This window comes from Papio anubis, chromosome 8, assembly GCF_008728515.1.
Source record: "Papio anubis isolate 15944 chromosome 8, Panubis1.0, whole genome shotgun sequence".
In the NCBI taxonomy this organism is placed as follows: Eukaryota; Metazoa; Chordata; class Mammalia; order Primates; family Cercopithecidae; genus Papio; species Papio anubis.
In genome coordinates, this window is record NC_044983.1 from 62,360,212 (window position 1) to 62,432,300 (window position 72,089).

The 72,089-nt window shown below is 40.2% G+C and overlaps 1 protein-coding gene across 1 annotated transcript; it reads right to left on the minus strand.

Annotated features, from left to right (window-relative positions):
- Positions 1 to 14,762: 14,762 nt before the first annotated feature.
- On the minus strand, positions 14,763 to 56,080 carry VCPIP1 (valosin containing protein interacting protein 1). Its single transcript, XM_003902823.4, has 3 exons — positions 53,092 to 56,080; positions 40,015 to 40,101; positions 14,763 to 21,657 (listed from the first exon to the last, which is right to left on the minus strand). The coding sequence occupies exons 1-3, from the start codon at positions 55,796 to 55,798 to the stop codon at positions 20,786 to 20,788; spliced, it is 3,666 nt and encodes a 1,221-aa protein (XP_003902872.1). The 5' UTR covers positions 55,799 to 56,080; the 3' UTR covers positions 14,763 to 20,785.
- Positions 56,081 to 72,089: the final 16,009 nt, after the last annotated feature.

Sequence of the window (72,089 nt, forward strand, 5' to 3'; positions counted from 1 at the left end):
CCGGACTGGAGAATAACCCGCGAAGACGACAGTGGACTGAGCGTTTCGTCCAGATGAATGAGCATGGTAGTTAAGTGTAGAAGACGACCTTCTTTCCTCTGGAGAGACCGGGGAGGGGGGAACCACCGGAGGAGTTTCTAGCGGTTGCAGCTACTTGAGGTTCCAGTCTAATAACTACGAACTGTTCATTTCAAGTAGCATTAAAGTAGATTTGCTACAGTGACAATTAGACTTGGCTAAGGAAAATTTGCAAGGCAGCATGGTCTACTGCATAGAGCACTGAGCCGCATGTTAACACTGTAACAAACACTTGCTATTTTGAAATTTTACGCTTCATCTTTTGCAAATCAGATGCAGGTGCGGAGTGAATTAAGCGGAGCTGAATTAAGAGAAGCTTGCATGCACTACTGTCAAAACCTAAACACACTGGCTCTTTTTTTTTTTTTTTTTTTTTTTTTTTTTTAACAGTTCCTTTTTTCAAGGTATGGATTCTGGGAAAGTAAGGGAAGGTAAAACAGCATTTCTTTTTCTCTCTCTCCTTTATTATTTATTTATTTAGAGACTAGGTCTTGCTCTGTCCCCCATGCTGGAGTGCAGCAGCACAGTCATAGCTTACAGTAGCCTCGAACAGCGATCCTCTTGCCTCAGCCTCCAAAGTAGCTGGGATCACAGGCGCGTGCCACAAAACCTGGCCAAGAGTTTCTTCCAGATCATTGCTTACTGGGTTGCTGGTTCAGTAAAAATAAAAAATAAATAAAAATTTAGAAATGAGTTTCCAAATTTCATTATGTTCCTAATGTCATTTGGAATCACTGTTTCACTGTTTTCTTATTTGCCCCTGGGTCATACATTAATGCACTTACTTATATCTAACAGGAAGCAGAGCTTCTGCTATATTTTAGGCTGTATTCAGTTTTATACAGAATATATTTTTTAGAGCTTGAAGACAGATGTGTTGGATTTTGACAGTAAAACAAATTTCCTTCATTCCTACATGTAGAGAAAAACAATTCCCAGAAAGATAACATTGTGAATTTACTTAAATCAGTTATAAAACTCAGGGCAAAGTGTGGAATTAAAGTGGTTCACAGTCATTTGAATACACATACTCAGATGTATTATAAACTAAGACGGGTTTTTTTTAAGCAAATATTTAGAGATTTTATTCAGAGTATATAAAGAATTCTCAAAACTGAGAAAAAAAAGCATTTTAAAAATGGGCAAAAGATTTAAACAGATTTCACTAAACAAGATATATATATATACACATACATACATGACAGGCACGTTAAATGATGTTCCACCTCATTAGTCATTAAAGAAATGCAAATTAAACCACAATGAGATACTACTATACTTATGTTAGAATTAGCAGTGAAAATGACTGACTACAAATGTTGGTGAAGATGAAAATGCTGAGCAAGTACAACTTGCATACGTTGCTGGTAGGGATGCAGAATTCAGCCATTTTGGAAAACGTTTATAGTGGCTTTGTTTCATTTGTTTTTTAATTTTTATGGGTACATAGTAGGTGTATATATTTATGGGGTACATGAGATGTTTTGATACAGGCATGCAATGTGAAATAATCACATCAAGGAGATGGGGTATCCATCCCCTTGAGTATGTATCCTTTGTGTTACAAACCCCTTACACTCTTATTTTAAAATGTACGACGAAGTTATTGACTATAGTCAACTTGTGCTATCAAATAGTAGGTTTTTTGTTTTTTTTAAGAGTCTCACTCTGTCACCCAGGCTGGAGTGCATTGGCTCAATTGCCACTCACTGCAACCTCCGCCTCCCACGTTCAAGCAATTCTTGTGCCTCAGCCTCCCAAGTAGCTGGGATTACAGGCATGTGTCACCATGCCCAGCTAATTTTTGTGGGGTTTTTTGTTTTGTTTTTTGGGTTTTTTTGTTTTTTTTTTTTTTTTTGAGACAGTCTCACTCTGTCGCCTAGGCAGGAGTCCAGTGGCGTGATCTTGGCTCGCTGCAACCTCTACCTTCCAGGTTCAAGAAATTCTCCTGCCACGCCAGGCTGATTTTTTGTATTTTTAGTAGAGATGGGGGTCTCACCATGTTGACCAGCCTGGTCTCGAACTCCTGACCTCAGGTGATCCTCCTGCCTCGGCCTCCCAAAGTGCTGGGATTACAGAGATGGGGTCTCACCATGTTGACCAGCCTGGTCTCGAACTCCTCGGCCTCCCAAAGTGCTGAGATTACAGGGGTGAGCCACCATGCCTGGCCTAATTTTTGTATTTTTAGTAGAGATGGGGTTTTGCCATGTTGGCCAGGCTGGTCTCGAACTCCTGACCTCAGGTGATCCATCCACCTCAGCCTCCCAAAGTGCTGGGATTACAGGCATGAGCCACTGACCCTGGCCTGTTTTTAAAGGTTTTAGATTTGGGGTCTAGCTGCGTAGCCCAGGCTGGAGTGCAGTGGTGTGATTATAGCTCACTGTAACCTTGAACTCCTGGGCTCAAGCAGTCCTCCTGCCTCAACGTCCTAAAGTGCTGGGATTACAGGCATGATCCATCTGTGCCCAACCAGGGCCATTCTTCAGAGATGCTGGTGTGATTACTAAAAGAAACAATCTTCCTTGGTTTTCTTGCACTCCTATATACATCTTGCTGGGTGTGCCAAGATTGCAAGGCCCTGAGTACTCTTTTATACAGGCCGTTTCTAAGGGTTGTTTGCAGCTAGTTGCCTTGAGAGATGAGGTAACATCTCAGTCTGAGACAAAAACCAGGTTTACTTACTGCTTACTATAAAAGCAGTGGATTCCCAAGTTCAGTGTTTCTCAACTGTAGCACAAATCCACTCTATGCATGACATCCATCTGATACCATTACATTGCCTCATGGGACCTGAAAGCAAGAATAACTGGCACAAATATGTCGATGCTCAAGGTGTTTGCTGTGCTGTAAGTAATATCAATACATTGTCCCCAACCTAAGAGTCTGGTGTCTTCTGGTAAAAGCATCCATGAGCCAGTAACAGTTTAACTTAGTTTGTAAGTAGGGTAAAATCAAATCCCAGACCTGACAGCTAGAGTGTCATGAATGAAGGGGCACTCACAACCCCTGTCACTCTCCTTATTGTATTTAAATCTCCATGAAGTAAATTTTTATTTTTCCAATTTGAATTTTTATTTTAGAATTCCTAAATTCTTCAGTCCAATTTTTACTGGATAAAGTGCATGTCTTGGGATTGAAAATAACCATCAGACAGGTGTGGTGGCTCACATCTGTAATCCCAGCACTTTGGGAGGCTGAGGCGGGTAGATCACCTGAGGTCAGGAGATCAAGACCATCCTGGCCAACATGGTGAAACCCCATCTCTACTAAAAATACAAGAATTAGCTGGGCATGGCGGTGTATGCCTGTAGTCCCAGCTACTCAGGAGGCTGAGGCAGGAGAATAGCTTGAACCTGGGAGGCGGAAGTTGCAGTGAGCCAAGATTGCACCACTACCCTCCAGCCTGGGTGACAGAACGAGACTCCATCTCAAAAAAAAAAAAAAAAAAAGTAACCATCATCAGATATAACAAGAAAAAGAGAAAGAAAGATAAGGAAGAAGGAGGGAAGGAGGAAGGAAGGAATGGATCAGACCCTTCTTTCATAGCTATAGTTGTGTTGGATGTGAAGCTCCAGAGACATAGAAAGCATTCATAGCTAATGGTGACCCCTTTCTGCTTTGTGAATGACTGGCTTTTGCTTATTTGGTAAAAGGTTAAAATCTTTGAAAATGACAATTTCAACGTTCTGATTTTTGGTTTTAGAAGAACCTACTTTTAAAAGCTGCAATACTGGACTCAAATGCTGAAAAGCTAGTGATACTCTGCTGTTCCTCTTTAGTGAATTACTGATAAATATCACAGTAAAGACATTAGTGCAAAGTTGGTTCATTTGTACATATTCATGTAAATTACCATAATAGGGAGGTAGTGGTATAATGTAAAATTTCTGCACAGAGCACATAGCACCTGGTGCTATAATAAAGATTGAGAATCCCTATTCTTAGAAAAGAAATGCTTATTAATCTTATTTATTTCTTATTAATCGTATTCAATTTAACAAACAGTTCTTGAACACCTACTCATGCTACACGTTAGTACTACAGAGATAAATTTTGCTCTCAAAACAGTCTCAAGTATAGCACCTTAACCTGTTACCAGGAAAGTTAAGCATTCTGTCTTCTAAATTACTCTTATTTTTCAACTTAAGTTAATTTTTTTAGGTAGAACTAGCTAAAAGAAACTAACTAAAAGTAAAAGCAAAGTCAGATTTGAACATAGATCTCTAAATTGAGAGAACCAACTTAAAAAAAATTTAATATATGAAAATATACTTTAAAATCATGTACATGCAAATAAAGGGCATACTCATTATTTTAATAATATCTGCAAAGTATGTTTTAGATTAGCTATAACTTGGTAAATTAATTCTCAATATTAAAATGAATAGTCTTTTCCTCTACTATATAAATCTACAAGTCTTCTCCCAATTATCCTTCCTTCCTTTCTTTTCTTTCTTTTTTTTTTTTTTTTTTGACAGGGTTTTGCTCTGTTGCCCAGGTTGGAGTACTGCATGCAGTGCAGTGACACAAACATAGCTCACTGCAGCCTCAAACTCCTGGGCTCAAGTGACCCTACCACCTTGGCCTTCCAAAGTGTTGGGATTGCAGATGTGAGCCACTGAGCCTGACTCAATTATTTTGAATTCAGATCTATTAGCGAGTTCATATTCTATTATTCTCTCATACTGTAGTAATATGATCCATTCATGTAAAGTGTACAATTTAGTTTTTAGTATCTTCAAAGAGTTGTGCAACCATCACCACAATCAATTTTATGCCATTTCATCACCTCCCCCAAAAATCTGTACCCATTAGCAATCATCCCCCATTTTCTCCCAAGGTCCTCAGCCCTAGGCAACAACTACTCTACTTTCTGTCTCTTTGTTTGCTTTTTAAACAGGGAAGAGCTAAACAGATTTATGTTTCAAAGGATACCCTAGGTGACCATGTGGAGGATATATTGGATTGGACATGACTAGAAACTGGGAGATGAGTTAAAAGATTTGCTATAAACTGGGTGAGAGACAGGAGCTTAAACTGATGCATTGGCAGTGGCGATGGAGAAGACACGATGATGGAGAGAGAAAAAGGTGAATCCAAACTCTCAGGTTCTTACTTGAAAGACTGGCTGACTGGTGATGCTACTAATTTGGAATAGGATACAGGAGTAATTATAGATTGGTGGGTAGGAAGTGAGTTCCATTTTGGAATATGTTGAATTTTGGGTATTTGGTGCTTCCAGATGGAGAGAGATGTAGTTCACGAGTGGGGTTGGGATTGAAAATAAAGATTTTTAAATCACAGGATGTGACTAAAGTCACAGGAGTAGATGAGATTGCCTAGGAAAAGAGTGTAGAGCGAGAAACAGGGCTAAAAGTTAAGTAATGGGAAATGCCAACAAGGAACAGGCAAAAGAGCAAGACTTGCAAAGGAGTTTAAGGGGTAGAAATCATGGAGATGATATAATATAAATCAAGGAATGAAAGTTTCAAATAAAAGGGAGAAATGAACTCAAATGCTGTAGAAAGTAAAATGGGACTGATTTCTTTCTACGGGTATATATTGGATTTAACAGGGTTTGGTGACTTTGTGGCCATCGTTTCAATGTCATGGTAGTGGTAAAAGTCAGATTTCAGGAGGACTGACAACTGATTAGGTAATGAAGTCAAGGCACTCTGAAGATATTTGTGAGAGAAGGGAAGGCAAGGCAGTGATACATGGTTATGAGAGGGAGGGAGGGAGGGAGGGATGGATGGATGGATGGATGGATGGATGGATGGATACATTTAAAGCAATGATTTCAACCCTACTGGAGCCAATATCCCCTTTTTATAACAATATTTTCTATTCCCTATACCATACTAAAATGAAATTTATAGATAACTTACACATTACTTTTTTAAAAATTGTTTTACTGCTCTATCTACAATATAGAGGACAGACAAAAGAAATTTATAATAAAATCTCTCTTGGGCACAACTAATACAGCTGATATATATAGGTAGAGTCACTATGAACACAATATCTACAAATACAGACATCCATACATGGGCTGTATTAGTGTCTTAAAACTTTGAGCTGGGTTGCCTTCAGTAATGTGATTTTCTAAAATGGGGAAACAACTCTTGGTTCAGCCTCAACAAAATAAAATACAGTTTTTCCTTGGTTTACATGGTAGTTGCATTTCTGGAAATATTCAATTATTTTAAAATAGCGCAAAAAACACTTGTGCACTTAAGTATAAAAGGAAGTCTGGTTCTAGCTTACATAATTATAATCAGGTGTTTCACTTACATGACTGGTTGAAAAGTGAATGGAATGCAGGATACTTCTTCGTGCAGGACTGTCTCACACATTGCAAGAGCAATGTGTTCCCAGTCCCAGGACACTAAATGCCAGTAACCACTGTCAAGAAGCACAGATTCCCCTTAAACTTTCAAAAATTCACTGTGCCCATTAGTAATGCCTGGACATGCCAGGCCAGTAGAGAAGGAGAGGCTGGAAAAAGACAAGATAGATTATTATATCTGTTAAAGTAGAAGGTGATAACATTTAGAGTGGATGTAGAAAGATCAGAATTTAAGAGAAGCACACATACTCATATCTTGGTGGATGTCATGTTTCCCACCAATTAGTAATAACCCTGCTTTGAGGATTTTGTGGCATGCTGGTAAGTTATCATTTTAATGCCCTGAATACCCTCTTCCCTAACTTGGAGTTCCTATCCTTCATTTTGAACCCTCGGTTAGTAGGCTTACTTGTAAATGAGGACTAGAGTTTGAACATTATGGAAAATTACTTTTTGAAGAGAAACATTACTTTTATTATTACAGGCCAAAAATGTCGAAAATTTCAGCAAAGGTGTATCAGTTTCCTATTGCTGCTGTAACAAATTACCACAAATGTAGTGGCTTAAAGCAATACAAACATGGCCGGGAGCAGTGGCTCACAGGTGTAATCCCAGCACTTTGCAAGGCCAAGGCGGGCAGATCACGAGGTCGGGAGATCGAGACCATCCTGGCTAACACGATGAAACCCTCTCTCTACTTGAAAATACAAAAAAAATTATCCAGGTGTGGTGGCATATGCCTGTAGTCCCATCTACTCGGGAGGCTGAGGCAGGAGAATCGCTTGAACCCGGGAGGCAGAGGTTGCAGTGAGCTGAGAGCGTGTCACTGCACTCACTCTGGGTGACAGAGTGAGACTCCATCTCAAAAAAAATAATAAAATACAGGCCGGGCGCGGTGACTCAAGCCTGTAATCCCAGCACTTTGGGAGGCCGAGACGGGCGGATCACGAGGTCAGGAGATCGAGACCATCCTGGCTAACATGGTGAAACCCCGTCTCTACTAAGAAATACAAAAAACTAGCCGGGCGAGGTGGCGGGCGCCTGTAGTCCCAGCTACTCAGGAGGCTGAGGCAGGAGAATGGCGTAAACCCGGGAGGCGGAGCTTGCAGTGAGCCGAGATCCGGCCACTGCACTCCAGCCTGGGCAACACAGTGAGACTCCGTCTCAAAAAAAATAAAATAAAATACAAACATTACCCTAAGGTTCTGGAGGCCAGAAGTACAAAAAGGATTTCATTGCGCTAAAATCAAGGTGTCAGGAGGGCTGTGTTCGTTTTCTGGAAGTTCTAGAGGAGAATTTGTTTCCTTGTTTTTGCCAGATCCTAAAGGCATTGTGCACTCCTTGGCTCACCACCCCTTCCTCTATTTTCAAAGCCAGTGGTGTAGCACCTTCAGATCTTTCTCTGGCTCTCCTGTCTGCCTCTTCCATTCGTAAGTATTCTTGTGATTACACTGGGCCCACCTGGATAATCCGGGTTAATCCCTCCATGTCGAAATCCTTAATCACATCTGTAAAGTCCCTTTTGCCATGGAAGGTAATATATTCACAGGTTCTGGGTATTAGGACATGGACACTTTTGAGAAATCATTATTTTCTCTACCACAAAAGTGTAGAGCAAGGGGTCTTGGGTTTAAGTAGGGACACTTTAAAACATTTTTTTCTCTTTACAATTTTTCTTCCCATGCAGTTCAAGTGCTCTTATTTTTAACTTTAAAAGCCAAACTAAGAATTCTATAACTGCTTATGTTAGACAGTGTGATTTCTATTTATAATTTCCATCAAATTTAAAATAGCACCCTAAATGTAGACTGAAGATTAGCAAAAATATTGGTGGTGAGGGGACAGAGAATGGAGCAAACATTTCTCTATCCAAGATAGAGTTCTGAACCTGAGTTTTGTTTTCAGATTGAATACATAGTTTCATCATTTCTGTCCAAGCACTTTTATTTTTTGGAGCTATTTCCTTCTAGGATTGATTGGATTGACTGAATGATTGATTTTTTTGGAGACAGAGTTCGCTCTGTCACCCAGGCTGGAGTGCAGTGGTGCGATCTTGGCTCACTGAAACCTCCACCTCCCGGATTCAAGTGATTCTCCTGCCTCAGCCTCCGGAGTAGCTGGGATTACAGGTCCACACCACCACGCCTGGCTAATTTTTTGTTTTGTTTTGTTTTGGTATTTTTACATGTTGCCCAGGCTGGTCTGAAGCTCCTGAGCTCAGGCAATCCGCCTGCCTGGGCCTCCCAAAGTGCTGGGATTACAGGTGTGAGCCACCGTGCCTACTCATTCTAGAATTAAAAAAAAAAAAAAAAAAATAGCTGGGCCTGGTGGCACCCCTCTAGTTCTAGCTACTGGGGAGGCTGAGGCGGAAGGATCCCTTGAACTCAGGCATTTGAGGCTGCAGTGAGCTATAATCACACCACTGCACTCCAGCCTGGGTGAAAGCGGGGTGGCTCACATGTGTAATCCCAGCACTTCGGGAGGCTGAGGCGGGCGGATCACAAGGTTAGGAGATTGAGACCATCCTGGCTAACACGATGAAACCCTCTCTCTACTGAAAATACAAAAAATTATCTGGGTGTGGTGGCACATGCCTGTAGTCCCATCTACTCGGGAGCCTGAGGCAGGAGAATTGCTTGAACCTAGGAGGCAGAGGTTGCAGAGGGTAAGAGTAGGTTAAAGAGTAAGATCTCATCTCTTTAAAAAAAAAAAAAAAGAAATATAGTCTTCTAGGTACTGTATTAACCAGGGCTTTTCAAACCAGCATAAGCAAATCCTGGAGTATTGTCCTTTCGTTACAGGAGGATGGGAAGCAGTAGGGACAGCTGTGTGGATGGTGCATATTCCTGGGGAAGCAATTTAAAGATTTAGAGTAGAAAATGAATTACGTATTTTTTATTATTTACATAATAAAAATACAAATATATTTATCATATTTCCAAACTGAATTTGTAGAGATAAACAATTCGCAAATAAAATGCCAAAAATTAGCCAGGTGTGGTGGCATGCGCCTGTAATCCCAGCTCCTTGGAGGCTGAGGCAGGGAGAATTGCTTGAATCCGGGAGGCAGAAGTTGCAGTGAGCCGAGATCATGCCACTGCACTCCAACCTGGGCAACTGGGCAAGACTCATCTCAAAAAAAAAAAAAAAAAAAGTGAATAGTGGGACATAAAACAAGATAGTTGAAGTGTCTGTTAATCTTGTCCACAATCTATTCCTACTTTCTTCTTGTGGAATAACTGCTAATGAATTTATACCCAGGCAAAAACAAGAAGCTTGTTCTCCAAATAAATTAAATTATAATGACTGCCTTGATTTCACTGGGTGAAGAAATAGGTGAAAAAACAATTACAATGTTTGCCTTGAAAAAACTCCAACTTCTAATTGGTGTCCCAGGGAAAAAAAAAAAAAAAAAAACCCTTTTCATTTTATTATTTTTTTAATTATTCTAGGGAAAATGAAACCCTTTTCATTTTAATATTTGGGACCACCTTGGCTATTTATTTGCTTAATTAAACTATAGACTTTTAAAAAGGCACTTATGGCTAAAAGAACATAACTTGAATCCCATCAACCTTGACAAAGGTTGTAAATGTAATAAATAGGATAGTTGTATGTAAAAGTAATAAATAGGATAGTTGATTTAAAAAATTAGGAAGTAGAATGAGAAGATAAGGGATTTCAGAAAGTGTAAAAATGCTAATTTCCTCATTTTTCATAGGGAGAGTCAAGAGATAATGTTTAAAATTAATGGATTAATAAACAGAGACCTAACTATATTATTTAAAGTTATAGAGAAACCTAAAAAGGGCAAGGGAACTAGTATTTTTCACAATGGAGGAATAAAATACTGTCTAAAGTCGACAAATCAAGAGATTATACCTATGATATCTTATTTAAGTTGTGGAAGTAACCACCAAAGATAAAACAGTTGATTTAGCGATTGGGATGGGAGAACTGGGTGCCTTCTATAGTTTTGAATTATTTTAGCCATGTACATGTATTCCTTTGAGAATAAGTTTTTGTTTGTTTGTTTTGTTTTGTTTTTGAGATGGAGTCTTGCTATGTCGCCAGGCTGGAGTGCAGTGGCGCATCTCGGCTCACTGCAAGCTCCGCCTCCTGAGTTCACGCCATTCTCCTGCCTCAGCCTCCCGAGCAGCTGGGACTACAGGCGCCCACCACCACGCCCGGCTAATATTTTGTATTTTTAGTAGAGACGGGGTTGCACCGTGTTAGCCAGATGGTCTCAATCTCCTGACCTCGTGATCTGCCCGCCTTGGCCTCCCAAAGTGCTGGGATTACAGGCGTGAGCCACCGTGCCCGGCTGAGAATAAGTTTTAAATGGGAAAAAATTAAAGCCTATTTCAATGAGAACTTTTCCAGATAGTAATTTTCCTAATTACCTCATGTACTAAACATAAATTTAATAACATTCTAACGTTTAGAAAAGAGCCAAATCACCTGCCATAAGAAAGATCACGTAATGATAATCCTAAATTGAAATGGAATACTGTAAGCACAATTTAAGATAGGCAGTTGATTACTAGACGCTTAGGCAGTCCCACTGCTTAACGGAAACAGAGGTGACAGATACTGGTATAGGCTGTGAGAAGCTATAGGAAGAACTGAAACTAATCTTTCTAGGTCAGGCACCATGATTTGTGCCTGTAATTCCCAGCACTTTGGGAGCCGAGGTGGGTGGATTGCTTGAGTTCAGGAGTTCGAGACCAGCCTGGGCAACATGGAGAGACCCCCATCTCTACAAAAAATACAAAAATTAGCCAAGAGTGGTTGGTGTACGACTGTAGTCCCAGCTTCTTGAGAGGCTGAGGCACAAGAATCGCTTGAACCCATGAACAAAGATCATCCGCAGCACTCCAGCCTGGGCAACAGAGTGAGACTCCGTCCAAAAAAATAAAAATGCCAGGCGCAGTGGCTCACGCCTGTAATCCCAGCACTTCGGGAGGTCGAGGCGGGCGGATCAGGAGGTCGGGAGATCGAGACCATCCTGGCTAACACGGTGAAACCCCGTCTCTACTAAAAAATACAAAAAATTAGCCAGGCCTGGTGTCGGGCGCCTGTAGACCCAATTACTCGGGAGGCTGAAGCAGGAGAATGGCGTGAACCCGGGAGGTGGAGCTTGCAGTGAGCAGAGATCGCGCCACCGCACTCCAGCCTGGGAGACAGAGCGAGACTCCGTCTAAAAAAAAAGAAAGGAAAAGGCTGGGTGCTGTGGCTCATGCCTGTAATCCAGTACTTTGGGAGGCCGAGGTGGGTGGATCACTTGACGTCATGAGTTCGAGACCAGCCTGGGCAACATGGTGAAACTCTGTCTCCACTAAAAATACAAAAACTAGCTGGGCGTGGTGGCATGTACCTGTAGTCCCAGCTACCTGGGAGGCTGAGGGACGAGAATCACTTGAACCCAGGAGGCAGAGGTTGCGGTGAGCCGAGATCGCACTACTGCACCCCGACCTGGGTGATAGGGCAAGACTCAGCCTCAAAAAAAAAAATAAAATAAAATAAAAAAACTAATCTTTCTATAGTCCTGCTAATGTTGAAAGAAATCAGAATAACTGAGGGCTTCTAATCCCTAATTTGATTCTGGCTTCACTGTTTTGCTTACATTTGTGTTATTCATCTATGTATCTAATTTACATTGGTCATATTACAAAGACACCTTTTCATTTCAAAGGAGAAGCTTATGTATGTTACTTTTGTATACTCAGTGCAGAATCTCATTCCTTGCTAAAGGTTTTTCTTTTTCTCTAGCAACCCTATTTTCAACAGTTTTCTCAAAGTTCTTCATCCTTTTCTATTCAGCTGGCTCACTGCCCCCTTATAGGAAAGATCTGGAGTCTAAAGTATGGCAAACATAAGCATCCCATTTAATTTTGTTTGATAGACTGACCTAGTTAGTAAAATATTTTTGGAGATACTGAGTCTTGCCAATTTATTTTTAAGAAACAGGGACTCACTCTGTTGCCCAGGCTGAGTGCCGTGACACAATCATAGCTCACTTATAAACTTCCCCAGCCTCCTGAGTAGCTGGGACTACAGGCATGCACCACCGCACCCAGCTAATTTTTTTTCAATAGTGTTGGGGTCTCGCTATGTTGCCCAGGCTGGTCTTGAATTCCTGGCCTCAAGCGATCCTCCCATCTCTGCTTCCCCATGCACTGGGCATGATCCTCCATCCCTGGCCAGTTTGATTTTTTTTTTTTTTTTTTTTTGAGACAGAGTCTTGCTTTACTGCCAAGACCGGAGTGCAGTGGCGCCATCTTGGCTCACCACAACTTCCGCCTTCCGGGTTCAAGCAATTCTCCTGTCTCAGTCTCTCGAGTACCTGGGAGTACAGATGCATGCCACCATGCCTGGCTAATTTTTGTATTTTTAGTAGAGACTGAGTTTCACTAAGTTGACCAGGCTGGTCTCGAACTCCTGACCTCGCGATCTGCTGGCCTTGGCCTCCCAAAGTGCTGGGATTACAGACATGAGCCACTGCGCCTGGCTGGCCAATTTGATTTTTAAGTATCCTATCAATTATTTAGGTTTCAGATGGTACATCACCTCTCAGGAAGCATTCCCTAACCATTTCAGAGGTCAGGTTAATTCCTCTTGCAGCATAATCCCACACCACCCAATGCTCCCCCAATATGTACAGTTACTTGCTTGTTTAAATGTATCTCTCTCTCTCACTAAAAATGTAAGTGTAATGAAGGCAGGAAGTGTCTTTTTCAGTTTATCATTCCTTATGTTTAGCAAAGTCGCTGACACATGATTCCATAGAAATAAATTTTCTAGGTGAGATGCATATAGCCCATGAACTATTTTTTGAGAAACATCACCTTTGGGAAACCTCCCCTCCAAAGCAGCAGACACACTTAGTAAACAAGAATTATTTTAGGTCCTTGAAAAACTGGACTTTAACCAGTGATTCTCAAATGTACCCAGGTTAGTCATGTAAGAAATTCTGAAACTCTTCCTTAAAGCACCTCCAAATTTACAGGAGGCAAGAAAACAAATTCAAGGAAGGAAGAACTTGGGATAGAGGACGAGGGTCCAGGAAGGGAACTAGTAGGAAGTGAAATTAAAGCTGTTGCTCATGCCTGTAATCCCAGCACTTCTGGGATTTGAGACTAACCTGAGCAACATAGGGGAACCCTTTCTCTACAAAAAATAAATTAGCCAGGTGAGGTGACACACATCTGTAGTCCCAGCTATTTGGAAGGCTGAGACAGCAGGATCACTTGAGCCCAGGAGTTTGAGATTGCAGTGAGCTATGATGCCACCACTGGGCACTCCAGCCTGCACAGCAGAGTGAGACCATCTCTTTAAAAAAAAAAAAAAAAATTAAAAAAAGCCAGATACTCTATACACTGAAATCAATTAAAACCATGTTGGTGTATCTGAAAACAAGCTAGATTGAACAATAAATGTAAAAACTTATGTGACCACCAAATTTTATATTCCTTTGCTAAATTACAAATGTAGCATTAAAGTTAAGAGCATAGACCCTGGAGTCCTAAACATCTGGATTTAAATCTTAGCTCTGCCACCTAACTCCAGGACTTTAGGTAAACCAACTAATCAACTTGTTTCCTAAAAGATGATAATGATAGTACCCAACCACGAAGGGTTTTGACGGTTAATTTAATTATTGCATGTAGTGTTCAGCCTATTGCCCAGATATAAGGAAAAGAGTCACTAAATGTTAGCTATCACCAATGTGTTTTGTGATCATCTCCATCTTTGGGATGTAAGCTCTAAGGACACATGGAATTTGTCTCATTTGGAACTGTTTCCCAGGTTTTAAAAACAGGCATTTGATCAGTACTTGTTTAAAATAATGAATGACCCCTCTATTTAGTACAGACCCCGTTTCTACTAACACAAAAATTAGCCAGGCATGGTGGCGGGTGCCTGTAATCCCAGCTACTCGGGAGGCTGAGGCAGGAGAATTGCTTGAACCTGGGAGGCAGAGGTTGCAGTGAGCTAAGATGGTGCCACTGCACTCCAGTCTGGGCAGCAGAGCGAGACTCAGTCTCAAAAAAGAACAGAAAATAAAAAATAAAATACTGATTCCATCAATCAAATATAAAAATGTCATCATTTTATAGGTAGACTTTGGACTATACCTGTTTCTATAAATAGAACAAACAGGGATAATCCCCCCCAATTCCTACATAATGTATCTGTTTTTCAAATAATTTATGTGGTATGACAAATGGGCCAAAGACAGGTTTACTTCTAAGGAGTCTGCAAATTTGAAGAGCCCATATGTTTTTCACCTCAGTGTATCATATACAGTTCAGAAAATCAATTAAAGACTTACTTCAGTTTTTCTATATACATTTTTAATGATTAGAAACAATCGATTATTAAGTCAGAATTGCAGTTACTGGGGTCTGAAAGAGCCAGACAATAAAAATAAAATCCATAATGAGCAGTTATAAGTAGGATGTTTATCTTACTTACTAAAGAGTTTTTGAGAATTCTATTCTGATGGTATGTGACCAATGGCATGCATATACAAGACCTCAAGTCCAAGTTTGGGATAACTGTAGTCAACACCTAAAGGAAAGGTAATTATGTTTAGTTTACATGGGGCTCATACCCATGTCACTTGTCCCATCAGCACTATGCCCTCTGCAAGTGAGACTATGACGACAATGGTAGGCAGAACAAAAGGTTAACAATTGTGAAAACACAAGGTTACAGAAGAAATGGAGGCCTTGAAAGGCTCCAAGACTTGCCTTGGGTCACAGAGCACACTGTCGGTTCGTGAGATTCTCAGTGCTGCACATGGTCATAAAGCCCTTGCATAAATGTTTGAATGTACAACCATCCATTTTTTAGTCAATTATGTACAAGTAAAATAAGTTTTAATGTAACAAATTACTTAAATAATGTGTGCCCTGTGAAGATTTATCCCACTTAATGGCAACTGAACTCTACCATATTACATTAACATATAACAATAGCGAATATTTACTATGTGTCAGGCACTCTTCTAATCATCAGATACGTGTTAACTCATTTAATACAGCCACCCTAGGAGCAGATGTGATTATCATCCTCTCACAGAGGAATGCACAGAGAGGTCACAGAAAGCAGCGTACCAGGACTCAGACCTAGAAAGTCTGGTGTCTAAGGCTAAACTCTAAATTACTGAGTTAAATGATCTAATAAAATGTATATTACGCATATACAGTAAAACTTAAAAGTAAGTATGTGTTGACTGCTAAGCTACACAAATGTTATTTAGTACTATTATCTGTAATTCCTTTCATTTATCACTAACCAGTATTTTTTTTAAACCACCACAAAATCAAGTTCTCTATTAGAATTTGCCTTTATTTTTGAATATTCAGTAAGCATTATGGCCCAATTATGTAATATGTCTAAAGAAATTTTGCTGGCTGGGTGCAGTGGCTCACGCCTGTAATCCCAGCACTTAGGGAGGCAGAGGAGGGCAGATCATTTGAGCTCAGGAGTTCAAGACTGGCCTGGGCAACATGGCAAAACCCTGTCTCTACAAAAAATACAAAAATTAGTCAGGTGTGGTGGCACATGCCTGTAGTCCCAGCTATTCAGGAGGCTGAGGTGGGAGGATCACTTGAGCCCAGGAGGTTGAGGCTGCAGTGAGCCCTGATTGTGCCACAGCAATCCAGCCTGGGCAGTGGAGTGAGACCTGTTTAAAAAAAAAAAAATTGTGCACTCTTTTTTCACTGGGTCCATTTCATCTAGCAATGAAATCTACATTAAGGGGAAAAATTACTATTCCTGTATGATAACTCACTTAAGTTCAACAAGAAAACTTTAAGAATTTCTTTATAAAACTGAATTATATGTTCATGCATTGTAATTCCAGGAAACTAAAGAATATAAAATTACCTTTAAAAACTAATGTGGAGAATTTCAGGGGAAAATCAGTATTAACTTATAGTTTTATTACTGATATAAAAGAAAACTTCAAATACTGTACAGTAAGGTATGTTGTAGAACACTATAATACACTATTACCAATTATTCATTACTCAAATGTAATATATACAGCAATCACGAAATCAGAAAATAATGGGCAACAGCCAGTGCCTTAAGGGTGACATAACATCTATACTATTTTATTGAGCAGTTAAAGCACTTGCTATTTTTCTAAATATTTACACTATTACTGCTTATGTTTACAAATTCTAAATATCGTTTCCCTCCAAAAAGTAGACTTTCCAGTTCTTGGCACTAATTCTTAAGTCAAATAAGCCTGGAAATACTGATAACCTTTTCATTATTTTATTGCTCTACCACAGGCATAAGGGCTCAGGACGAGATTTCTGCATTCTAAAGAAAAGTATGCAACACCTTAAACTTTTAAAAACTAAGTAATTGATACTCACAAGCAGGTAACATCAACTAAAACTTTTTTCTTTACTAATTTTTCCTTTTCTTTTACAAGAGAATAATCATTAATATTATACTACAAAAGCATGTAGTCTCCATAATTAAAAAATTAAATGTCAGATATACAAGTAATGGCATTTTCTCCAATAATTCACAATTTTTACAATTTCTGCTATTTTGGAACAAACATTAAAATTCCCACGATTTAGGTATCATTAAATATTAACTGAAACACTTAGCATCTCAAAGAATTATCAAGAATGGTAGAACGTGTAATTAACTCTATAACTTACATTGGTGATATAGTTCCCCTGTTATTTTATTTCTTAAATATACATTCTACTAAGCAATATTTTCATGTGAACAGCTCTGGTTTGAAAAATTAATTTATACTGTGAAGAGCCTTAAGATTGTACAATTTTGTTAAATTATATGATAACCTTGAATGGTAGGATACATTTACTCGACTTAGAATATGGCGCTCACTATTATTATTATAAATGGTCATTTTTAATTCACATTAAGTGGAATTTAATCCAGTTTTGCAAAGGCTTTGTTTTTATAAAAAGCTTAAGATGGAAACCTTGCTTTGAGAACCATAAAACTCAAAATCTGTGCTGCAGTATTTTAAGTATGGACCAATTGAAATTACTATTGAAAAATGAAGACAAAACTGTATTGATATTCTGAAATAAACACTTTATGCTGTCACTATATTGACCAGTTGAAGTGTAATTAATGACAGAAGTAAATTTTTTACCTAAAGGTTATTAGTGAGGTCTACATATTTAGAGAGTTATTCAGTAGCAGATAGTATTGGTAGGTAACTACATAAAACAATACTTCTATACATTTTGCATTTAGTAGCTAACATGTGATGTCAGTACAATTCTCAAAAACCTGTCATTAGTAGTATGAGTTGCTAGCAAGTGATCTTCCCTGAGGTAAGAGACCATATGCAAAAGTCAGTGTTCATCTCCAATGAAGATACTTAAAAATAATGGCATTAAGGACCTGTGGCCAGGAATTATGGATGCATTTCAGATTGATATCTTAATTGCAAGCAGTAGGCTTGACTGTAAAAACCAAACTAAAAATCACTGGAAGACACAGAGCCAGTATCAGTCAAAAAAAGTTAGTATTTGCTAACTTTCTCAGGCCTCTACCCTAACATTTTCCAATAAAATATCTGAAACAGAGTGAAGCGGGAGAAATGGGTTTGCTCTTTAACTAGTTCCTGAGTAACCATTCTCATGGAGTTAATTATATTCTATTTTAATATATGGCAGCATCTTGTTTTCTTCAACTTACACCAATTTCTCACTACCAGTATTCTAGATATATACTATCTTCAACACTACCTGGACTTTAGGTCATCAACTTAAATTTGGTATGATTAACTATAGAATGGATTATTGAAGAAAAAATTTACAACTTTATTTCAGTGTTTAGTGAAGCGCTGCAAACAGAATTGCAGGAATGCATTTTAGTTATAATCTTACATCTAGGGCTAAAAAAATTTTTTTTTACCTGAGATGTCTAGCTTGCACTCCAAGATGTGGCTATATCATAAATGGCAGTACTAGAAAAATAACCATTCTACAGTAATGTATTTGGTTATGAAAACCATATGGAAAGACAAAGGATGATATTTAAAAACTTAAAGAAACCCTATTCTAAAACTTTTTTGTGAGGATACCTGGCCTACTTCTCAAAAACCATCAATCACCCCCACCAAATTTTCAGCTGATTTGAAATAATTTCAAGAAATTTGATCACTTATCAGAATTGAGCCTTTTATTCATTTATCAAGGGAGAACCCAAACTGTTATTGTACTATTCATACCTAACTGGCTTTTAAATAGCATTGCTGTAGCTAGAGAAATAAAGTTGTCAGAGATTAAGTCCATCTTCTAACATTCACATACGCATTCTAATTTGCACTAAATGTAAGAATAGGGAGATAAAGTTTGTTTCTGATATTTTATGTTAATGCTATGAGAGATCTGTCAGTTATCAATGAAGAAAATATTTGTTAAAGATGATTATATCATTTTACATGAAAGCAGTGCATTTTTTGATTAAACAGTTTTCCTGTATTTAAATCCCCCCCAAAAAAGTTCCAGTGGCTGAAAGAGCCAAAAATAATTATAGTGGTTAGTGAAGTGATATTTGTAATTTGTAGTTTAATACACAGAAGCCACCTTTACTAAGTAGTGAATAGTATTTGGTAGCTACAGCTCTTATTTTATGCAAAAATAGTGTACAATATAAAAGTTTAAAAATTTCCTGCTGTTTTGATAGGGAGAAGATGCTTGAAAGAAAATTTAGAATGAAGATAAAATATGAAGACAAACGTGATAATGTGACAAAAACTAACCCAAATATATATTTTGTTCAGATACACCTGTAAAATGTCTAGATTCTCCATTCTTTCCTTATTTAAAATAGAGTAGTTTAAGAAGTGGGTTCAGTTAGAGATACTTTCACAGAAAGATGACCAAAATCTGCCTTATCTGGAAACACAAGTTAAAGTACTGTCTATATCCCTTATGAATCAACAGGCAGAGATTTTTAAACATCTGATAAAATACTTTCTGACATACATTTTCTTAGAATTACACACACAGTTCTGCATCTGTTACATGTGCAAACAGAGACAGCCAGGCTTTGAATGCTCTAGGTAAGAGATTGTATTAACATACATTTTGTCTTTCAGCCATTCAAATTCAACTTAATTTCAGTGAACAGAGGAAAAATATGGGTTGAAATGTACATTTCAGAATACAGATTTGCAGAATAAAATAAAATAGTGCAATACCAATCTCAGGATAAACACTCTTTTGTTGTTTTTAAGGAATAAGCATGAAAGCTGCTTCTCAAGGAAACTGGCACTAAAGATTTGATGAATACACTAAGCAAACACCCAGCTGATCAGGGTGTGATGCAGTAAAATTTGCATCTAAACCCAAGTGAAGCCAACAAATACAGAAACTTATGGATTCTAAGAAAAAAAAAAAAGAAAACATTTTGGCTCAAAGGGGCGTAAATACACTTAGCATATTACAGGCTTAAATACCACTGATCAAAATTGTAGAACAATTAACTCATTCATAAAGATAAACTCTTATTTATAAATTCTCTACTGCTACCATTATTTCTTTTTCTACCACACTTTGCAATCAACTTTTCTTCAAGATTAAAAAAAAAAAAAATCAGGTGGTTCTTGACCAAGCCAGGAATCAAAAATAATGGTAACATATTAATAACGCACACACACAATTGGCTGTGTTGACTCAGACAGCAACACAACTGAATCACATTGACCTCATCAATCTAGAAGAGATTTTTCCCCAACCTTGCACAAATCAGCAAAATGTTATATCATTACATTCTATTTTCAAGACATTTTTGCCAAGAAATCTCTATGAATGTGTTTACGTTCATGGAAACACTTGCATCCCACTGTCTAATAAATAATTGTATGAATTTTAAGATACAATTTAGTCCAGATAAAATTCAAGTTTACGTAAACCTTTTGACACTAGTATGTGAGATGGTTACCTTGATGACATCAACATTAGCAAAATCTCATTTCCCCTCCATTTCTAGCCTTTTCAGAAATCAAACATATTTAGTAAGACAATTTTCTTGTTGGAAACATTAACACTTTTGTGGAATTAAAATTACAAAGAACTTCCAATGAACCACATACATGGAAGAAAGTCATCTCAGCAGATCTAATAGCTAATTTATAGAAATTCAGAGCCAGCCTGGGCAGCAGTATATTAAAAGCTATGGCCAATCACACACTTGCTATCATGCACTGAATTACAAGATATAATCTTTGAATTACATACGTACAAGATTTTTAATGACTAATCAAGTTACGTGGCCCAGCCAACAAATATTACATATTCACAATAAACATTCTGCCTTTATTAGCCTCTAATTAAATCAAGAGTGATCCATTGGCTCAGTTGTGTTAGTCATCTCAGCATCTTGACTATCCATCTCTTCAAGCTCCTCCACGGAATTTCCCCTTTGTGCTTTTGACCTTGTGGCAAAGGCTGCTCCCAGTGCATCTGCTACACAGCCATCAGTTGTTTCTGTATTCAAATTTTCAGTACCACCAGTTAAAGGAAAAGATTCAGGCAAGCCAGTCTGAAGACTCCCAGACTTTGCAGAAGAACTCACAACTTCTATTTTCCTTTGAGGAAGATCAGATGGTGACTGCTCTGTACTTTGATCCCGCAAGTGCCTGTCCATTGAAGCCTGAATAGAAGAAACCATTTCCTGCAATTTTTTTCGCTGGGCCTCAACCAAATCAGGATCAAGCTGCCTGCCGTCTCTCATTGTTACTACTCCAGGAGCTATTCGAATAAGCTCACTATTACTAGAAGAAGCTGTGAATACAGAAGGCTCTGTTTTAGTGGAACTATTACTAAAGTCTGTCCCTGTGTTATGCTTTCTTACAACTGAAGTTTCCCTAGCTCTTGGATCAAGGTGTGGGTTACCAGATGCAGTTCCTAAAGAATGCCCTTTTCCCTGAAAGGCAGTTACGTTATGAAGTTGCTCAGATTTCTTTTTTACTACTCCACCACTACCTAGTTTTAATAGCCCATGTGAGGGACTTGATTCCCTACTTCTTGTAGTAGCCTCTGCTCGAACCTGACTTACAGCCTCTTTAACTAAATCTTCAACATCAGGACCAATGGGGAAATGTCCTGCAGCATCCACACACAATTCCAGTCTATCTTCAGAAGCATTATAGACAAAGGTTTTGCCAGGCAGATGTGGAAAAGTACAATGCTTGCCATCAGCCATTCCTAAAAAGGGGAAAAGATATTTAACATATTAAAATCTTAAGTTATTAACAAAAGTGTAGTCAAGACAATTATAGTTAAAATAGTGAATTTTAAATAACAATTCACAGATAACAGCTTTCAAAACAAAATTCAATCAAATTTATTGTATTACAAAAAAGAACCGTCACCACAGACCCTGAAGTAGTTTTCCCCAGAGATCTTTTTTAAAAAATCATCCTATTAGCAAAGTTAAGAATGGGGCTTGAGGTCGTGCAGTGGCTCACACCTGTAAACCCAGCACTTTGGGAGGCTGAGGCGGATGGATCACCTGAGGTCAGGAGCTTCAGACCAGCCTGGTCAACATAGTGAAACCCCATCTCTACTGAGAATACAAAAAAATAGCTGGGCGTGGCAGCAGGCACCTGTAACCCCAGCTACTCGGGAGGCTGAGGCAGGAGAATCGCTTGAACCTGGGAGGCAGAGGTTGCAGTGAGCAGAGATCACGGCACTGCACTCCAGCCTGGACAACAAGAGTGAAACTCCATCTAAAAAAAAAAAAAAAAAAAATGGGGCTTGAGGCCAGGTACCGTGGCTCATGCATGTAATCCCAGCACTTTGGGAGGCAGACGGGTGGATCACCTGAGGTCAGGAGTTCAAGACCAGCCTGGCCAAAATGGTGAAACCCGTCTCTACTACTAATACAAAAAAAAAAAAAAAATACCCGGGTGTGGTGGCATGAGCCTATGGTCCCAGCTACTCAGCAGGTTAAGGCAGGAGAATCGCTTGAACTTGGGAGGCAAAGGTTGCAGTGGGCCAAGATCAAATCACTGCACTTCAGCCTGGGCGACAGAGTGAGACTCTGTCTCAAAAAAAAAAAAAAAAAAAAAAAATGGCGATTGAAACAAACAGCTGAGCTATAAGGAAAACACAATGTCAACAAATAAAAGAATATACTTTTATTACTAAAATTCAAATTATGAACTTTGCCAAAACAGTTATCAAGGCAAAGTGAGGTATACCTAACTTGTTACACAGTGTGTTCAACTAAAAATCAAGTCATTCTATTGAATTGTAAAATACCAGAAAGGTGTTTTCACAGTGTGCCGTAGATATGTATCTTTCACAAATATAAAAAATAAGAGCTTTCAAAATAAGATATTCCATAGTTAAAGCAGTAGCTATGGGGCACATTTAGAAAAACTAAATAATGCACTATGACTTCAGTGTGAACTAACACTTGCTTGTAAAAAATTTAAAATACCTTATTCAATTAAATTCCTTTGAAATAATTCTTATTCATTTCTGGTAGGCCAGAACCACCCAAGTAAGCCAGGGGTTATGGATGCTCCTCACAAGGCTCACTGCTGTTTATTTCTCCTGGTCCACTAATGCAGCAGCAGAGGATAAAAATTTTAAAGTAAACTTCTCTTATTTTCTAGTCAAGGAGGTGGTCTCACTACAGGGTATTCAAAAATTTTACACTTGTTTCAGCCTGTGTATTTAAAAAAAAATGTGTGTTTTAAACAATCCACTACCTTTACATTTTAAAATTGTCACTCTAAGTATACTCCACATATGTGACAGTAAGACTTTTCCAATTTATAACATTATATACTATTTTGAAAAAAAAGATAAAGAACATTTTATAATATATGGTACATAGTAATATGTTTATGGCAAAATATAAAGGCAAAAGTAAACTAGTTAGAAACAAATGAAAGGGTAAGTGCTAGCTACAGAAATTCAGAGAGGAGGGATAATGAATAAACTCAGGAATGCTTTGTGGGCATTTAGCATTCTACAGTTTTGTAAGATATTAAGAATAGTTCTTCCTTCCCTTAAAAGAGCTTCAATGGTTCTAATGTACCTCTCTGAGAATATTCCAAACAACTAGCAAAAATAGCTCAGTTGCAAATGAATAAATAACATACATTAATTTCAAATAAACATTAATTTCAATGGTAGGTAAAGTATCAATTAATAAAAATCCAAGTAGAATTTCCTCTTGACACATTTTCAGCAGAGATAAATGACAAAAACAGACACGCCAAAGTTGAAGTCAAAGATGTTGTCTAAATACTACTTTTCTGGGCACATCTGGAATGAGTTTATTGGTTACCAATCCCTGTCCTCAGAGATCTATAAACTATAGCTCAGGAAACAAAGGTAGCAAAGAAGAGAATTTTATAAGGCCAAAACTGCCTCAAGGCAAAGCTTTTAAATATCCATCTGAATAGATAACATCTACTGAGCCTCACTATGTGCCAGGAACTAAAATAGACTCTGAGGATTTAAAAATAAAATACCATAATTCTTAGAAGACAGATACAAACAGATTATTATAATACAATTGGGTAAGTATAATGATGGGTATATTACTCATTTCACTCAATTATTTAAAGATTAAATGAGAAAACATTTAAGCACATTAAAAACATTAAAACAATGAAGCACATACCACAGTGCCTAATATCAATCAGGTAGTCAATATGTTTTAATTCTTCTATTAGAACAAAAAGGCCGGGCGCAGTGGCTCAAGCCTGTAATCCCAGCACTTTGGGAGGCCGAGGCGGGCGGATCACGAGGTCAGGAGATCGAGACCATGCTGGCTAACACGGAGAAACCCCGTCTCTACTAAAAAATACAAAAAACTAGCCAGGCGAGGTGGCGGGTGCCTGTAGTCCCAGCTACTCGGGAGGCTGAGGCAGGAGAATGGCGTAAACCCGGGAGGCCGAGCTTGCAGTGAGCTGAGATCCAGCCACTGCACTGCAGCCTGGGCGACAGAGTGAGACTCCGTCTCAAAAAAAAAAAAAAAAAGAAGAACAAAAAGGTTTTGTGACCGGGCATGGTGGCTCACTACTGTAATCCCAGCACTTCAGGAGGCCAAGGCAGGCAGATCACTTGAGGTCAGGAGTTCAAGACCAGCCTGGCCAACATGGTGAAACCCAGTCTCTACTAAAAATACAAAAAGTAGATGGGCATGGTGGTGTGTGAGCCTGTAGTCCTAGCAACTGGGGAGGCTGAGGCAGAAGAACTGCTTGAACCCAGGAGGTGGAGGTTGCAGTGAGCCGAGATGGTGCCACTGTACTCCAATCTGGGCGACAAAGCAAGACTCCATCTCAAAAAAAAAAAAAAAAAAAGGTTATGCAGTTGTTTCCAGATTGCTACTGTGATGCTTTCCCTTGGCTATCCCTAGAAAGAATCATAGTTCCACATAAGTTCATCACAGTATTACTTACAATGCAACAATGGAAAAAATCTCAATTTTCAACAAGAAATAATTAAGTAAATTATTTCCTATCTACCTGATGGAAGTATATGCAGCTATTAAAATTTAGATAAATAGGCCTGGTGCTGTGGCTCACACCTGTAATCCCAGGACTTTGGGAGGCCGAGGCGGGCAGATCATGAGGTCAAGAGTTTGAGACCAGCCTGGCCAACATCGTGAAACCCCATCTTTACTAAAAATACAAAAATTAGCCAGGCATGGTGGTGCGCGCCTGTAGTCCCAGCTACTCAGGAGGACGAGGCAGGGAGAATTGCTTGAACCCAAGAGGTGGAGGTTGTGGTGAGCCAAGATCGTGCCACTGCACTCCAGTCTGGGCAACAGAGCAAGACTCCATCTCAAAAAAAAAAAAAAAAAAAATTAGATAAATAAAAAAGCTGTGATGCCTGATATGTACAGTAAAATGTGCATGATGCTGCAATAGCAGGAAAAAAATCTAAGTACTATGATTACATTCTTGCCTAAAACATGTATGCATAAGACAAATATTTTTAAATGATAGGTGACGTTTCCCATTTCTATAGTTTCTGGACGTTTATACCGTTATTAAAAAACTCCAGCCAGGCGTGGTGACTCAGCATGTTGGGAGGCTGAGGCGGGAAGATCGCTTGAGGCTAGGGGTTTGATACCAACTGGGCAACATGGTAAGACCCTGGTCTCTACAAAAATACAAAAGGTTAGCTGAGAGTGATGGCGTACACCTATAGTCTCAGTTTTTTGGGAGGCTGAGGCAGGAGGATCATTGAGCTCTGGAGTCTGAGGCTGCAGTGAGCTATTACTGAGCCACTGAACTCCAACATGGGTGATAGCAAGAAACTGTCTAAAAACAAAGCAAAAAACAAATACCCCAATTTAAAATATATATTTAAAAATCAATGGATAGTCCAGGCACAGTGGCTCACACCTGTAATCCCAGCACTTTGGGAGGCCTGGGCAACAGAGCAAGACTCCGTGGCAAAAAAAAAAAAAAAAAAAGGATATACTTTAAACACAATACAAATACTGTTGTGATACTTTTAAGCATAATTGTTTATGGGTGTTTTTGGCAGGTATAGACAGAATGTTCAGATTTCATATAGTCCTTTGAATTTTAAGAAGCAAGGCACATTAAAAATTCTCTATTACATATCAACAATTCCATTACTTAAGGCCGGGTATGGTGGCTCACGCCTGTAATCCCAGCACTTTGGGAGGTTGAGGCAGGCGGATCACAAGGTCAGGAGATCGAGACCATGCTGGCTAGCACAGTGAAACCCCATCTCTACTAAAAATACAAAAAAAAATTAGGCTGGTCTGGTGGCGGGCGCCTGTAGTCCCAGCTACTCAGGAGGCTGAGGCAGGAGAATGGTGTGAACCCAGGAGGTGGAACTTGCAGTGAGCCGAGATCGTGCCACTGCACTCCAGCCAGAGCAACACTCCGTCTCAAAAACAAAACAAAACAAAACAAAAATTCCATTACTTATATATGCTCATGATATGTATGCTAGTATTTATAGTTAAATTATTCTTTACATTAAAAACCTAGAAACTACCCAAAAGCTCATGAGCAGAACAATGAATTGTGTTAAAAATAATACAACAGAATACTATGCAGCAGTGAAAATGAATAACCTATAGTTGAATTCATCAACATAGATGTATCTGAAAAAGTGTTGCTAAACTAAACAAGTTAGCCAGGTATGGGGCTCATGCCTGTAATCTCAGCACTTGGGGAGGCAGAGGCAAATTGACTACTTGAGCCTAAGAGTTCCAGCCTGGGCAACCTAAGGAGATCTCACCTCTACAAAAAATTTTAAAAATTAGCTGGGTGTGGGTGGCACATGCCTGTAGTCCCAGCAACTTGAAAGGCTGAGGCAGAAGGATCACTTGAGCCTGCGAGGTTGAGGCTGCAGGGAGCTGTGATCATACCACTGTGCTCCAGCCTGAGAGTAAAACCCCATCTCAAAAAAAAAAAAAAAAAAAAAAAAAAAAAAGCCAGGTGCAGCGGCTCACACCTGCAATCCCAGCACTTTGGGAGGCTGAGGCGGGTGGATCACGAGGTCAGCAGACCATCCTGGCTAACACGGTGAAACCTTGTCTCTACTAAAAACACAAAAAATTAGCCAGGCACGGTGGCAGGCACCTGTAGTCCCAGCTGCTCAAGTGGCTGAGGCAGGAGAATGGTGTGAACCCGGGAGGCAGAGCTTGCAGTGAGCCGAGATCCCACCACTGCACTCCAGCCTGGGCGACAGAGCAAGACTCCGTCTCACAAAAAAAAAAGAAAAAAAGAAATCATAGAAGAAGGTATACAGCATAATTCCATTTTTATAAAGTTCACAGGCAAAGCTGAGTATTATATAGTTAAAACTAAATTTGCCATTCATTTCTTCATTTCTCTGTACAAAAACCTGCAAGAAAACTTACTATATACGTATATATAGTGGGGGACAGGGTCTCACTCTGTCAACCAGGCTGGAGTACAGTGGTGTGATCATGGCTCACTGCAGCCTCTACCTCCTGGGCTCAAGCGATCCTCCCACCTCAGCCTCACCTGCAGCTGAGACTATGGGCGCATGCTACCACACCTGGCCAATTTTTGTATTTTTAGTAGAGACAAGGTTTCGTCATGTTGCCCAGGCTGGTCTCGAACCCCTGGGCTCAAGCAATCTGTCCACCTTGGCCTCTCAAAATACTGGGATTACAGGCATGAGACACCACACCTGGCCAAAAACACCATATTTTAAGTCAATTAATTTTATTCTATTTTTTGTTGTTGGGGTTGGGGGGAATGGAGTCTGCTCTCAACTCTGTTGCCCAAGCTGGAGTGCAGTGGTGCAATCTCGGCTCACTGCAGCCTCCTCCCCCCAGGTTCAAGCGATTCTCATGCCTCAGCCTCCTGAGTAGCTAGGATTAGAGGTGCCTGCCGCCATACACAAATAATTTTTGCATTTTTTGTAGAGACAGCATTTCACCATGTTGGCCAGGTTAGTCTCGAACTCCTAACCTCAAGTGATCTGCCCACCTAGGCCTCCCAAAGTGCTGGGATTATAGGCATGGGCCACCGTACCTGGCCTGAGCCAGTTAATTTTAGAATACCTTTCCAAAAATGAAGAACAGAAATAGTAATAGTATAGTTTAGTTATAATGGGCAATACTGTTTTTCAAATGTAGATATAACCATCTGTATGTTAAGGTGGATTTGAATAAAATAAGAGAGTTATGTATGTTCCTTTCCTGTTTTTGGAAGACGGAGGTAAATGGCTGAGGTTGAGAGGGGCTTGATATGTTTTGATTCTTTGACCACAGGATGATGACGAGGAGGAGGATGATGATAATTATAAAATGGGAGCTAAATGATGAGAACATATGGACACAAAGAGGGGAATAACAACACACACTTGGACCTTTCGGACGGTAGAGGGTGAGAGGAGGAAGAGGATCAGGTGGGTGCTAGGCTAAATATATGAGTGATGAAATAATCTGTACAACAAATCCCCATGACACAAGTTTACCTAGGTAACAAATCTGCACTTGTATCCCTGAACTTAAAAATAACAGTAATCACTTGCTACATGAATCTGTTATAAAAATATAGAGAAAAATTTACCACAAATATCAGAAAAAATTCTATTTTGGAAGGTACTTTTCTGAGGATGATCCATTTTAAATGGCTGTGTTACAGTCAGAATTTTAATTTTGCAAACAATAGCTGGAATTCTAGTAACAACAACAAACATTTGCTAAGTTTTTATTAGGTACCAGATCTTCTGCTAACTGGTGTATATCCACTATCTCCTTTGATCCTCACAATCACCCCGACATTATCATACTCACTTTACAAATAAACTGACACTTAGAAGTCAGAGTGCAACGCATCCAGAATTTGATCTCCAATGTTCTGACTCTGATACAGAAAGGAGGTGGGGAAATACTAGGCAGAAAAGGGCAGGGTCCCTAGTGGTGGCCTACCCTCAAGCCCAGACCTGCGGCCCAAAGTGAGAACATATATTCCTGTTTTTCCGCTCAAATGTTGCTTTTTGGCCTGCCCTGCCCCCTTTCCTGTACCCATAAAAACCCCAGGCAGACCAGCAGACTGGCAGAGAAGGACAGAAGAGAAGAAAACAGCTGGATGTCACAGAGAAGTAGCTTGACTTCAGAGGTATAGCTTGACGGGGGTACTTCAGAGAAGAGTTTGGCTGGGGACAGCTGAACTCCAGGAGAAGACCACCTTTCCACTCCATCCCCTTTCCAGCTCCCCACTCCACTGAGAGCCACTTCCACCACTCAAAATCCTCCACATTCAGCACCCTTCAATTTATTCGTGCAACCTGATTCTTTCTGGATGCCAGACAAGAACTTGGGTACCAAGAGGGTGGGTGCAAAAGGCTGTCATCCTGACCCTCCACTGAGCTGTTAAACATGCTATCAGTGGAGGGGAAAGTTAAAACAGCACACTGTAACACATGCCCTCTGGGGCCCTGGGGGTCACAGGTACCCCACTAGACGCTGCTGCAGGGCCGCAGAGAGTTCTACTCCTGCCGGTGCCCAGAAGCACTCGTCCAGGCCCCTGTATCTGCTGCCTGTCCCATGAAGGGTTGAGAGCTGCGGGCTGAGTAAGCAAGCCAACCCCTTCACAAGCCCCTCCAAGGGGTCAAGGGAACTATGCCGTTTCAACTCCAGAGCTCTAAACTACCTCTTAATGATAAATACCACATGCAACATTCTAAGAAATATGACCACTCTATTGAGATACAGTTCACATACAATTCACCTATTTTAAGTGTATAACCAAATGGTTTGGGATATATATGTAGTTTTTTTGGAGACAGAGTTTCCCTCTATCACCCACGCTGCAGTGTGGTAGTGCCATCATAGCTTGCTGCGACCTGGACTCAAGAGATCCTTCCGCCTCAGCCTCCCAAAGTACTGGGATTACAGGCATGAGCTACTGTGCATGGCCAGCTTTTAGCGTATTCACAGAGTTGTGGAACTTTTAGAACAGTTTCATCACCCCAAAAAGAAACCCTGAACCGTAGCAGTCATTCCCTCTACCTCATTCTCAGCCCTAGGGAAGTCACTGATTGACTCTCTGTTTCTCTAAGTGTTCCTATTCTGGATATTTCACTATATGCTCTTCTGTGACTGGCTTCTTTCATATGGCATAATGTTTTCAAGGTTTGTCCATGATGTACTGAGTACCAATACTTTACTACTTTTTATTGCCAAATAATACTCCACTGTATGGCTATACCACATTTTATTTATCCAATCATCAGTTAATGGACATTTTAGTAACTTCCGTTTTAGGCTATGATGAATAATGCACCTACAAACATTTGTGTACAAATTTTGTGTGGACCTATGTTTCCATTTTTCTTGAGTATACCCCTAAGAATAGAACTGCCGGATCATAGAGTAACTCTACGTTTAATCTTTTGAGGTACTGCCAGAATTCCCAAGTGGCTGCACCATTTTTACATTCTTACCAGCAGTGTATGAGGGTTCCAATTTCTATATATTCTCGCCTACAATGCTTATTATGTGACTTTTGGACCACAGCCAGACTAGTGAGTATGAAGTATTATACCATCCCATTTTTGTTTTGATTTGCATTCCCCTGATGACTAATGATGTTGAGCATCTTTTCACGTGTGATTGGCCATTTATATATTTTCTCTGGAGAAAAATCTATTCATATCTTTTGCAGATTTTTAACTGTTATTTGTCTTTTTGTTTAGTTGTAAGAGTTCTTTATATTCTAGATAAAAATCCATTCTCAGATATACGGTTTGCAAAAATTTTCTCCCATTCTGTGGGCTGTGTATTTATTTTCTTGATGGTATAATTTGTAGCACAGAAGTTTGCTTTTTATTTACTTTTTTCTCTTCTTATTTATGCTTTTATTTTCATATCTAAGATTATGCCTAATGCAGGTCAATACATTTTATGCCTATGTTTTCTTCTAAGAGTTTTCTAGTTTTAGCAAGTAAACTTAGGTCTTTGATCCATTTTGAATTAATTTTGTATATGGTCTGAGGTAGAGGTCAAACCTGAGGTAGACATCAAACTTCAATATTTTGCATGCTGATATCTAATTGTCTGATGATCACTTGTTGAAGACTATTCTTTCCCTACTGAATTGTCTCAGCACCACACTTAACATTTAAAAAATAATTTCAAACTAGAAACAAAACTATTTTGAAAATAGTAAAGATAGTCATCCCCATGCCACCCTCTTATCCTTCAACCCCCTCCCGTACACAAAACACAACTGAAGGAAGTTATTTGCAATTGCATGGAAGACAGTGCATATCGATCCAGATTACTGGAATCCCCCATAATCAATCCTAATTAAATACTAACTTCTAAAAACCACTGATTAGTATCAATATATGTCAGAAATTAGAATTTAAAAAAGAATTAAAAAAAAAAGTAGAATGAAAGATAAAAAGTTTAAAAGGGATGTAAAAAGGCCAGGCACAGTGGCTCACGCCTGTAATCTCAGCACTTTGAGAGGCCGAGGTGGGCAGATCACCTAAGGTCAGGAGTTCTAGACCAGCCTGGCCAACATGGCAAAACCCCATGTCTACTAAAAACACAAAAATTAGCCAGGCATGGTGGCATATGCCTTTAATCCCAGCTACTTGGGAGGCTGAGGCAGGAGAATCACTTGAACTCGGGAGATGGAGGTTAAAGTGAGCTGAGATTGCGGCACTGCACTCCAACCTAGGCAACAGAATGAGACTTCGTCGCAAAAAGAAAGAAAGAAAAAAAAAGGATGTTAAAAAACGGGAAGGGAAGGGATGCTTACAGAGAAATTTATAGCTTTAAATGCCTACATTAAAAAAAAAATCTGTAGGCTGGGCATGGTGCCTCATGCCTGTAATCTCAGCACCTTGGCAGGCCAAGGTGGGTAGATCTCTTAAGGCCAGGAGTTCAAGACTAGCCTGGCTAACATGAAGAAACCCCGTCTCTACTAAAAATACAAAAATTAGCTGGGCATAGTGGCGCATGCCTGTAATCCCAGCTACTCAGGAGGCTGAGGCACGAGAATTGCTTGAATCCAGGAGGCGGAGGTTGCAGTAAGCCAAGATTGCACCACTGCACTCCAGCCCGAGCAACAGATTGAGACTCTGTCTCAAAAAATAAAATAAAGAAATTAGGAAAAAAAAGAGCGAATTAAACCTAAAGCAGGCATAAGGAAGGAAAAAACAAAAAACAACAACAAAAAAAAAACATGAAAGTAGAAATCAATGAAACTGAAATCAGAAAAATAACAAACAAAAAAAACTCTATGAATGCAAACGTTTCTTTGAAAAGATCAACAGCCAGACCGGACAGCCAAAAAGAAAAGAAAAAAGAGGCACAAGTTGCCAAGATCAGAAATAAAAGAACTACAGATTCTACAGACATTAAAAGGACAACAATAGGGGAATATTAGAAACAAGTTTATGCCAACACAGCTGATAACTTGGATGAAGGGCGCAGATTTCTTGAAAGACAAAACTAACAAAGCTTACTCAAGAAGAAATAGATAATTTTAAGAGTATTCTATTAAAGAAATTAAATTTGTAGTTAAAAAACTGCCCAGTAAAGAAAACTCCAAGCAAAGATGGCTTCACTGGTGAATTCTACCAGTTAAAATAAAACTATTACAAAATCTACCAGAAAACAGAAGAAAAGAGGAGGCAAAGCTTCTCAATGCTATTTTATAAAGCCAACATTACCCTGATTAAACAGTCATTACAAGAAAACTACAGATAATTATCCTTCCTAAACACAATCACAAAAACACTCAACAAAATATTAGCAAATTAAATCCAGCAAGTAAAGTTGGTTCAACATTCAAAAAAATCAATGTAATTCACACTATCAACAAACCAAAAGAGAAAAACCATATGATCATCTTGATACATTTAGGAAAAGAGCATCTGACAAAATTCAACATCTACTCATAATATAAACTCGCAACAAACCCAGGAATAGAAAGAAATATCCTCAATCAATCCTCAGTCTTACAAAAGGTATCTCTGAAAAACCTGCAAGCTGAATGCTTCCAAGATATGGAAAAAGGAAATAATGTCTACTCTCACCATTCCTACTCAACACTGAACTGAAGGTCCTAGCCATTGCTAATAAAATTGTCTTTTATTTCTAAAAGACATGATGATCTACATAGACAACGATCTGTTAAAAGTTGCTAAAATATGTGAGTTTAGCAAGGTCACACACGGGGTACAAGGACAATTAAGGACAATGTTAAAAAAAAAAAAAAAAAATTTTAGGCCAAGTGCAGTAAAAAAAACAATTTTAGCCCAGGTTTACAACTGTAATCCTAGCACTCTGGGAGGCTGAGGCGGGCAGATTACTTTGAGCTCAGGAGTTTGAGACCAGGCTGGGCAATATAGTGAAACCCTGTCTCTACAGAAAATACAAAAATTAGCCAGGTGTGGTGGCCCATGCCTGTGGTCCCAGCTACTTGGGAGGCTGAGGCTGGAGAATCGCTTGAGCCCAGTTGGTGGTGAGGCACGGGTTGTGGGGGTTGCAGTGAGCTAAGACTGCGCCACTGCACTCCAGCCTGGGCAACAGAGTGAGACCCTATATCCAAGAAAAGGAAAAAAAGAGGCCAGGCATGGTGGCTCATGCCTATAATCTCAGCACTTTGGGAGACTGAGGCAGGCAGATCATGAGGTCAGGAGTTCGAGACCAGCTTGGCCAACATAGTGAAACCCCATCTCTACTAAAAATAAAAAAATTAGCTAGGCATTGTTGTGTGCACCTGTAGTCTCAGCTACTCGGGAAGCTGAGGCAGGAGAATCGCTTGACCTCAGGAGGCGGAGGTTGTGCTGAGCCAAGATCGTGCCACTGCACTCCAGCCTGGGCAACAGAGCAAGACTCCATCTCAAAAAACAAAACAAAAGATAAAGAAAAAAGCAAGCCAATTTTATTTCTATGTACTAGAAATGAACAATAGGAAATCTGACATTTGTAGAAGCATCTTTTACGGTATCATCCAAAAAACAAGTATTCATGGTGATTTACACTAACAAACTATGTGCCAGACCTATATGCTATAAACTATAAAATTTTGATGAGAGACATTAAAGACTTAATGAAGAAATATAACATTTTTGCATTTTTGGTCAGACACAGTGGCTCATGCCTGTAATCTCAGAACTTTAGGAGGCTGAGGCAGGAGATGCCTTAAGTCCAGGAGTTCAAGACTAGCCTGGGCAATATGGCAAAATCCTGTCTCTACAAAAAAACACAAAAATTGGCAGGGTGTGGTGGTGCACACCTGTAGTCCTTGCTACTCAGGAGGCCGAGATGGGAGATCAACTGAGTCAGGAAGGTCAACGATGCAGTAAGCTGTGATTGTGTCACTGCATTCCAACCCAGGTAACAAAGTGGGACCCTGTCTCAATAAAACCAAAAACAAGAAATATAACATCTTCATGAATCAAAAGACTCAATGTTGTCAAAATATCAACTATCCCCAATTTGATCTATACAGATACTCCTTAACTTACAATGGGTTACAGCCAGATAAACTCACGGTCAAAATGCATTTTTTTTGAGACAGTCTTGCTTTGTCACCCAGGCTGGAGTGCCAGCGGTGTGATCTCGGCTCACTGCAACCTCCGCCTCCTGGGTTCAAGGGATTCTCCTGCCTTAGCCTCCCAAATAGCTGGGATTACAGGCGCATGCCACTGCACCTGGCTAATTTTTGTATTTTTAGTAGAGACGGGGTTTCACCATGTTGGCCAGGCTGGTCTCAAACTCTTGACCTCAAGTGATCCGCTTGCCTCGGCCTCCCAAAGTGCTGGGATAACAGGCCACTGCACCTGGCCCAAAATGCATTTAATACTGTGATAAACCCATCATAAAGTCAAAAAATCCTAAATCAGGCAGGGCCTGTATATTCAAATGTAGTAACAATAAAAATCCCAGCGGACTCTTTTTGAAGAAATCAAGCTGATTCTAAAATTTATATGGATAGGCCAGGCACAGTGGCTCACACCTGTAATCCCAATACTTTGGGAGGCTGAGGAAGGCAGATCACTTGAAGTCAGGAGTTTGAGATCAGCCTGACCAACATAGTGAAACCTTGTCTCCACAAAAATAACAAAAATTAGCCAGGTGTGGTGGCATATGCCTGTAATCCCAGCTACTCAGGAGGCTGGGACAGGGAAGAACTGCTTGAACCCAGGAGATGGCGGTTGTAGTGACCTGAGATGGTGCCACAGTACTCCATCCAACCTGGGTGACGGAGTGAGACTCTATCTCAAAAAAATAAATAAATACAGGAGTTCGAGACCAGCCTGGCCAACATGGTGAAACCCCGTCTCTACTAAAAACACAAAAAATTAGCCAGCTGTGGTGGTGTGCACCTGTAATCCGAGCTACTTGGGAAGCTGAGACAGGAGAATCGCTTGAACCTGAGAGGCAAAGGTTGCAGTGAGCCAAGATCGCACCACTGCACTCCAGCCTAGGTGAAAGAGCAAGACTCTGTCTCAAAAATAAATAAGTAAATTAAATAAATAAATAGGCCAGGCGTGGTGGCTCACGCCTGTAATCCCAGCACTTTGGGAGGCCAAGGCGGATGGATCATGAGGTCAAGAGTTCAAGACCAGCCTAGCCAAGATGGTATAACCCCGTCTCTACTAAAACTACAAAAATTAGCCAGGCGCGGTGGCAGGCGTCCGTAATCCCAGCTAGTTGGGAGGCTGAGGCAGGAGAATGGCTTGAACCTGGGAGGCAGAGGTTGCAGTGAGCCAAGACTGCAACACTGCACTCCAGACAGAGTAAGACTTCGTCTCAAAAAAAATAAGCAGGTAAGTAAGTAAATAAATAAATAAAATAAAATTTATATGGATAAACAAAGGACTCAGAACACCCAAAACAATTCTGAAAAAGAAAAAAAGATGGAGGACTCACACTGATTTCAAGAATAACTATAAGATACAATAATCAGGATGCTATACTGGAGAAAGGAGAGACATAGATCAACAAAACAGAAAAGAGATTCTAGAAATACTAATAGAACCACACATATAGTCAGTTGATTTAAGAAAAAGTAATTTCACTGAGGTATACTGTGCATATCACATAATTCATCCTTTTCAGGTGTATGACTCATGGTCAACTGATTTTTGACAAATATACCAAAATAATCCAATGGATAACATAAAGCCTTTTCAACAAATGGTGCTGGAACAACTGGGCATCCATACATTAAAAAATGAACCTTGACCCATACCCTGCGATATATTAAAAAATCAACTTGAAATAGATCATAAACCTAAATATAAAACCTAAAACTATAAACTCTTAGAAGAAAACACAATTGATCCTTCCACCTCAGCCTCCTGAGTAGCTGGGACCACAGACACACATCACCACGCCCAACTATTCTTCATATTTTTAGTAGGGACGGGGTTTCATCATGTTTCCCAGTCTGGTCTTGAACTCCTGAGCTCAGGGAATCTGCTCACCTTGGCCTCCCAAAGTGCTGGGAATACAAGTGTGAGCCACAGTACCTGGCCAGTTACAGGTCTTTTAAAATGTGACACATCTATATCACGGACTACTACTCAGCAACAAAAAGGAATAAAATCTAGTTATTTGAAGTGTTTTTAAAAAACGAAGGAATAAACTAATACATGCAACAAGACAGATCTCAAAAGCATATTAAAACATAAATAGGCACATTTTTTCTGTATAGGGCAACATTTGTGCACCATATGGTTTCTTTCACAAGTATTCAATTCTGCCACTGTAATGTGAAAGCAGCCACAGACATGTAAACATGAGTGTGGCTGTGCTCCAGTGAAACTGTCTGTCTATCTATCTATCTATAATCTATCTGATCTAATTGATAATTTATCTAATCTATCTATCATCCATCCACTACCTATCTAATCTATCATCTATCTGATCTATCTAATCCATCATGTATGTATCTAATCTATCTACTCTATTATCTATCTATCTATCTATCTATCTATCTATCTATCTATCTATCTATCCATCCATCCATCCATCCTCACTCTGTCACCCAGGCTGGAGTGCAGTGGCATGATCTTGGCTCACTGCAACCTCCGCCTCCTGGGTTCAAGCAATTCTCAGGTCTCAGCCTCCCAAGTAGCTGGGACTACAGTCGTGCACCACCACACCCAGCTAATTTTTTTGTATTTTTTGAAGAGATGAGGTTTTACCATGTTGGACAGGCTAGTCTCACACTCCTAGCCTCAAGTTATCTGCCCAACTCGGCCTCCCAAAGTGCTGGAATTACAGGCGTGAGCCACTGTGCTCAGTCCCAGTAAAACTTTTAAGTATTCAGCCAGGTACAGCGGCTCATGCCTGTAATTCCAACACTTTGGGAGGCTGATGCAGGAAGATCACCTGAGCTCAGGAATCCGAGACAAGCCTAGGCAACATAGTGAGACCTTGTCTCTACAAAAAATTTTAAAAAAATTAGTAGGGTATGATGGCGCATGCCTGTAGTCCCAGCTACTCAGTAGGGTAAGGGATGAGGATCACTTGAGCCCAGAGGATTGGGGCTGGAGGCTGCAGTGAGTCACGATCATACCACTGCACTCCAGCCTGGGCAATAGAGCAAGACCCTGTCTCAAAACTAATAATAATAATAATAAATTATATAAACAAGCAGCAGGTCAGGTGCAGAGGCTCATGCTTGTAATCTGTCGCTTGTAATCCTAGCACTTTGGGAAGTCGAGGTGGGAGGACTGCTCGAGCTCAGGAGTTCAAGACCAGCCTGGGCAACATGGCAAAACCCCATCTCAACTAAAAATACAAAAAATTAGCTGGGTATGGTGGCAAATGGCTGTGGTCCCGGCTACTTGGGAGGCTGAGCTGGGAGGATCACCTAAGCCCAGGAGGTCAAGGCTGCAGTGAGCCATAACTGGACCACTGCACTCCAGTCCAGGAGATAGAGTGAGACCTTGTCTCTAAAACAAAAAAACAGGCAGCAGATTTGAGACGGCCGCACAGGCCACAGTTTGCCAATTCCTGTGCTAAATTAAAGATGCCAGATACAAAAAGTCACACTATAGGATTCTATTTACATGGTAATATGAAAAAGGCAAACATATAGGGGCAGAATCAAATGAATGGTTGCCAGGGCCTGGGATTGAGGAGAGTTGACTACAAAGAGGCACAAGAAAACTTTTTGGAGTGATGGAAACATTCTGTATCTTGATTACAGTGGTGGTGTTGGTTACATGACTATATATGCTATATATATATATGTTTGTCAAAATTCATATACAGTATACAAAATTTGTATACTTGTAAGTCTGAAAAGGATGAATTTTACTGTTTATAAATTATGCCTCAATAATCCTGTCTTAAAAGAAAAAAACAAGGCATTTTTTTGGTCTCTGATTAAAGAAAAACCAAGAGAAGAAAACATCTTTTAGAAAATTATCAACATTAATTATCGAGAAAATTCAAACACTGACTGGATATTTGGTGACATTAAAAAAAAATTGTTCTTTTTTTAGGCTGTAATAATTTTTCTTTTTTAAAGAGTTCTTATCTTTAGAAATACATATTGAAGTTCGAAGCAGAAAATGAGAAGGAAAAAAAGGAAACATGTACCAATGTACTTACAGGTGAAATTATAGTATATCTGAGATCTACTTTAAAATAGTCCAATTAAAAAGGGGACAGAGATGTACTAATCACTATTGAGGCTGGGTAGTAGGTAAATGGGGGTTCATTATATTATTCTTGCTACTTTTGTATATGTTTGAATATTTCTACAACAACCAAGTTGGAAGGAAAAAAAAGTGTATGAGGAAGAGATGAAAACAACAAAAAAGATTATGCAATTAATGTCTACAATGGCCAGGTAGGTGAAATATATAAGCCAGAGCGGTAAGTCTGGGGCCGAAAGCATTAACATAAAATCTTTGAAAAAAATGTGTGAAGTCCAAACACATGGCCTGGCAACCTCTCTCTTAAGACCACTCTGAAGATACAGACATACACTTGTACACAAGTCTGTCTTTACAAACAATGTATGTACAACGTGAAAGAAGCTAAATGTATAATGAGCTGTATCCTAGAACTTAGAAAGCAATCAGATATATGCTAAATATGGCCAAACATAACAACAACAACACAAATATTATCTGGTTCTCGAATACTAGCATTATAAACAAATCTGCTTCTAATTTCACAATTTGTCTTTAGTTGTTAAGAATCATACACATGGCTAGGCGTGGTGGCTCACGCCTGTAATCCCAACACTTTGGGAGGCCGAAGCGGGCAGATCACCTGAGGTCAGTAGCTTGAGACCAGCCTAGCCAACATGGTGAAACCCTGTCTCTACTAAAAAAAAAACACAAAAAATTAGCCAGGCGTGGTGGCAGGCGCCTGTAAGCCCAGCTACTCAGGAGGCTAAGGCAGGAGAATTGCTTGAACCCCGAGGTGGAGGTTGCAGTGAGCCAAAAGCATGCCATTGCATTCCAGCCTGGGGAACAAGAGCAAGACTTCATCTAAAAAAAAAAGAAAAAAAAAAGAATCATACACATGGCCGGGCACAGTGGCTCACACCGGTAATCTCAACACTTTGGGAGGCCGAGGTGGGCAGATTACCTGAGGTCGGGAGTTCAAAACCAGTCTAACCAAATGGAGAAACCCCATCTCTACTAAAAATACAAAATTAGCCAGGCGTGGTAGCACATGCCTGTAATCCCAGCCACTTGGGAAGCTGAGGCAGGAGAATCGCTCGAACCCAGGAGGCAGAGGTTGCAGTGAGCCAAAATTGCGCCATTGCACTCCAGCCTGGGCAACAAGAACGAAACTCCATCTCAAAAAAAAAAAAAAAAAAAGAATCGTACACCCATACACATAATTTAAATGAGAAAAGAATAGCCACAAAGTGATAGATTTTTAGTAATACTAGCAGAAAACATAGCTGACCATGTCAGGGTAATAATCCATTTTAACTAGGCAAACTGCTAAAGAATATAAACCTAAAATTAACTTTGAAAATATTTTAGTAGAAAACTATATGAACTTTCTTAATCTTGAAATAGCTTCAGTAGAGCTATTATTTAAGAATAAAATCAAATTAACTATACCCATGGTTTTCTTCATAATACTGTAGAATACACCACCCTGCTGAAACATGTGAGGAAGTCCCTTTGCATAAGACCATACATCTTCTCCTGTAAGACAAAAACAGATACAGTATTAGCAACAAACAAAAGAGTTCCATCCCGGGCTGCTTTAGTAAAGATTAACCTAGAATTAACATCAAGGCAGAGCTCCTAAATGAGTGAAACACCCTGATACGCCATAGAGAGATGATACTGAGTGACAGGATTGTGGCATACTAGAAAATGCATGGCCTATCTAACTGTGCCAGTCACTGACAAGGGCTGTCATAGAAGAGTGCATGCCTAGCGTTTCAAGACCATGTGGCTTTTCAAGAGAAGTCCAAAATTCAAGTTTTTAATATGAATTCTCCCAATTTTAAAATGTAGGAACTAATTAAAAAGTGTCTTTAAAACCACATGAGTCAACAAACATGGTGGCTCATGCCTGTAACCCCAGTACTTTGGGGGGCTATGGATAGCTTGAGTTCAGGAGTTCCAATACCAGCTTTGGCAACGTGACGAAACTCCATCTCTACCAAAATAAACAAATAAATAAATAGCCGGATGTGGTGGCGTGTGCCTGTCATCCCAGCTACTTAGAGGGCTGAAGCAGTGGAGTGGCCAGGGGGAATCCCTTGTGCAGAGGCGGTCAAGGCTGCAGGGAGCAGTGTTTGCATCACTGCACTCTACCCTGGGTGACAAAGTGAGACCCTGTTTCAAAAAAAGAAGAAACAAAACCACGAGTCAAGGTAGTCAATATTATGATGAACAAAATAGATCTGAAGACTCAATCCAGCTCAAAGGAAACTAGTCTGTAAACTCTGTACTAGAACAGATAAGATTATTAAAAGATATTTTTGGGCCAGGCACGGTGGCTCACTCACGCCTGTAATCCCTCACTTTGGGAGGCCGAGGCGGGCAGATCACCTGAGGTCTGGAGTTCAAGACCAGCCTGGCCAACATGGTGAAACCCCGTCTTTACTAAAAATACAAAAATTAGCTGAACGTGGTGGCGCGCACCTGTAGTTCCAGCTACTTGGGAGGCTGAGGCAGGAAAATAGCTTGAACCCAGGAGGTTGAGGTTGCAGTGAGCCGAGATCGTGCCATTGCACTCCAGACTGTGCTATAAGAGCAAAACTCTCTCTCAAAAAAAAGAGACATTTTTGAAAGTAAAATACAAAATTGTAAATATAAATCTTATATTTATATTAAAACCAAGAAATAAACAGAAGGGGCTATTTCAATACTTATTTCAGTAAGAAATTTCAAATAAAATGTAAAGAATGATCATCATTGTTGAAGAAATCAATAAAGAATGGCAGGAACATAACAGTTACTATGGCTGTTTCTATTTGTTTCTTTATAGTTTACATTCTAATCTGCTAATGTATATGTACTACTTTTATAATCAGGAAGTTTTTAATTTTAACAAAAAAAGTTAACTTTTGTCTTCCCTACCTGAAGATTATATTGTTGGACCTGACCTCTGAATAATTGTGATTGACAGTGCTAATTAATCACTATGTACTTACAACATCTCAGAGTTCTAATCCCGCCTCACATTCATAAACAGGATATGACTTTGTGTGGCAGCTGGCTAAACTTACCTTCAGTACACCAGCTTAAAGTAGGTAAGTTTTAGAAGACTTGACAATTAAAGTTTCAGTTAATCAAAACATTTACTTATAAACACTTACTAATGATGCAGTTCTACTAGAATATCTATATTTAAGGGTGGACACACAGAAGTTTAATATTAATAAGAGTCTACAAATAAAGAAATATTAGTAACCACTGGTGGTGGCTCTGATTGCTGAGCTTACTATTAAACCTCACTTAGATAAATTATTTCTGTGAATGATAACCTTTCATTTCGTTATTGTCAATGTTGTCCTAAATGTACTTAATATTTTCTAAAATATTCTAGTATAGCATTTATTTCGAAGTCATATCAAAAAAATATACGGCGGTAATTTTTTTGATAAGAATCCAAACAGGGCTGGTCTGAAGGTAGTGAGTTATCTCAACTAACTGTTCAGTTACAGTTAGAACTGCTTGTTCTACCATTTTCCCCTTCTCACTACCTGCACTTGACTAGTCCAAACAAACAAAAACCACAAGAATCTGAATAGGTGCGAAAATGGTGAACTCCTCAGAACTGACCAACTGATTAATAAGAAAAATTACATCTCTTAGTACTTTACATACCTAGTTATTCATAATTTAAATAGGCAAATCACTTAACTCTACTGCAGTGTTTGTCAACCTTGTTTCCATTATCTCCCCCTAAAGAGCCTTTACAGGCATTATTTTTCTAGTCCTCCCCATGTCCTCATGATATCTGAATTACACATATATACTTTATATCTGCTTATGTACTGTATATATATCTTAGTTTTATATATTAATGATAAGATTTTTTCACCCTTTCTCCAAGAACAAATTTTCACCCCCTTCAAAGCAATATGGCCCCACTGTTCTATTACTTTAAGGGAAATACCACGTAAGCCTCTACTATCTACCAAGCTTTGAGCAGGCTCTTCACATAGTTTCATTAACTCATCACAACTAAGCTCTACGGAAAAGGAAACAAGCTCAGAGAGCTTAAATAACTCTTCCAAGATCACACAGCTAGTAAGTGCTAGAGCCAGGATTTGAATCTTGTATATCAGTCCAAAGTGTATACCCTCCTTTCCATTGACATTAAACCTCTACTGAAGGTCAAATTGGCCAGGCTCACACCTGTAATCCCCGCACTTTAGGAAGCCAAGGCAGGCGGATTACCTGAGGTCAGGAGTTTGAGACCAGCCTGGCCAACATGGTGAAACTCCTTCTGTACTAAAAATACAAAAATTAGCCAGGCATGGTGGCACCTGCCTGCTATCCTAGCTACTCTGGAGGCTGAGGCAGGAGAATTGCTTGAGCCCAGGAAATGGAGGTTGCAGTGAGCCGAGGTCGTGCCACAGCACTCCAGCCTGGCTGACAGAGTGAGACACTGTCTCACACACACAGGAAAAAAGGTCAAGTTGTTTTGGCAAATTTGAAAGAACTATTCAGTCTTTTCTTAATAGAAATTCACGGCATCAACAACTGGTTGGAGAAAAAAGTAGGTAATTTCTTTTGGTAAACAAATATCTCCACTGAAAGTCATGTTTGTTGGTAAGAAAAATGAGGAAAGGGATTAGAGATCAGGAAGCAGGGGTTTTGACACTTTGCACAAGTCCTGTACCACTCTCATATGGCTCTCCACTGCATTTCTCTCCAACCCTCCTAATGCCCAGGTTCAATGCCTGGATTACTGCCACTTCCTCACAGCTGATTTCCCTTGAGTCTTATCCCCCATAAATCCCTCCACTATACAGTCTTCAGAGTTAAACCTATAATGGTTCCCCAATGCCATATGGCAAAGTCCAAGTTCCTTTTCCGTGGCATACAAGGCACTCTAAGAGTTGGTCCTTGCCTTTCCCATCTGACATCATACCATACCTTTATTTTTACAATGGTATACCACCAAACAACTGTTCCTATTCCCTAAAGGCCAATAATTGTTACATATTATTTAAAACTCAATCTAGGTATCACTTCCTTTAGGATTCTTTGGAGTGTTGATTAGGTAGGTACCCTTATTTGATGCTCCTACGTATATGAATACCATAGCCCTTATCACACTTTAGGTTAACTAACTTTCCTGTTTTACCTTCTAGACTAGGTTTCCCTTTTATACTTTTCAGATTCACGGAAAGGTCAGTGGCCTGACTTTTTACCCCCAGGGCCTGGCACAGTGCTGAACAGATGGCAGCACTCTTAGTATTGGTTGAATGAATGTATAGATGCAAGCTTATCCAATCAGCCTTATTTTGTTGTTGTCCTGTTTTGTTTTGTTTTGTTTTGTTTTAGGCTTTTAGCAGCCTGAAGCTATGGTTTTAGTTTCTGTCTCTAGTGATAAGCAGAAAAGAGTGATGAGGAAGGGGCTCTAATGGTCCATCCCAAAACAAAAGCTAAGAACCCATAACTATATTCTCTCCCTTAGACACCCTTGACGGAGTGAATATTATAAATGAGGTTTTTCCTTTTAAACAGTGCCTGAAAGCAATCCAGAATAAACTTAATTGAAGCATCATGATGATAACCATTCTTCAATGTTACACATATAAAACACAACTAATGATTATATGCCACTGACTTTTCCCTGAATCTTGTTTTCTCTTCAAGAATCTAATAAAAGAAAATAATAGCAAAAACAAAGGGAAATAGTTTTTCTAACATTTTATTCGAAAGCAAACTTTTAGAGAATAGGAACAGTTTGGAAAAGCTTCTAACAAATATGTTAATTTATATTTTTGTTAGTCTCCAATTATTTTTACTTTATAATCCAACTGTTTCTTCATACTACAAAAGTAAAAATACTTCTATCCAACGTACTGTGTATATATAAATATAGAAAAAAAACTATACTACTGCGAGCACCATAGATAACCTCTGTTAATTACCTTGCTTCCACAAATCCTTCCTCCTCATAACCTTCAACCTTCTACCTGACACAGTAGCTATATATGGCAGTGGTATTATGAACGTTTTTTCTTTTGGTTTATCCAATTTTTTTCCTATTTGATGTGAAGTAACTTTTGTTTAAAAATATGTTAAAGGCCGGGCGCGGTGGCTCAAGCCTGTAATCCCAGCACTTTGGGAGGCCGAGACGGGCGGATCACAAGGTCAGGAGATCGAGACCATCCTGGCTAACACGGTGAAACCCCGTCTCTACTAATAAATACAAAAAACTAGCCGGGCGCAGTGGCGGGCGCCTGTAGTCCCAGCTACTCGGGAGGCTGAGGCAGGAGAATGGCGTGAACCCGGGAGGCGGAGCTTGCAGTGAGCTGAGATCCGGCCACTGCACCCCAGCCGGGGCGGAAGGGGAAACCCCCTTCTTAAAAAAAAAAAAAAAAAAAAAAAATATGTTAAAATACATTTTTTAAAATGTATTTTTCTGATTTTTTCTAATAAAATTATAGAGTTAAAAGTTTAAAGTCATCATCAAAAAAAGATTAAGAGATTACCATTCTAATTTTTAAATTTTAGGTGTTTATTTATTTTTTGAAATAGGGTCTCGCTCTGTCACCTAGGCTGGAAAGTATTGGCTCAATCACGGTTCACTGCATGATCTCCTGAGCTCAAGCAATCCCCTCACCTCAGCTTCCTGAGTAGCTAGGACTACAGGCGTGTGCCACCACAGCTTGTAGAGACAGGGTCTCCCTGTGTTGCCGAAGCTAGTCTTGAATGCCTGGTCTCAGGCCATCCTCCTGCCTTGGCCTCCCAAAGTGCTAGGATTATAGGCATGAGCTACTGTGCCTAGCCTTCTAACTTTAAATATTTTAAAAGGCAATTTGAATTTTTTACTTTGCAATTTACGGGACAAAGCAGTAAATTTAAAAATCTAACACCTAAATGAAATATATTTTTGTTTTATTTATTTATTTATTTATTTATTTTTGAGACGGAGTCTTGCTCTGTCACCTAGGCTGGAGTGCAGTGGCATGATCTTGGCTCACTGCAGTCTCTATCTCCCACGTTCCAGCAGTTCTCCTGCCTTACCCACCTGGGTAGCTGGGACTACAGGCACAAACCACCACATCCGGCTAATTTTTGTGTTTTTAGTAGATACCGGATTTCACCACGTGGGCCAGGCTGGTCTCAAACTCCTGACCTCAGGCAATCCGCCCACCTCGGCCTCACAAAGTGCTGGGATTACAGGCGTGAGCCACCGCACCCAGCCTATTTCATTTTTGAGACAGAATCTTGCTCTGTCCCCCAGGGTGAAGTGCAGTGGAGCAATCTCTGTTCACTGAAACCTCCGCGTCCTGGGTTCAAGCAATTCTCATGCCTCAGCCTCCAAAGTAGCTGGGATTACAGGCGTGTGCCACCACTCTCGGCTAATTTTGTGTTTTTAGTAGAAATGGGGTTTCCCCATGTTGGCCAGGCTAGTCTCAAACTCCTGATTTCAGACAATCTGTCCACCTCGGCCTCCCAAATTGCTGGGATTACAAGTGTGAGCCACCATGCCCAGCCAAAATGTATTTTTAAACCCCAAAAGAAATACCCAAAATGAACTCTGAAGTATTTACGACCATAAAGTACTTAACTTTATCTAAATTTAAAATTTAAAGAAACAATTCAAAATTGTTTAAAAATTTGAATAAATGGTTCCAAATATAAAGTAGGAACACAGGACTGTTTCAACTAGACAGAATTCCAAAGGTATTTATTTGCTGAAAGAATTGTTGGCATCTCTCTAACCTTCCTGACGTAATCCTCGCATTTAAAAGTTTATCTACCCTACTGATAATCAAGATGGTTTATAAAAAAGGCATATCTGTTTCTTGCCTGAAATTCAGTCCCCTTAAGGGTATACAGTCACACAACTTTAGTGTCACCAGCGGCATTAATGAATATTTTTATTATACACAGACATGCACACAAACTCAATAGTGTTTAAATGAGTACAGAGTCTGAAAGGACACATCCCAATTTATTAATAATGATTTTATCTGGGGAGTACAAATGTTAAGAACTACCATATTTTATACGTACTTGAATTATTTGAATTTCAAAAATTATATTGTAATTGAAAAGATATTAAAAATAAAAGTGATCAAAGTAGTTGGAACAGAATTATTACCTAGATTTCCTTTTCTATCTAGAAAGGAACGGTATCAACACTTGACTTAATCTTCAATTATAATTATATAAAATCACCATTTACAATATATACATTTATCTTAAGATACATCTATGCATTATTTTTTATTCAACTTTATAACTGCTGTCCTATTACAAATATGCTACATATAAATCAACAGAAGGGCTACCAGAAGGCATAGAAAGAATGATATGCGGCTAGGCACAGTGGCTCACGCCTGTAATCCCAGCACTTTGGGAGGCTCAGGTGGGCAGATCACAATGTCAGGAGTTCGAGACCAGCCTGGCCAACATAGCAAAACCTTGTCTCTACTAAAAATACAAAAATTAGCCAGGCGTGGTGGCAGGCCCTGTAATCCCAGCTACTCGGGAGGCTGAGGCAGGAGAATCGCTTGAACCTGGGAGGCAGAGTTGCAGTGAGCCAAGATTGCGCCATTGCACTCCAGCCTGAGCGACAGAGCAAGGCTCTGTCTCGGATAAAAACACACACAAAAAAGAAGAAGAATACGCATAAGCACTATCTAGATTTGAAGCTGCCCCTTTACCCAACATTTGAAAAAAAAAAAAAATCAAGGTGCAATAATAATATTCAGTTGTTGCCTAAAAAATAAGTGTCTCAGTCCCATGCGTGATTCTGGAAAATTCTTGCTTTTTTTTTTTTTTTGAGACAGAGTCTCACTCTGTCGCCAGGCTGGAGTGCAGTGGCCCAATCTTGGCTCACTGATACCTCTACCTCCCGGGTTCAAGCAATTCTCCTGCCTCAACCTCCCGAGCAGCTGGGATTACAGGTGAGCGCCACAATGCCCGGCTAATTTTTGTATTTTTAGTAGAGACGAGGTTTCACCATCTTGGCCGGCCTGGTCTCAAACTCCTGACCTCATGATCCACCCACCTCAGCCTCCCAAAGTGCCAGGATTACAGGCGTGAGCCACTGCGCCTGGGTGATTCTGGAAAATTCTAAGGCATTTACAACATCAAGAGGTATTATGAAATTACAAAACACTGTGTATTTTAAATATATATGTTAAAAAGTCACACAGTTCTTTCAGGAACAGAGAAAGTATATCAAAATGAAACAAGTTTCTCAACTCCTGAAAGGTTGGTACACTTTGTAGTAAAGCAAGGAAGTGTCACGTAGCCTAATTTCATTTAAGTAACTCCAAACTGACAAATTCTATTCTTCACGTAAATCTGTTCTTACCTCTAGGAAAACAAAAAAACAAAACTAGAAACTTAATGAAATATAACACTAAGAAAAAATAAATTGGCCTAGATATTTATGGTGGATAATGTATCACCTATCCTATCTACCATGAAAGAAAACCCACAAATAACTGATCTACAAGAATTTTTTTTTTTTTTTTTTTTTGGAAAGAGTGTTGCTCTGTTGCCCAGAATGGAGTGCAGTGGCGCAATCTCGGCTCACTGCAACCGCACCAGGTCTATAAGAAATTTGAACGACATATTTTGCAAAGCCAGAGTTAATCTTTTAAGTATTATGTAAATAATGAAGATGACGGTCTGCAAAAAGTTAAGTTCAATTACCTCGTGGTCTGGATAAAAGAGATTAAAATGTGAAATATTATGGGTAGAATATTGTTATTCCAGTTTATACTTCCTAAGATTCAAAGTTACTAGGTTCCAGGAATGACTTGTACTAAGCCAAAGACAAATACACATACTTATTGTTTTATTAATATAAGTAATAGACAATCTAGTCAATGAATATTCTACTTAAAAACGAAAGAAAAAGCTCACGTCCCTGGCTATCATGCAGTCAGCCTATTTAGTGAAAACATACAGGCCGGGCGCAGTGGCTCACACCTGTAATCCTAGCACTTTGGGAAGCTGAGGCAGTGGATTGTCTGAGCTCAGGAGTTCGAGACCAGCATGGGCAACATGGTGAAACTCCATCTCTACTAAAAATACAAAAAATTAGCTAGGTGTGATGGTGTGCACCTGTAGTCCCAGTTACTTGAGAGGCTGAGAATCACTTGGACCCAGGAGACAGAGGTTGCAGTGAGCTGGGATCATGCCACTGCACTCCAGGCTGGGCGACAATCTGTCTCCAGAAAAAAAAAAAAAATTATACAATCCCCATGTATATATTTGATTCTTAATCAAATGAGAAGTTCTAAAATGCTGTGTTGGTCCTATTTGGGGATTTTATAATTTTTATGTATTTAGAAAATAAAGCTGGAGATCTGCTGATAAAAGCTAAAAAGTATGGAACTCCCTCAGCTGAAGGCCTGTAGGTAAGTTAATGGAGGGCAAGGACTGACTCTCTTTTATCTTCGTACACTCAACATACATACAAGTTCACAGAATACACTGATTTTGCTGAAATATTGCATTCATTAATTCAACAAGCATTTACTTGGCATCTACTATGCGCCAGGCCCTGAACTAGGAAATAAGGTATTCATTAGTGAAGAAAATAGAGTACAGTCTCTGTCTTGATAGACTTTATAATATAGTGGGGGAGGCAAACAAATAATTACACCAACAAATAAGATTATTAAAAATTGTGACAGATGCTGTGAGGGACATCAACAGGGTACACTGATAGAGGGAACCTACTTAGAATGGTCAGCAAAGGTTTCTCAAACTCTTACAAGGTGGTGGTATTTAAGCCTAAACTTAAACGAGAACAAGCTAGCTATCTGAACAGCATAAAGTCTGATGAGCTATATTCTAAACTAACATAACACAGCTTAGCTCACATTTGGTAATTCACAAAGTAATTTCTGCACTTTGAAATCTGCAATCTTCTAAACAAGGTCTGTCATTTCTAGCCCTCTCCAATCTAAACATCAACAGTTACCCAGCACTCCTTACATACGGTTAGCATTTATCTCCAAATTGACTTTTGTAGAAACATCTTTTTTTAAAATTAAGAATATCTTCGGCCAGGCACAGTGGCTTATGCCTGTAATCCCAGCACTTTGGGAGGCCGAGGGGGGTGGATCATGAGGTCAGGAGATTGAGACCATTCTGGCCAACATGGTGAAACCCCATCTCTAGCAAAAATACAAAATTTAGCTGGGTGTGGTGGCGCATGCCTGTAATCCCAGTTATTCAGGAGGCTGAGGCATGAGAATTGCTTGAACCCAGGAGGTGGACGTTGCAGTGAGCCAAGATCACACCACTGCACTCCAGCCTGGTGACACTGCGAGACTCCGTTTCAAAAAAATATACCTATCTTCTACATAATTCAAATACAGTTACAAGAGAACCAGAGGGAGAAAACGAATATGTATAAGGGACTAATATAGGCTATGCACTTAATACTTCAATTTAAAGCAGAAAGTATCTCAAGTGACACCATTACAAAATTAACAAAATGCTCTCTTTTACACCCAAATTTTGTGTTGGTAGTGGAAGCAGTTTTAAAGAAATGTATGGGTTTATACAGGCATAAATGTTGGATGTGAGGAGGGAAGGGATCAGAACAGAAAGACATTATCTTGGTAAACTCATTGCAGTCCATACTGTAGTTCTCTCAGATATTCAGGTCCAAGAACTTCCACCCAAACTCAAAAAGTATTTATACACTAGAATTATATTTTATTAATTTTCATTATGAAATATATTATCAACCAGGCACAGTGACTCATGCCTGTAACCCCAGCACTTTGGGAGGCTGAGGTGGGCGGTTCACGAGGTCAGGAGATCGAGACCATCCTGGCTAACACAGTGAAACCCCGTCTCTACTAAAAATACAAAAAAATTAGCCGGCCATGGTGGTATGTGCCTGTAATCCCAGCTACTTGGGAGGCTGAGGCAGGAGAATCGTTTGAACCCAGGTGGCGGAGGTTGCAATGAGCGGAGATCATGCCACTGTACTCCAACCTGGGCGACAGAGTGAGACTCTGTCTCAAAAATCTATATATAATCATATTGATCAAACCTTTTTTTTGTTTTTGTTTTTTTTGAGATACAGTCTTGCTCTGTCGCCCAGGCTGGAGCACAGTGGTGCAATCTTGGCTCACTGCAACCTCTGCCTCCCGGGTTCACGAGATTCTTCTGCCTCAGCCTCCCGAGGAGCTGGGACTATAGGCGCCTGCCACCATGACTGGCTACTTTTTTTTTTTTGTATTTTTAGTAGAGACAGGGTTTCACCATCTTAGCCAGGATGATCTCGAACTCCTGACCTCGTGATCTGCCTGCCTCGGCCTCCCAAAGTGCTGGGATTACAGGCGTGAGCCACCGTGCCCAGCTCTGATCATATTTTTAAGGCTACTGCTCATAATCCTGCCCATGTCAATTTATTAGTCTACAATGGAGAATACAGCTTTCAAAGTGAACATGTCCTTATCTGCACTGTCACCTGTACATCAAAACTTGTTATCAGGAAGCTAAAAGTGTTAAGAATACATGCCTGATGAACATGGAAATCAGGCAAAGGGATAGAGATGTTTCAGTCAGGCCATAGTCAGGATTGATCAGATATTCCTACCCCTCGACAGAGATTACCTTTCTAGTTACCAGAATTTTCATGAACCCCAGATGATGTATCTTTTTCCTTTGTACAGCAGTATATAAACATTGCCGAATTTTGCTTTTCACTTTTTTCAGTGTTCAGTGCTGACTGACCATCCATTCCATTTCTGCAGATACAGCCTTTCTTTAGCTGTGTTAATGTCATCTATTTAATTCAATTAAAAAACATTTCAGAGTGCATACTACCTGCTGAGCACTATATCAGGTTCTGTGCATACAAGGATAAAGATAAGAGCCACATTCTCAAGACTCCATCTTCTATTGAGGAAGACCTTCTCTTTCCTGTTTTTGACCTGGGAGATTGCAGGTCTTTTACTTTATTTATCTATTTATTGAGACAGAGTCTTGCTCTGTTGCCAGGCTGGAATGCAGTCGCGCAATCTAGGCTCACCACAACCTCCAACTCCCGGGTTCAAGTAATTCTCCTGCCTCAGCCTCCAGAGTAACTGGGATTACAGGCACGGGCCACCTAAGATTTGTATTTAAGTACACTAGCATTTGTATTTAAGTGACCTTGATCACAAGGTCAGGAGATCAAGACCGTCCTGGCCAACAAGTTGAAACCCCATCTCTACTAAAAATACAAAAATTAGCTGGGCATGGAGGCGTGGGCCTGTAGTCCCAACTACTTGGGAGACTGAGGCAGGAGAATTGCTTGAAGCCAGGAGGCGGAGTTTGCAGTGAGCCGAGATCGCGCCACTGTGCTCCAGCCTGGAGACAGAGCAAGACCATCTAAAAAAAAAAAAGGAAAAAAAAGAAATATATAAAGTGCGCAGGACAGCTCCTGACATATCCCCCAATTCACTTACTATGTCTGGCAAACTAAAATCAACAATTCCAGGTTCTAAATTTGTGCAGGGTTTTTAGATCCCCTATTTACTACTCCCCCAGATAAGCCAGGAGTAGTATTCATTTTGGTAGATTAAGGCCCAATTCACTGCCATATAGTACTATCAGAAAACAGAATCAAAACCCAGATCACTTTTCTAGCTGAAAGCTTTAATCTCAGCAAAAATAAAACCCTTCCAGTAACTAACACATTTAAATTTTACTTCATACTTTAAGACTTAATAAAGCATATTAACAGTTATTTCAAAACAAAGACTAAGCAAATACAGACACTGTAAAAAGTACACCATTGAACAGTATCTGAAATCATCTAAAGCTTTAAATTACACATTTGGTTGATAATATATTTTTCTTTATGCTGAATTATTAAAAACAAATACTTCTTTACATGATTACCATCTATCTCTGTTAGTTATGTTTCTCATGAACTACAACTTACAACAGTTCATTACAATTGATGGCAAAGACTTACTGAGTAGTGAAATTACTTAAATACAAATCCTAGTGTATGAATAAGAAAAATGTGATGAACTGGGAAAGGAAGAAAATGAAATGTAAGAGACTACTAGGTGGGAGTGCAGTGAGAATATAAACACCAGAAACTGCAATTCATCAAACAGGAAGTCCTGAAATCACATGACATACAGGAAAATAAAAATTAAAAATAAATGAAAAAGGGGCAAGGTAGGCAGGATCCATAGAGCCTACCAAAAATTTAAAATGCTTTAAATAAATACAAGTCTGTTTTTTAAAAAGCAATTGCGAGAATAAGACATATTTAAATAATCTGTTGACTATTATTGAGGGAATACCTTTCTATTTTCCTAATAGTTACTCAATAATCCTATTAACATCTATCCATTAACTGTCAAAATACTAAAAATAATTCTCTCCTGAAATATATAATTAAAAACTTACAATGGCCACAGATTTCTTTTCCCCCAAAGACAACAGGAAAACTCAGTGTATTATATTTACAATTAAGATATACCATCAGAATTAAATGTATCTTACCCATTAATGTTGCTAAAAGACACAAGGAGTACATTTCTTTTTCAGCTTGCTCCTGAAGTTCCTTAGATGACAGTTTACCAGTAACAGCAATATCTTCTTGTTTCACAGTGTGGGCTGAGTGTGCTGCAGCAGACTGACCACCTTCAGCTTTACTTTTTAGAATTTCTATTGTAATTCTGTCGCCGTGCTGTAAAGGAACTGGTTCCTTTTCCATTCCTGCCTGTGGTGGCATTAACTCTTTAGGAGGAAACCCGTATCGAATACACTGTAAATATGGAGGAATGTTGAACTCTCTGGCTATACTTTCCTGAAGTTCAAAGAAGGTTGTTGAAGACTTAAGGGTAACCATGGACTGTCGTCCATCATTAGTTGTGATTCGGATCTTCTTCTCCTTAGAAGTTGTAGGTGAATAGGGAGCCTTGGTAGGTGTAGCAGGTGCAGAGGATGGACCATCACGAATGGTACTGGGAGAAACAGTCCTGGGTTGCCCTTTTTGTTCTTGTTTTAACTTCTCTGTTTTCCGTTTCTGCATTACAGAAGCCTGTTCCGTAATATTCTGTTGAATAGTTCTTTCAGTTTTACTCATGTTTAACTCCTCCTTGTGCAAAGTTTTTGTTTTCTGTCCTGTAAGAATAATTTTAGTTGGGAGCTGAGACTCTGATTCTTGTCCTTGAACATCTCCAACTCTTTGGGCATGAGCACCATCTATGTTTACAGGAGTATAATCATCGGGATTCTTTTTGGCAGTCTGATGCAATATAGTGTGGACAACTTTCTGAACTAGGATTTCACTCCCAAATTCACCTGGAAAGTGCTTGGTAACAAGTTTCATTGCAACATCGTAAACATTACTATTCAAAGATGAATCACTTTCATACTGGAACCAATATACTGTCTCTCTGACCACTCTTCCACCCCATTCTAAAGTAATAGGGAAAGCTTCTGGTAGATTGTCATACTCCTTACCATCCCAAAAGTGTTTGAATCCACAACCACATTTGCCACCAGTGGACCTAGAATTAGTTCTGTCTCCATCCAAATACACAATAGAACCATCTCCTCTGACCTTTCGCACAGATGTGCCATGGCACCAATTACAAGCTGTTAGGTTACTCAATCCATAGTCTGGTACCAGAACATCTTTCACTGAATCATATGAGCAAACCAAATTGTTCAAGGGAAAGCTATAATTTTTGTCAGTCCTCAGCTGTCCATGAGTACTTTTTGCCAGGTTATACAATTTCCCTCCAGGAGCCAACCACTCTGGAGGAACATGAAGTTCAGAAAGGGCACCACAGAGCAAACATTTGTGAAGGCGATTATCCATTACTGCTTTTTTAGCAGCTGCTGTGACTTCTTCAGGCTGAACTCCTATCACTCCAGTCCTTCTGTAGAAATACTGATGGACATCAGCAACCAAACTAGGATGGATACCATGTTTGTCCATAAAGACTTCTTCCATAGCAGCAACAAGCCTAAGTAAGTATTTATCTTGCAAACTTCTGTCACCTCCAATAACACAACCACCATCCTCTTCAAGTTTGATGTACTTTTTAATAAGGTCCTGAGGCACACCCCATGCTTTAGGAAGCAAATTCATAGGCAGTTTGGGCAAAGCAGCCCCTTTTATGCCTACCAAGGGGATATAATGGTTTCTACCGGAGCTGCTCCATGCAATACAGATTGGTTTGTTCAAATGACCATCTTTCCCAGTGCATTTCTCTGCAGGGATGAGCCCAGGTAGAAAGGTGGCTGAATAATCACCAGAGCTTCTCATGCCACTTAGGGAATCTAACAGAATAATAGGACGATGTAACACATTGGCAAGACCAAATATGTGGATATTCCTCAGGCCCAAGGGAACACCCTCAGGTGGTACAAACAGAGGGTCACACTCATTGATAATGTCCTCCCACTCAGCGGCATCAATGAAGTCATGGAACAGAGCTTGATATCGGGCCAAGTGCTGCTGAAAGTGCTGTTTAAGATTCTCTCTTAAGGCATGCCAGAAGAGCTCTCGGCCTACTAGAGCACGAGACACAGCATGCACCAGGCAGTGTCCATCCCCGTCCACATGCACTGGAATGAGACATTCCTGACTTTTATTGGCCCGCTTAATGTCCTCCAGAGTATCATGCAAATACAGGAGGCTTCCGGAGCGGTCCTTGCCATAGCCCACAGTGTTAACATGCTCTGGTTCTATGAGGAAGGCGCGGTCGCCCAGTAAGGCGCAATCGAACAGTTCGCCCTGGTTCATGTCCCGGAGAAGCTTGGCCCGGCCTGTCTGTTTGTCCATTCCATAGCGAGCTAATATGGGCGACAACAATTTGCAGTGATAGTTGGAAAGGCCCATCACCTTTACCAGTTCCGTGTTCTTCTTGGGTGCCCCCGTCACCCCGAGCAGCGCGTTCCGCAGCAGGTTGTGTAGCACTACGTCCGGGTCGGTCACCTCCTCAACCCCCAGCAGCTGCTGCTGCTCGTGCCGCTGGCCGCACTCGGTACACTCGATGCTGACAGAACCGGAGGCCGGGAAGAACAGACGCGCCTGGCACTTCGGATCCGGGCAGCTCCCGGAAAGGATTCTCCGGTCTCTCCGCTTCAAAAGCCCTCCCGAAGCAGCCGCCGACGCCAGGGACGACGGAGTCTGTGGAGCCTCAGGGGGAGGAGGTGGCGGCGGCAGCGGAGGCGGCGGCGGCGGCTGAGACATAGCTCCCGGCTCTCGTGTCTCGCTCCGCGTCCCAAGCGACCCTCAAAAGCTCATAGCCCAGACCCCCACCAACCCGACTCGGTCTAATCCAGGCCCAGGGTGAAACACTTTCCTTTCCCTACCAGCTCCTCCTCCTCCTAAGCGAAGGCGGAAGCGCCGGACGTTGTTTCTCTTCTTACTTCTCCACTGCCGTAGCCGTTGCCCCGAACGTAACGGCCACCACCCCACCCCGCACTCACACTCACTCACTCTCGCTCTCTCCCTCAGACACAGACATACACGCCCTCATTGCGTGTGCGCAGGCGCAGCTTCCGCTCTGCCCTCTGGGAATTAGAGTCTCCTAGCCTCTGTGCTGGCCATCGAGCCCTAGGATCTTGAGTCCAGAAGGAACTACAAGTACCGTGAGGCCAAGCGGTTCAGCGCTAGCGGAGAGGAGGAAGAGGACGGCAAGAGGAAAAGGGGCCAAAGAAAGATGGTGACTCGCGTTGCCTGCCGGTAGTTGTAGTTTTGCTGGGCTCTCCTTCGTCTTCTTCCCCACTCTGCAGCCCAAGCCAAAGAGTCTGAGAGACCACATTTCCTAGGATGCCGTGCGGTGCGTCCAGCTGCACTTCCTCCTTAGGCGGAGGGAAGGATTCAGGGAAGCTTGGTTAAAACCAGAGTTAAAGGCAGTGGGAGTCGAAGGAGAGGGTCTGAAGTTCACGACTACTAGAAGGGGAGGGGAGTGGAAAGGATCTCAGTGAAAAAGGTACAGTAAATAAATGTCCAGGGGTACTGTGGGCTGGGAAATTGAATAAATGGTCCAATCTAGGCTGAAAGCCATAAGGGGGAAAATAGTTGATTCTCGGAAGCTCTGCCTTCTCCCCCTCTCTAGTGCGAGTCACTGAGGCGCCATTTGAGTTCTCGTTTCCTGCGTGTCTTGGCAGTTTACAGTACAAATAACGGTACCTTGGATGTCTGTAGAGTTTTATGTGCATGTACAAAGCCTCTTAACTAGGTTTAATTTCATTTGCTCTTTACCACCCTAGCCCCCTAGAGAGTAATAAGAGCTATCATTTATTAAGTGCTTAATATGTGCCTGGACAGCATTTACATAACACGATTATCATTTGATCTTAAAAATAACCTTCTTAGGAAACAGGCCCAGAAAGGAAATGACTTGCCAAAGTTCACGCAGCTGATAAGTGACTGGATAGACCTTCAGATCTCAATCCGTCCTCTTTTTACAGTTAAGGACATAGGCAGGAAAGGTTAGGCCTGTATTACATAGAATAGTAACGAGCATTTGCTTACTATTGCCTTATAGTTTACATTTTAGTAATATGTTCACATGTATCATCCTCACCAGTCCTGTAATACCTTTACCAGGTGGTGTTGACTTCATTTACAATTAGGGAAACTGAGACTAAAAGGAATTAAGTAACTTGCCCAAGGTCAAGTCACCAGTTACGCTGGATCCCAATCTCAAACCTAGAGTGATTTTTATGCTGCTTCTTACCAAAAAATCCGGCCGGGCGCGGTGGCTCACGCCTGTAATCCCAGAACTTTGGGAGGCCGAGGCGGGCGGATCAGGAGATCGAGACCATCCTGGCTAACACGGTGAAACCCCGTCTCTACTAAAAATACAAAAAATTAGCCAGGCGTGGTGGCGAGCGCCTGTAGTCCCAGCTACTCGGGAGGCTGAGGCAGGAGAATGGCGTGAACCCGGGAGGCAGAGCTTGCAGTGAGCCCAGATTGCGCCACTGCACTCCAGCCTGGGCGACAGAGCAAGACTCTGTCTCAAAAACAAAACAAAACAAACAAAAAAAAAATGTTAGGCTCAGATCTTTTGCTAAGCCTTAGAATCTCCTCTTAGTGATGCAGGGATGTTTACTGTTAAGGAGTCAACAGCTTTATTCTTTTTTCACCTGTGTAGGAAACTGCCTCTTCATACAGAACAATATTCATATGTTAATTGAAAGCTAGTATTAATTATTTTTGTACATTCATCCCCTTTCACTTATCATTCCGGAAATTCTTGCTTTCTGGAAGCTTAGTATCACCTTGGGTAAGTGGACTACCTCAAAAGTTCTAAAACATTTGGCACAAACTAGAGACATTAGTGAAGTCCATGAGATCATTTGAGTCTTCTGTAGCTGCCCAGGAAACCTCCTGATTAGGTTTTGTGTATGCGTGTGTGTGTATGTTTATGTGTATGTATGTAGAATTTGATGCTTTGAAATGAACCATCTGTAAAATAGAGGCCCATAAAGGGTATTAGTTTTGATGTGCATCTAATTGTTACAATTTTCTTGAAAAGAAATTAAATATTTGAAAGAGAAATCCTTTGAATGTTATTTTCTTGCCAATTTTACCTCCATGATGGACCCAACCAAGAGAAGTGATTTTTCCTATCTTGGGATATTTTTCTTTATTTTTTATTTTTTTATTTTTTTTTTTGAGACAGAGTTTCACTGTTGTTGCCCAGGCTGGAGTGCAATGGTGCCATCTCGGCTCACCATAACCTCCACCTCCTGGGTTCAAGCGATTCTCCTGCCTCAGCCTGCGGAGTAGCTGGGATTACAGGCATGTGCCACCATGCCTGGCTAATTTTGTATTTTTAGTAGAGACGGGGTTTCTCCATCTTGCTCAGGCTGGTCTTGAACTCCTGACCTCAGGTAATCCGCCCGCCTTGGCTTCCCAAAGTGCTGGGATTACAGGCGCCAGCTACTGTGCCCAGCCGGAGGGGATATTTTTCAATAAAGTTTTTCTCAAATAATTAATGCAGGAAAAGTTGCTTATTCCAACACGTTTGGTGGTAACTACACAGATTGGTTTTGGCACTGATTTTTTATTAACAATTGAATGCTTTATGAGTAGAGGAATTGGATATCTCCTTTAAGTGGAGATTATTTGATGCTGTGACTAAAAGGTTACACCTGCAGCAAAACTTTTTCTCATACAGAATCCAAATAATTGAATTAAAGCTTTGTAGCACGTGAGATGACAACAGTCTGCAATTCTAACACCGTCATGTACTTTTATATCTTAACAACACCAAGCCACATTTTTCTTATTGATGGTACATATAGTGAAGTAGATTTTTAAAATTGTATTTGAATGTGTCATTCGGAATCATACCTTTACAAAATAATCACTTCCCACCCCACTGAAGAAATGAGAAGCCTTTTTCTGGCTTGTCTAGATCATTTTTTAAGTTTGTAGATGTACTCAAAGTTCAGAAAGTAAGAAAGCTAACATACAGGGGCAATGAAATTAATCATGCCAAGTTTAATGTGTGAATTAATTCTTTATTACTAGCACTTAGAAGGCATGGGTACCTACAAAGAAAAAAAATTGTTAGGTCAAAAATAGGACATACTGTTTCTTATAAGAGCATAGGAGGGTAGAAAGCCTCTCACCTGCTTATGCAAGATCTACAGGCTTCCTTCCTCCATCCCCCCCAAATTCCATGATCTTGCCTAATGAAGATTAACTTAACTACCTAATTAACTTTCACAGGATTTTTGTGGGGTAGATAATAGTTCTTGTTTTTAGTATTCCAGATGAAAAGAATAAGCTGGGCCCCTGACATTAGCTGTGCTGATACACATCTCTTCTACCACCATCACCCCAGCATCACTAATATCTAAATGGCCAAAATTCAGTTGAAATTGAAATTCATCTTTTTCATAGTTTCTAGTATGGCACTTGTAAACTCCCTGTATTGCTTTTAACAAACATGGTAAATGTAAATGCAGAAGTCACCCACTTTTACCAACAGAACAACTATCATTGTTCTTGATCTTTTATATTTTATATATATAAGGAAGGGAATCATAACTTTGGGGATTGCTGTAAGTTGGCCACATACCTGCTTGTATAAACTATACATCTTTACTAAGAATTGACTGTGTTCTTCCAGACCCATACCACATATAGTCAGACTTCCAGTCACAAACTTCCACTGAAGCTCAAAGTGGATTTGTGAACACTAATTACTGAAGTAGGTATTATAAGAATTTTAAGGGATGCAAAATTTCATCTCTGTCTCAGAGGAGCTTTGAGTTTAATAGAAGAGAGAGGCTAAACTAAATTGTTCATAAATATAAGTAGAATAAAGCATAGAATCAAAATACAGGAAATACCACAAATGCTAAGAAAATTTAATTAAGGATTTATTATAGGGCAGTGTTTTGAGTATATCATCTTAATCTTTAAAACACTCCTGTGATACAGTATTGTCCTTATCATACAGGATAAGATTTAACTCTAAAGGTTAACATCATTTTTATTACCACCAGCTATGAAATAGAGCTGGGCTTCAAATCAAGGTTTTCCTTGTTCGGCACTCAGTCTTTCCACTACATCACAGCTGCTTACTGATTTGAGAGAGAATTAGCCAAGAAGTCAATACAAACTGGTGGCCAGTAGCCAAACTCGGCTTGATGTAGTTTTGTTGGGTCAGCAGCAGTTTAACTTCTTTTTTGTTGTTGTTGTTGTTTTTTTTTTTTGAGACGGAGTCTTGCTCTGTCACCCAGGCTGGAGCGCAGTGGCTCGATCTGGGCTCACTGCAAGCTCCGCCTCCTAGGTTCACGCCATTCTTCTGCCTCAGTCTCTGAGTAGCGGGGACCACAGGCGCCCGCCACCACGCCCGGCTAATTTGTATTTTTAGTAGAGATTGGGTTTCACCTTTTTAGCCAGGATGGTCTCGATCTCCTGACCTCGTGATCCGCCTGCCTCGGCCTCCCAAAGTGCTGGGATTACAGGCGTGAGCCACCGTGCCCGGCCTTTTTTTTTTTTTTCCCCTAATGTGAATGTCTTTCAGCAGTGGCCAGTATTTCACTCTTTAAGGCCTTACACAGGGCCCCTTGAGACAAATGACCAACTACAGAGATACAAGTTATTCCTTCACACAGTAGTCCTCAAGCTTTAATGTGCATGACAGTCAAATGGAAGGCTTGCTAAAACACAGATTGCTGGGCTCCATCTTAGAATGAATGTGTCTCAGGTGGAGCCTGAGAAGTACATTTCTAGCAAGTTCTCTGGTTGCAGATGCTGCCAGTCCTTGCGAGGATAACACTTTGAGAATCACTGCTTACCAAACTTGTAGGACACTTTTGGGGAAGGTCTTGTTGTTGTGTTTCTGTTGTTTATAATACAAAAGGAATTGCGTGTCAGAATGTGCAGAAATAGGTAAAAAAGAAAATTAAAATTATCTATCAATTAGAGATTACAACTGCTAACATTTTTAATGGACCATTCAAGCTCTTTTTTTTCTATGTGTATATAGTATGTACTTCTTTAAGAAACAAAAATTATATAAAAATAGCTATTAACACCTTTTTAGCATCTATTGTGCACCAGGATCTTTACATGTAGTATTTACTTAATCCTTTTAATATCCTTATGAAGCAGGTACCATTACTATTATTATTTTTCAGATGAAGAACTTGAGGCTCAGAAAGGTTAAGTAACTTGTTCAGTGTCTCATTGCTAGTAGGTAGCATAATTAGGATTAAAACCAAAGCAGGGCTGGGCTCACACCTGTAATCTCAGCTCGTTGGGAGGCCAGGATAGGTGGATCACTTGAGGCCACGAGTTCGAGACCAGCCTGGCCAACATGGTGAAACCCTGTCTCTATTAAAAATACAAAAATCAGCCAGGCATGGTGCCTGCCTGTGGTCCCAGCTACTTGGGAAGCTGAGACAGGAGAATTGCTTGAATGCGGTAGATGGAGGTTGCAGTGAGCCAAGATCACGCCACTGTTCTCCAGTCTGGGTGACAGAGTGAGACTCTGCCTTAAAACAAAAAACAAAAAGGAAAACAAAAACTAAAATAAAATCAAAGCAATCTGGTGCCAGAACCACTCTGCTATACTGACTCTTATACTGTGCATATCGTTTTTCCCCTGTATTGTGTAATCACATCATGAGCAATCTTGTTATTAGATATTTCTTGTTTAACATTTAATTTTTTAATTTTATGTAATTTTTTGTTTAAGAGACAAGGTCTTGTTATATTGCCCAGGCTGGAGTTGAACTCTTAGGCTCAAACTATCCTCCTACCTCAGCCTCGCAAGTAACTGGAACCTCCAGCACGTACCACCACACTCATCTTCTTGTTTAACATTTTAAGTGAAAGTCTACTTTTTTCTCTTAAAAGATTTGAAACATTTAAAGGTATACACAAAAATAATGTAAAAAAACTCATGCACCCACTACTAGATTTAACAAATGTTAATTTTTCAGCATATTTGCTTCATAATCCCCCCTCTTTAAAAAACACATTATAGGCCGGGCGCAGCGCCTCACACCTGTAATCCCAGCACTTTGGGAGGCCGAGACAGACGGATCACAAGGTCAGGAGATCGAGACCATCCTGACTAACACGGTGAAACCCTGTCTCTACTAAAAATACAAAAAAATTAGCCGGGCCTGGTGGCAGGTGCCTGTAGTCCCAGCTACTCGGGAGGCTGTGGCAGGAGAATGGGCGTGAACCCGGGAGGCAGAGCTTGCAGTGAGCCGAGATTGCGCCACTGCGCTCCAGCCCGGGTGACAGAGCAAGACTCCATCTCAAAAAAACACATGTTGGCCAGGCTGGTCTTGAACTCCTGACCTCAGGTGATCAGCCCTCCTTGGGCTACCAAAGTGCTGGGATTACAGGTAGGAGCCACTGCGCCTGGCCCAATGAGGTGGATTTTTAAAAGTAAAAGAAAAAAATTGAGCTCCAGAGCTAGAAGTTCCATCCTCAGTCTGTCTGAAGCATGCCTCCTGCAATCCTTTTTCTTTTCTAAGGACCAACAAAGTCATCACTACAACATAAAGGACCCTGTGTAATCTGGCACCTGGCTTCTCTGACATTATTTCCGTGGTTTATGTGCTTCAGCCACACTGACCTCCTTGTGGGTCCTCAAACATTGCAAGTACATTCCTGTCTTAGGACCTTGGCACTTGCTCTTCTGTCTGGAAAACTCCTCCCAGGTAGAATTTATATAGTTGTCAGCTCAAATCTCAGTTCCAATGAGATGGCTTTTCTAACCAATGTCTCTAAAACACCACCTCTATCCTTTTTCTCTCTTGCCCTATCCCACTCATTTTCTTTCTTTTTTTTTTTTGCTCCATCGCCCAGGCTGCAGTGCAGTTGCGCGATTTTGGCTCACTGCAACCTCTTTCTCCTGGGTTCAAGCAATTCGCCTATCTCAGCCTCCTGAGTAGCTGGGACTACAGGCGCCCACCACTACGCCCGGCTAATTTTTGTATTTTTAGTAGAGATGGGATTTCACCATGTTGGTCAGACTGGTCTCGAACTCCCCACCTCAGGTGATCCACCCTCCTTGGCCTCCCAAAGTGCTGGAATTATAGGTGTGAACCACTGTGCCTGGCCCTCACTCATTTTTTTTACACCACTAATCATCAGGAATTATATGATTACTTGTCTGTTGTCGTCCTTGCCCACTAGACTCTTTAGTAAGGCTTTTCATAAGGGTGGGCAGTTTGTTGATTGTTGGATTCCCTGTGCCAGGCATATATAGCCTCAATAAATATTGTTGAATGAATTAATGGCTATCATCTATGGCAGTGTGTTTCAGCCTGATATTCAAGCATAAGTTCCTGGAGAATCCACCATTTCTTTACAGTTTAAAAATGTTTGTGTTGTCATTTTGATGCTAATGTAAAGCAAAGTCATATTATTTGTGATTTTTTTTCCAGATGGCATCTTAAAACATGAAGTTTTGAGTGCCTGAATTCACAGAGTTTAAGATTTTGTTTTTATCATTTGAAAGCCAAAGAACATTGTGACAAAACGTGTAAGGTTTCACGATCATTTTGAGAAAAGAGGTGGGAGAGTTGAGTCATCACATGTCACACAGTAGCCCATGGCAAACTCAGTGCTGTAACTGTCAGTGCCACATTCCCACTAAAAATAGAAATTGCACATAACACGCAGGTACTTACATATATTTGCAAAAACTTAGTCACTGTAAGTAAAGTAGTAAATACACAATGAGGAAAATGTTTGTTTTTTTTTTTTTTTTTGGTTCCCAGGAAGAATTAAATTAGATACTATATAATTCAGATTTAAAATAGTCAAAAAATACTAACCTTGTCTTAAAGTAAGACTCTGCTAAAGCTTTATCAAGTGATATTCAAACAAAACTGGCTTTCCGGGGTTTTGTAGTGCCAGAATTTTTATTAGAATTTGAGATCTGGTTATTTCAAGCTAGCAACAGAAGACCAGGAAGTTAATAATGCAGTGTATTTGTGCAAACAGGTGTTTTTGCATTGACATTATTAAATGTATAGAGGGCCTGGGAGCTGTGACTCATGCCTGTAATCTCAGCACTTTGGGAAGCTTAGACTGGAGGATTACTTGAGGCCAGGAGTTCAAGACCAACTTGGTCAACCCCATCTCTACAAGTAATAAATTTAAAATTTTTAAAAATTAGCCAGCTGTACTGGTGTGTGCCTTGTAGTCCTAGCTACTCAGGAGGTTGAGACAGGAGGACTGATTGAGCCCAGGAGTTTGAGGCTGCAGTGAGCTATGATAGTACCACTGAACTCCAGCCTGGGTGACAAGGAGAGATGCCATCTCTAAAATAAAAATAAACAATAGATTAGAAGTTGAATCTTAATGCTCATAAACCTAACACTTTACAATTCAAGTTACTATTGATTTTAGTTTATTTTTGTATTTATTTATTTATTTTTTGAGACAGAGTCTCACTCTGTTGCCGAGGCTGGAACGGAGTGGCACAATCTTGGCTCCCTGCAATCTCCGCCTCCCTGCAATCTCCGCCTCCCAGGTTCGATTCTCCTGCCTCAGTTTCTGGAGTAGCTAGGATTACAGGCATGTGCCACCATACCCAGCTAATTTTCATATTTTATTTTATTTTTGTAGAAATGGGGTTTCACCATGTTGGCCAGGCTGGTCTTGAACTCCTGACCTCAGGTGATCCGCCTGCCTCAGCTTCCCAAAGTGCTGGGATTACAGGTGTGAGCCACCATGCCCAGCCGAGTTACTATTAATTTTAAATGGCAAAACCAAACAACCAATATTGTTGGAGCAGGAGAATGCTTATCACTGCAATTGTATTACTTTTGCCTGTTACCTGTCTTTATTTTCCCTTTATTTAGAACCTGAAGGATGCTTTTAGGGTGGAAGAATATAAAGTTTAAGAATTAAGTGAAAGACTTGTTATATCTTCATTCTAGTAAGAATCTTGAGTTTTTGTAGAAGGGCCCGATCCGTCTCTCTCTGATCCATTTAACTCTGTCTCCTAAACACAGTCTAATTCAGTTCCTTTTGTATGACATAAAAATCAGAATAAGAAGTACCTGACATACTTTCTACATCTGTAGTTGCAGAAGACATTTTAATAGATAAGAGCAAAAGCACAAGCCTGCATACTTCTTTTTTAAGTGTTTCATTTAAATAAATCCTTTCGTATTATTCCGAGATATAAGTGCATTGTGATGATGTATAAGAATTTAAATATAAGGCAGTCTGCAAGCAGGGTTTTTTAGTAGGTGGGCAGCAGTTTATTGTAGGAGATTATGTGTATGTACTAAGTTAAAGCATCAGCACTAGGTGTCCACAGATTACATCAAAGAGGGCCTCAAATTGAGTATCAGTAAAATCACAAGAAATGGACTACATCTTTTACAAGGACACCTCTGGTACAGCATTTTGCTGTTCAAACATTAATTTCCACATAGCCTGGAATTCTATGGATATTAGTAGGCATCTTGTTGAAGGAAGAGTTCTGTAGTCAAATGTGGACTAAATTAGTTTTATTCTTTTTCCACTGTAGGTCTTCTCAGAGCCTTTCTATGCTAAGGACATTGTGACTCTCCAGAGAGCAATAGTGATGGCTCTAGAATGTCTAGGAAAAAGAAAGGCTTAATGTCAGGAGTCTGCTGGGGGCACACAACACTGGACTATGTCCTCCTGCACATTGTTTCATATCGAGTGTTTATTTTATGGTGATCTGGGATGCTGATAGAAATAATTGGATGTTAGTGCCCTAAGCCACCTCTGCACTATTTTCATTATTTATTTATTTATTTATTGAGACAGAGTCTCGCTCTGTCACCCAGGCTGAATTGCAGTGGTGCGATCTTGGCTCACAGCAACCTCCGCCTCCCAGGTTCAAGCGATTCTCCTACCTCAGCCTCCCAAGTAGCTGGAATTACAGGCACCTGCTACCATACCTGGCTAATTTTTGTAGTTTTTGTAGAGACAAGTTTCACCATGTTGGCCAGGCTGATCTCAAACTCTTGACATCAGGTTATCCACCTGCCTCGGCCTCCCTACTGGGATTACAGGCGTGAGCCACTGTGCCCGGTCCTCTCTGCACTATTATTGATATGTAGCATTTTCACACTTCTATGGCTATGAAACGATTTTGAACCTATATCAGAGGCGCACACTTTAGGAAAAACCAATACAGACAATAGTGCCTCTTGTTATGGTTTTTGCTTTTATCAGAGTGTTGGAAAAGGTCCTCTTTATCCCCAAGATCAGTTAATGCTTCCTTATGTTGTCATTTCTGTGGGCTTTTTTCCATTTAATGTTTTAATCCAGTTGAAATATATTTTTGCATATGATGTAAAAGACATTCAGCTCATTTTGTGTATGTATTTATTGATTGAAAAATGCCAGTTATTCCCAAACCTTGCATTAAATGTGTTTTTGTTTTTGTTTTCAGGTATGGAACCCTTCAGATCAAAGCTTACCAATAAATTCAGTATGTAGAACAGATTAGTGTAGTTGAAGTGGGGAAGAATGAGAGTTATCCCAACCAGCCAGCACCCCCTACTCCCATTCCCACACTTTCCCTCATGAGAGGCTGCCAGGAGCACTTTGAAAACCACTGGAAAGGCCGGGCACGATGGCTCATGCCTGCAATCCCAGCACTTTGGGAGGCCAAGCAGGCGGATCACCTGAGATCAGGAGTTTGAAACCAGCCTGGCCAACTTGGCGAAACCCCATGTTTACTAAAAATATGAAAATTAGCCAGGCGCAGTGGTGCACACCTATAATCTCAGCTACTGGAGAGGCTGAGGCAAGAGAATCGCTTGAACCTGGGAGGCGGAGGTTGCAGTGAGCTGAGATTGTGCCGTTGCACTCCAACCTGGGTAACAGAGTGAGACTTCGTCTCAAAAAAAAAAGAAAACCCGTTGGAAAAATTCATCCTCTTATAAATGACTTGAAATGCCACCTCCGTAGTATACTACCTTAAAAACTTTACATACTTCAATTGTTTTTCTCTTTTTGTGCCAAGTCATACTTTAAAGAGCCCAAGAGCTTTATAACATAACAAAAGAAGAAACTGAAATGTCTAATAAATGTGTATGTAACAATATGAGTTGTTTGTGTCTTTTTCGGCCTATAAAATTAGCATAGAACTTTAAAATAATATGCAGCATTGGTAAGAGCTGAATAAATACCTTTAATATAGAGAAGATTTAACTTAGTAAAACTATGGTAGATAACGTGTGTCAAAAGTTTATAATGCTCATCGTTTGATCCAGCATCTCACAGGGTTTCACCCTAAAGAAATAAATAGAAGCATGTGAAAAAAATTTGCTATTATTGACAAAATTGAAGATGATCAATAACAGTGTGGGACTGGGTAAATGAATCATGACACATCCCCATGAGATGGGATACTCTTCAGCCATAGAAGTGATACTGTAGAAAGAAAAATAGTGAGTGCTTGTGATGAATCTGGCACCATACCAGGCACCTCATTTATACTGTCTTAAGCCTAACAATACCTCTATACGATCGGTATTATTATTCCCATTTATAAGTGAGAGCACACTCAGAGAAGTTAGGTAAGGTTCAAACAACTAGTAAGGTAGTGTTGCCGAACTTCAACCCATGTCTACTCTTAACCCTTATTCTTAGCCACTGTCATGATACAAGAAAATACTATTTACTGACAGGTTGTTTTAATGCAATTTAACTGACATTAAACATCAAATGAAAACTCCTATATGCAATCCCTTCTTCCTTTCCAAAGTTCCTAGGCTTGGTAATTTTTTATCCTAAAGTGAATTTGTATGTTTTTTATTGCTTATGAAAGTATTACATGCCTACTCTAAGAATTCAAACCGTACAGAATATTATAAAGTAGCTGCATCTTTAGTCGTAAATTATACCGTCTGTATATGATATGATGGATTCATAGGCTCTTTCTCTTCCCTCAATTCTGTTTTTGCTGTGGTATCAGCTTGTGGGCCCTGGTTTTGGATAGAGATGAACTAGAAAGGCAAACTGAGTGGAGTGCAGGTGTGGGTGGTTGACTTTCACCACAGGTGATCAGAAACACTGATTCTGGAGCCAGTCTGGCTAGATGGAGTCCCAGCTCTTACTTACCAGCTGTTTGGACTTGGGCAACTAATAGGAGTGCTTACCGCTTGTGATATGCGTACATGGTTTCCCCATTTGGTCTTTATGAGTTAGATATTTTTATTCCCTTTTTATACAGATGACAAAGCTAAAATTCAGGGAGGTTACATATGGAAGTAGAATGAATCATTAGACCCATATCTAGGACTATGGACAAGATAAATACTGACAGCTGCTTGGCCAGGAGATAGCAAAATGCTGACAAATGAGAAACAGACCTGCATAGCTGTCACACCCTCTAGAACCAAGGGGTATTGTTTTAAGATAGAGGACTGGGTGAGTATCAGAAAGCTGTGCTTTGAAAACCTGACTGCTTTTAAGTATTTCCTATTTTGTTCTCATTTTGTAGGTATTAGAATTATTTCTGAATTTATCAGTCTCTCATTTGTGCTTTGGGGAAGCAGAAAAGGCAAAAGGGCTCTTTGGCCATCTTCTGCTGGAGCTTTTAGGGAGGATGTGTCTCCGAGAGACCAGATGTGCCGAGTTTGAAATCCCAGAAGCCCAAGAGGAAAAGAACCACAGGGAGGAAAAGACTGTCCAAAGGCTTCTGGAGTCTTCTCTGCTCCAGAGAGACCTTGGAAGGTTTTGAATAATATTTCTCTGAGGATGGCCTTTCACTTACTCATCTGTCCAGCATGACTCATCCCCAGGAGTGTTGAGTAAGTGAAATTTTGCTGTATTCATGTTTTTGTGACTTATAAAATATGATGATAAGGAGAGAACATGAACTCTGGAGTCAGACATGTTAGCTCGGACATGATACTCTTGGCTTTGTCATTTAGTAGTTGAGTAATTTTTGGCAAGCTAACGTCTCTGGTCTTTCTCATCTGTAAAATGAGAATAAATGAAACCTACTAACCAGAATTGGTATGAAAATGAAATGTGGCAGAAAAAAAATGAAAGTGAATAGTATCACCACTGACACACAGGCACTCAAGGCCCTTCCTGTCTCCGATCAGGTATAAATTTGGGGCAACATTTGGCCAGGTCTTGTTTATCTTTCTGTTCATCTCTTCTGTCTAATTCAGTGCTTTGTTTACAATGAATGTCTTACAAATGCTGACTGAACAACACTAGCATACCTGCATGAACAATAGGTACATAAATTTTGGATGTGTTTTAATGCTTATTAATCTATCCTGTCAGAGAAGAACTGCCAGTTATAGATAAATATGCCAGGTCAGGGCTGAAGAGTTGGGCAGGTTGTTATCTGCATGGGGTCACTAGGCTCCAGTGGAGAGGTGGGGGCTAAGCTCTCACCCCCTCTGCAGCCACCTGGCACCCAGTTTCAGTTTCTTGAAAGGGAACCTTCTACCAGCTGACAACTGCCTCATCTCTTCTGAGGTTTCCTCTTATAAACAATTTGCTCTGCTTGAGTTTTTTTTATTTTGAAATTATGAAATACTTAAAATGTAAAGAAGATAATGTGACACACATTTACCCATAATTGAGATTGCCATAATTGCTGTAACTTTTTCAAAATTTTGACTTAATTTCAGACTTTCAGAAAAATTGGCCAGGTGTGATGGCTCATGCCTGTAATCCCAGCACTTTGGAGGCCAAAGTGGGTAAATTACTTGAACCCAGCAGTTCGAGACTTGCCTGGGCAACATAGTAAGACCTCGTCTCTACTAAAAACAAATAAAAAAATAATTAGCCAACCATGGTGGTGCATGCCTGTAGTCCCAGCTACTCAGGAAGCTGAGGCAAGAGGATAACCTGAGCCCAGGGGAGTTGAGGCTGAAGCCTGGGTGACAGAGGAAGACCCTGCCTCAAAAAAAAAAAAAAAGAAAAAAGAAAAAGAAAATTCTTTTTATTACAAAGAATTCCCATATACCTTCCACAGTTTCCCAAATGTTAATATTTTCCCACATTTGCTTTATCCTTGTCTCTCGATATTACATTTGCTGGTTATATTTTTCTGAACCATTTAGGAGAAATTTGCATACATGATGACTGTTTCCTCCTAAATATGCCAGTCCTAATTTTCTAAAAATAAGGATATTCTCTTACACAACCATGGAACAGTTATCAAAATCTGGGAAACTAACATTGATACAATACTTTAATCTACATACCTTATTCAGATTTCGCCAGTTGTCCTAATAATGTACTAAAATTATTTCTGGATTATGTCTGTCTCATTTATAGTAAAAGAAAATCCTGGGTTATGCATTACACTCTGTTGTGTATCTTTAGTCTCCTTCACGCTGAACACTTCCTCAGTCTGGCTTTATCTTTCATGACATTGACATTTTATAAAAATACAGGCCAGTTTTTTTGGGGTTTTTTTTCCCTTTTGAGATGGAGTCTCAGTCTGTTGCCCAGGCTGGAGTGCAGTGGTGCGATCTCGGCTCACTGCAACCACTGCCTTCCGGGTTCAAGCGAGTCTCCTGCCTCAGCCTCCCAAGTAGCTGGGACTACAGGTGCCTGCCACCACGCCAGGCTAATTTTTTGTATTTTAGTAGAGATGAGTTTCACTGTGTTGCCCAGGGGTGGTCTTGACCTCCTGAGCTCACACAGTCAGCCCAACTCGGCCTCCCTAAGTGCTGGGATTACAGGCGTGAGCCACTGCGCCCGGCCTAGGCCAGTTACTTTTGCAGAATATCCTTCCATTTGGATTTTTCTTCTCTTTTCTTCCCTTCCTCCTTCTCTCCTCTCCCCTCTCCTCCTCTCCCCTCTCCTCCTCTTCCCCTCTCCTCCCCTCCCCTCCCCTCTCCTCTCCTCTCTCTCCCTGCTTCTTTCCTGTCCTTCCTTCCTTCCTTCTAAAGCATTTTAGGTAGAGCTAAAACTTCACCTCTGCACCCATCTCCTGCTCTCCCTGTCTGTTTCTTCCTTTGTCAAGGAAACTGCTTTCTAATGTGTTTTTGTCCTTTTACTACATGTGATAAGATCTATAGATACTGATTTTTTGGTATCTATTGAGACTTGCTTTTTGACCCAGTACATGACCACTTTTATAAATGTTCTGTATAATGTAAGAAAGAATGTGCACTCTTCAGTTCTTTAAATGAGTTAATAAGTGTAAAGCACTTACAACCAGTGCCTGTTGCATCATAAGAACCATGCAGTGTCAAATTTTTGAAATAATAATATGAATGTGTAGTTTTATATAAATCCAATAGCTCAAATTTGTTAACTGTCTTGTTCATATTTTGTATGTTTGTGCTCTCAATCTTTAGATAAGTTCATTAAAACCTCCCTGTGATTGTGATATGTCTGTTTTTGCATGTCTCCTACCAACTGTGTCTCCCGGCGTGGGAGTGAGAGGTCCAGGCCAGTCATCTGGATCCTGTCTCCTGATCCTTCCTGTGAGTGAGAGCTGTGCTTCACTGCACAGCAGAGAATTCAGACAGAAGCCTGGGCACTGACTGAGCAGAAAGGGCATCACAGGGACATAGAGATTAATGAATTCAAACAGACAGAGAATCACAGTGGCATTGCCATCTCCCCTTTTGTAAGCTTTTGCACTGCAGTCTAATCATCACTTGCTGCCCTCTGATATTTCTTCTCTCAAAATGCCTCTTCTGTTCTCTCAACACTAATTCCTCAGAAGTTTAGGCCAATTTTTTGGACAATAGTCACCAAATTCCCTGTTTTTAACATTTCAAAACTACATTTCAATATTCACCTGATACTTATGGGACCGGAAGCTTGAAGAGAAATGTTTCTTAACTGATTAAATATTGAATACTGTTGGCTGTACAGTGGTAAACAAAATACACATGGAGATTTCAGAAGAGTGGAGACATGAAACAAATAAATTGCTAGAGGATAGAGAGCTGGACTCTATAAGGGAAAAAACAATAAGTGGGGAAGGGTGTGCCAAGAGTAACATCCCAACCGGCTCTCAGAGGGTCACGGACCAGGGCAGACCTTGGCCACTAAGCTCTGA

What these genes read in the sequence shown, in the direction of transcription:
- VCPIP1 (XM_003902823.4), bottom strand. Translation starts at nt 55,798, where the DNA reads ATGTCTCAGCCGCCGCCGCCGCCTCCGCTGCCGCCGCCACCTCCTCCC. An exon ending in TCTTTTAGCAACATTAATGG is followed by an intron (nt 40,102 to 53,091) that starts GTAAGATACATT and finishes TTTGTCTTACAG; the next exon opens with GAGAAGATGTATGGTCTTAT. An exon ending in TATTATGAAGAAAACCATGG is followed by an intron (nt 21,658 to 40,014) that starts GTATAGTTAATT and finishes TCCCCTTTTTAG; the next exon opens with GAATGGCTGATGGCAAGCAT.